The sequence below is a fragment of the Scomber japonicus genome, chromosome 10, assembly GCF_027409825.1.
Source record: "Scomber japonicus isolate fScoJap1 chromosome 10, fScoJap1.pri, whole genome shotgun sequence".
NCBI classification, from domain to species: Eukaryota; Metazoa; Chordata; class Actinopteri; order Scombriformes; family Scombridae; genus Scomber; species Scomber japonicus.
In genome coordinates, this window is record NC_070587.1 from 9870780 (window position 1) to 9929682 (window position 58903).

General features: G+C 42.1%; 2 protein-coding genes across 28 annotated transcripts in view; both read right to left on the reverse strand.

Annotated features, from left to right (window-relative positions):
- Positions 1 to 5194, reverse strand: part of LOC128367011 (CUGBP Elav-like family member 3) — a 21069-nt gene extending 15875 nt beyond the window's left edge. For 26 of the 27 annotated variants that reach the window (XM_053327779.1, XM_053327785.1, XM_053327773.1 and 23 more), the window contains exons 1-2: positions 5047 to 5194; positions 3483 to 3565 (exon numbers count right to left, since the gene is read on the reverse strand). In XM_053327779.1, coding sequence (XP_053183754.1) covers positions 3483 to 3565; positions 5047 to 5191 — 228 coding nt within the window. In that variant the 5' untranslated portion in view covers positions 5192 to 5194. The remainder of the gene's footprint in view (positions 1 to 3482; positions 3566 to 5046) is intronic. The other variant, XM_053327789.1, reaches the window with a different exon arrangement.
- A 3524-nt stretch (positions 5195 to 8718) lies between these two features.
- On the reverse strand, positions 8719 to 49463 carry adamtsl4 (ADAMTS-like 4). Its single transcript, XM_053326773.1, has 17 exons — positions 49111 to 49463; positions 47336 to 47399; positions 43837 to 44399; positions 41959 to 42658; positions 31157 to 31259; positions 22996 to 23135; positions 22194 to 22398; positions 21410 to 21591; positions 16693 to 16858; positions 15861 to 16124; positions 15534 to 15663; positions 14462 to 14666; positions 13676 to 13849; positions 12618 to 12797; positions 12063 to 12242; positions 11610 to 11757; positions 8719 to 11512 (listed from the first exon to the last, which is right to left on the reverse strand). The coding sequence occupies exons 1-17, from the start codon at positions 49131 to 49133 to the stop codon at positions 11382 to 11384; spliced, it is 3558 nt and encodes a 1185-aa protein (XP_053182748.1). The 5' UTR covers positions 49134 to 49463; the 3' UTR covers positions 8719 to 11381.
- Positions 49464 to 58903: the final 9440 nt, after the last annotated feature.

The window sequence follows — 58903 nt, forward strand, 5'->3', positions numbered from 1 at the left end:
TTATTCCCATTTGGTGCCACCCCAGCATGCAAATGTGAATGAGGAATTCAATTTTCAAGTGCAAATCAGCGCTGATACGCGACAGCTAAACATGAGCTCTTTCATGTAGATGCATCCCAGAGGGAATCTGTGCACCGCATCTAATACACCAAAACATCTGTGCGCTATAGTGAGACTTGCTTGTGGTTCCACTGTTAAATTTCTGCCACTGTGACTAATAAAATGCATATCTCTCTCTCTCTCTCTCTCTCTTTCTCTCTCTCTCTCTCTCTCTCCTCATCTCATGCTCCCTCTGTGCTTCTCTTTCCCTCTGTGTTCAAATTAAACACAAGGCGCAGGACACTCTGATAAGGCCATCTGTTCATCTCTCTCTCTCTCAATCCCTCTGTCCTTTTTCCTCATTTTCCAATCTGACAGTCTACTGCTCCCGCTGAAGCTGGTGGGATGCATTTGAGGTATAGTTTCTCTGCGTCCGTCTCTCTGTTTGCCTCCGTACTTTCATTCCTCTACCAGCAGGCTTGAACTGTTAAATCAGCGTTAAATCCCATCGGTGAGTGACAGACAGAAACACATCTGCAAGAGTGTGTGTGACGCTACAGTTTTGATTAAACTTTATTAAAGCTGAAAGCCGGGCCTGACGCCCCACCAGCCGCCGCAATTAAGAGCGATCTCAAGATTCAAGGCTACCCAGCGCACACACATGCACACACATGCACACACCTCAGATCCCCCTTTGCCCCACGGTGAGTGCAGGATCTGACTATGAAAATGAGTTTGTGAGAAACTAATCATGCAGCTTAACAAGTGGAGCTAGGGAAGAACGGGAGAGAGGGGAGGGTGGGGCGGGGGGTTGGAGGGAGGAGATGGGGGTGTGAAACGGTCAAAAAGGTCAACTAATCAAGAGGAGGGGAAATGAGATGAAGGGTAGAGCAACTATGAGAGGGGTGGGGGTGTGGTGGGGGTGTGTGAAAGAGGGAGTGACGTTGAGAGAAGGACTTATGAGAAGGGTTACCATAAATGACTGTGAAATGAGAATCCGAGGAGGAAGCGTGAGTGTGCAGTGGGGGAAAGAAAAATGAGCAAAAGACAGCAGGATGGGAAAAGAGGGATGAGAGAGAGGGATACCATGAAGAGATGTTTGAGAGGAAAGGAGCAAGTGATGAAAGGTTTGGGGGTGGTGGGGGTAGCGAAGAGAACAATCTATAATATTCTACTGGTGCAGAGAAACTGGGGGGACATGACGGGAGGAGATGAACAGAGGACAGAGGGGATTTGAGGGGGGGAAAAAAAGATAAAATGGAATAAGGGAAAGCATGGAGGGATGGGGGGAGTGAAATGAAAGGAGGAATAAGGAAGAGATGAAAAAGCAATTCTTAGGGAGAGAAAAGAATGTGACAATGGGGAGGTGGTGTGAAAGAGAGGGAGAAATCGTCTAAACTCATTGCTAAATCCTGTCAAAGAAGGCAATAGGCAGGGAGGGAGAGGAGGAAGAAGGAGGGAGACAGCGGATAGAGAAAGGGTAAATGGACTGGTAGCAGTAAGTGATAGCAGATAATGCTTTGGGATTATTTAAAGATATGAAATATTGATTTATCACTGGAAAAAAATACATCAAATTCAAGCAAAAGTAAACACTGGGGAGTGATAAACAGTGTTATTAATGGGAGCGGTTCAGAAACATTTCTGTGTATACAGGAGATCCATCTATTGCCAGGACTCTATTCATCAATTACTTCATCTAAATGAGACAAATACTCTTAAATAAGTCTTGTGTGCGAGTACTTTTCTTTAAGTGAGTGCGTAGACAGAGTAAGGGATGAGATCTCTTTGATGAACAAAAGTTTGGACACACTTTCTGTCCCAACTTTTGACTGCTACTGTACATCTCAAAGGGAAAGAGAAGATACGTCAAATTGAGGAAAGCCAAACATGGAAACATTATTGCTCATTAACGGTCCGGGCTTATTGAGAACCCACCACATGAGAGCCACGTCCTCATTTCAGCACTGGTCCTCCTCAGGGGACCGGTGCTTCTGATTGTTGCGCGCTGGCTCTTTAGTGAATCTGTACTGCTAATGAGCATCCTCCCTGTGAATGTTTCCTCCATGCATCCGGAATATTTATCACAATTTATCTTGAAATTCACTGCAACTATCTACTTGTAAAGCAGACTCATGGATGATTTCCCTCTGCTGCAATGAGCCAGTCGTCAGTGGCATCAGCAGGGGAGGATAAAGTGAAACCCAGTGGAGGTTGGATGATGAGTCAAAGGACAAAGGGCAGCACTAGTGAGAGAGGAACCAGACGCAGCAGACAGAGGAGAGGTGATTTTTGCGGAAAGGTCAGACTCCTTAGTAGGCCCTAATTGGATTAATGTCATTATTAACATGCTGTGTACGTGCAAGTGCATGTGTGTGTTAGCATTCAGAAAGGTTCCCTGCTGCAAGGAAAGGAATGATTGCAATATGTATGTATGCAACCAGGGATTTGTGCTTGTGTGTGTGTCAGAACATTTCCCCTCCCCCAAAGCCTTTTTTTTTTTTCAGGCTCTCCTCCAACCATTTTCTCAGAGAGATCTTATCAGCAACCTCAGCCTGTGGAGAAGGTGCAGGAACTGAAACTCTGATCAGTGGCAGGGTGACACAGAGAGAATGAGATAGAGAAAGGCTCCAAGATGGTAAAGGTGCACTCGCCATTCTGTTAGAGCTGCCGCAAATCAGAGTTAAGATAAGGCGAGGAAAATGTAATTTCTATGACACGTCCCGTACTTCCACTCAGCTCTGTCTTTATTGGAGAGAGCTGTGGGGTAGCTTTGCAAACTACTGGGGGTGTAAATATACAAGATATTCCAAAAAGTTATAGGAATATCCGTTTTTAACTGCAGTGGAAATCAGGTCAGAGAGAGAGAGAGAGAAAAAAAAGAGTGACAGAGAGGTACAGCCTATGAGACAGACACAAATCTCGCACAGTGCCCCATCCATAACGAACAGTGTCCTACCCCAGCTCAGCCGCAGTACACGATCCCTCACTAGAGAGACTGAGGGAGACTGGGATGAGACAAAGGGGAATGGCCACATTAATTACACACACTCTCTAGGCGGGAGCTATCACCAGAGGCTAACAGAGGGGCCAACAGAGAGATGGAGAGACAGGGAAAGATACAGAAATGGAGATGATGATGCTCACATAGTAGAGGGAGAGGGAGTGTTTGTCCTTAGCAGCAAGACGCCTGCCGGCTGCTGAGTTATGTCACAGTGTTACTAATGGGAGCTGAGCCTCCAATACCACAAGCACACACTGATGTGAGGTCGGTTGTGAGCATGCATACAAGGTGGATGGCAGCGTCTGTGCATGTTGGTGGGGGGGCGCTCCTTTGATATAAATGTATGTGCAAGTGTGGTGTGTGCTGTTGCATAAGTGTGAAGTGTGCACTGTCTGGGGTTGTTTGTGTGTGTGTATGTCTGTTCCTGATGTGCACTTACCCCCGGTAGTGTTTTCTGCTCGTGTAGGGCGCTCTGGGCTTTCAGGGCCGACTCTCTTGCACAGTACGTCAGAAACGCACATCCTGTGAGATAGAGATAGACAGAGAAAGAGAGGGGAGAGGAGTAAAGGTAGAGAGTGTTAGTGAGAGGCTCTAATATTTGTCATTCTCTATCTCTGTCTCTGAATCACCCCCCCCCCCCCACACACACACACACACACACACATATAATAACACACCATTTAAAATATTTAGATGTTTCCTGCATGATTTGTCCTCCCTGATTACTAGTCATCTATTCTGAATTATTATTAAGCTCATTGTGCAAGGGATTATATATACATATATATATATACATATACATATACATATACATATATATATATACATATACATATACATATATATATACATATACATATACATATATATATATATATACATATATATATTCATGCAGTGTAACTACACTTGACAACACCATGATGATGCACTTTAGAGCAGAGAAGGACACTCCACGGCACGGCACATTTCAGAACGGCACGGCACGAGTCAGCACACATGACAGCACCACAGACGTGTGCGTAGGGCTAACAAGGCCTCACAGGCTCGGCACAGTCAGGTTCCTGACTATTCCCAACCACTATGCATGCCTCACGATCACTCCAAATATACTCCTTCTGAATTTCCTATGTGCTGTACCTGTGTCTGTGTGTGTGAGGGAGGGGTAGGTAGTAGAGCTGGCTGGCCAGAGCTGTTTACTACACCTGTCACCAGCACTAAGACAACAAGATTAGCAGCAGGTTAGCATCCCGTTGACACCTCAGACAGACTAATATAGATGCAGAGTGAAGAAGAAAAGAGTGGATGATTAAGAAGGAAACATTCACACACAAGAGTTTACATGTGAAGAGCTAAGAATGACTCGACATAATGCCATAAGATGAAAGGATATATAGAGACACACACAACACACACAGCAAAGTACACGACACGCAGACACGCATGCATCTTATGGTCCATCTCATTGCTTTTAAGAGCGGCTTACTGTGGCTGTGGGGATTCTCAAAACAACAGATTCTTTCCCCTGTGTCACCCAGGCTTACAGGCCCATTACACTGATTGGAGCATACTGCCTAATCTGGTTCATAACACACAGGACCCCAGGTCAGTGTGTGTGTATGTGTGAGAGAGAGAGAGAGAGAGAAAGAGAGAGAGAGTGTGTGTGTGTGTTTTCTACCGATCTGTTAGAAGCAGCCATAATTTAAAGCCTCCTGCTCGTTAATTAAGGATTGTGAGTCTGAAGTTCATATATTATAAACCTATTCATGACACCTTTATATAGTATTCTCCTGAGTCTGACTATGTAGAGTGTACATGCAGTAACTGCATTTGTTTCCCTGTCTTCATTATCTCACGTTGCAGCGTTAACAGGAGTTAGAAACGAGAGGAGGTGTGACAGTTTCCATGGAGACATGTAACACTCTGCCTTACTGTCACGTCTGTCTATCTCTCTATCTTTCTAGCTGTTTGTGTTTAAGCTGTATTCTGATGGCGAGACCTACCTTTGTGCATGCCAGTGTATTTGTCCTTTATCACAGTGAGCTCATAGATCTTGCCAAACTGCTCGAAGATAGGCTTGAGGTCCTTCTCCTCCAGATTCCGGGGAATCTGCCCCACAAAAAGCTTGATTGCGTCGGCCTCCTTCATCGGGACAGAGTGGAGAGGACGACTGGGTACTGCAGGGGCTGAGGGCCAAACAGATCAGGAGCAGGTATCCCTGGAGGGGAGCAACCAATGCTGGACGAGTCTTTAGGTCACAGCCGAAATGGTGGCGAGAAAAAGAAAACAGTAGAAGGCTTTAATCAAAAATCACAGCAATAAACTTAAAAATGTTCCTCTAGTGGCTCTAGTATATCTGTGGTAAATAGAAATTAAACCATAATTATTACAGTTTATTTTTTTAACTCCTGTGATATCACAATCATGTTTGTAGTATTCCCTGGAGGGCTTATATTTTGATATGATGCTCATTTACTTTACATGTATTATAATATTAGCATATTTCTAACTTTGCAAATGTAGTAATATAAGGAATTCAATTTTTACATTTAAAAAATTGCAATTCTTAATTAAAAATCTTGTTTGAACAACCAAGAATAAGTAGAAAATATAGGCATTATATGCGAGATTATTTAGAGTATTTATTTGCCAGGCTGATGACAAAGAGCTTCAGTAGCTTCTGGTAAAAACAATTATGCAAATGTTAATTAGCCAATCAAACAACAATAATGGCACTATTTCCTCCAATTAAACACATATTCATCGAAAATATATCTGTAAGCGTGCATTACCTTTAGGTGGATAAACAGTGTTCAGGATCCCTGCACATAAAAAAGGAGAAGAAACAGCGTGATTGGGGGTAAATCATTGCAATAGAGCGGTTTCTTTGTTTAGCCAGCTGTAGGTTACAGCATACACACGGATGTCATGGGGCTCCCTTGCTCTTTGTCCGATTCCCCCCTCAATGTACACAAACACACACACACACACACACACACACACACACACACACATACATACATATATATACACGCACACGCACACACACGCGCCCGCACACACACACACACACACACACACACACACACACACACACACACACACACACACACACACTATAACATTTAGGAAATAAACATGCTACATATAATACAGCTCTTACCGTTTATAGATGATGTTAATGGGATGAAAGCAGCCTGCACAAATCACTAATTAAAGAGGGATGCTCTGTTGTTGTCCGTCCTCCTTCCTTCCTCCCCTCTCTGGATGCTCTCCGCTCTTTGTGCCTGTCGTACTCTCCCTCTCCTCCTCCTGCTCGCTTGCACAGATAGTATATAAGTTGTGCCTCTTTTTTTTTTTTTAGGTTTTTTTTTCCTCTTTTCTTTTCTACAAGCCCCGTGTTCCCGGTGATATAGCAGAGTCCTGGCAGGTGAGTCCACAAAATCACAGCTTGTCACCAACTCGTCCAGAAGAATATTTCACAGAGCCGACCTCTCAACCTTTCCCCCAAAAGTCCAGCAAGCTAAATGATCACTTTCGCAAAAAAAAAAAAAAAAAAAAACAAAGCAAAAAAAAAAGTCCACCACTCTTGATTCCTGTTTGATTGCAAAGTGATAAACCAGGCGAGCCAACTGCTTAATTTCTGGTAGCTAACATCCAGCTGTTCAAACTTGCTCAGTCTCTTACAACAAGCACCCTCTCTCTCTCTCTCTCTCTCTCTCTCTTTCTCTCTCTCTCTCACTCACTTGCCTTCGTTGTTCCAGTCGTTACAAAGGGCTCCACTCTCTTTTATCTTTTGCTATTTTTCTTTTTCTTGTCGCGTCTTAGCCCGTCCAAACGACTGGATGGCTTTTCACATCCTATATACCGGTATCTCCCCTCTGCTCTTTCTCTCCCTCCCCCTCCTCTAAGCAAAGCGGTTGCTAGCCTGTGACGTAACTGCCAGGGACCATCGACAAATTTGTTCGCCGTGCACACGAAGAAAAAAAACAAAAATAATGTCCCCCATTCACTCTTTCACTTTACACTTAAACTGTATGTACATTACGAAATGTATACCCACATGACGTATTTTCAGGAGGAATATAATTTTTAAATTAATGCAGAAACGACGGTTTTATGTGTGACACTTTTTACACGTTGCCTAGGCGGCACCATGCGCGGAGCCGCCTATTGTTCTAGCCGCGAGCCCTGGCCTTGGTGCTGAAACGATGCTCCTTGACTTGAAGCCGAAGCGCGCCGCCGATGACGCGCACGCAGTCACGACTACTACAGCTGTTCACGCCCGCACCCGAAAAATTCACGCTCACACCCACATAAGAGTAAAAATGTGTGACAGGGAGAAAGAGACATAGCTCGGGGTTGGAGTTGGCCTACTTTTTACTTTACAGCATGTACTTTGGAAAACCGGCCAAAATTGATCTAATAATTCACTGAGATGTGCAGAGGAAAGACATGCAGCATCAATGTTAAAACAAACAAAGTGCCAGAACACATCCTCTCTTATCTTTGAGAAGTGTGCGTGTCGAGAGTCCTGTTGGAGGCAGAGAGATTGAGTAAAAAGAGAGAGTCATAGGGTTCATGGTAATTTACTCCAAAAGGTCACCATCTGCCTGCCTCGCCTCGTGCCCTCTGTGAGAACAGCATCACCCGCCACATTCATCCAACATATAGGCTACACTCCACCCACACATCCTACACACGCACGCACACACACACACACACTCACTCACTCACACACACACACACACACACACACACACACAACATGCGCTCTTGCATGCTCATCGGCACACTATGGGGCTTCTTACAAACTCAATGCACCGACATGAGAGGCACGCAACGGCCTCACGTAGCGCCCTGAGGAAGTGAATGGTATGGAGGGCAGCACGCCACCGGAGCTGTTAAACCTCCCTGCACGATGGAGAATAAACGGTTACAATGCACGAGAACAAGGATGCTGATGTGGGCAAACTCTGTGTTACACAGCTTTTCCTTTAACAGAAGCTGATAAGTTGAGCCCTGGAGTTTCTTAAAGGGGGGTGTTCTTTAAAAAAAAAAAAAAAGAAAAAGAAGAAGAGGAAAGAAACAGCAAACAGGTCAAATGTTTTATAAATCTTGATAACTTTATCACATGAAAATATAATGCCTAGGCAAACAAATGCAGCATCTTTGTCATTTCCAAGGCACGCCTTGTTCTCTGTCATTTGCTGGGAATTGTTGGGTTGTTTCCCACTGGGAGAACTTCAGTATTGCACTAGCATCAAAACACATCACTCATGCAACTGCCCTTTAAAACCTTCAGTGTCTTCATCCCTGCTTTCACTGTTTAACTGTTGGCCTCATACTCAAAAATACTTCCAGTCACATCTTTTTCTTATCATGCTCGTTGGGTTCAGAATAATCTGCATGAAAAACTTCCTTTGGAAACACTGTATTTAGATCAGACATCTCAGCACCACAGTCTCTATCCAAATAATACTTCATGAAGCACTTTTTTTTATTTCACATGGTGCTTTACATAAATGTTGTCACTCGACTTGTTTATTGTCATCTGACTGCTGGTCTGACTGATCTTATGGTGTTATTATGGACAGTTCTCTCATGCACCTATAGAGACTTCTTGGTAAAATATTTGGATGACCAAGTCAAGCTTGTACAACAAAGCTTACTACTCAATGTTTTTTAAGAAAATCAAGAACAATTTTTATTAAACACGCAAGCAAACAACTAATCCCAATGCAGAGACATACAGTATACCATGTAGGTGACTCATTTCAGAGGCCTTATCATTTGTGGCTGAGACTCAATGGCGCCATCATTTGGAGGGAATGTCTATAACACCTTTATTCACTGGACAAAACCAAATATGACACACTACTTAATTTATCTGTTTCAGTTTTATTTAAAATTGAGATTGTAATTTTTTCCACACTGCTTTTTTGTTTGTTTTGTTTTGCAAAAAAAAAATCCATATATCAGTGATAACAATCTCATAAACTCTGGTGGTAACAAAGGAAACTTGCTACAACTTCTTAACACAAAAATAAATTACATGTTCTTTAGATAATAGATAAATTACTATCCTTTTTTCTGTTTTTTTTATATAAAATGTAACTTTTACTACATGGGATTAAAGACAAAGATGACACATTCATAGCCACAATCGCAAAACACACAACCATACACACATGTGCGCACACGTACACACACAATGATAAACACTGAAAATTCAAGAGTACATTGATTCTCCTGTCAAATGCAAAATACAATAGTTATAGGACAGTTAGATGTGAATAAATGCAGTCTACAACAACACTTCTGATAACTCTACTCAGTTATAAAACATAAGCGCTGACTATGTCCAAAAGAAATTATAGACATTAAAACATATCTGACAAATATACAGACTTCTCACTTACGAGTGGGCAGGGTGTGTGTGAGTTTATAGTGGGAGGTGTGGGAGAGAGCAAAGTAAAAACAGTGTAAGAAAAAGAGAGAAAAAGAGGATGAAAGAGCATGTCTTACACACATAGAGGTTAACACGCCAATATGCAAAATATTTACTTTCAGGTCAAAGCAGAATGTATATGATCTATATCATAATCAATGTTGAAATAAAGCAGCTTTCTCAGCCTCCATCTGAGATTATAGTAAAGTAGGTACTGATGGATGCAGACTGACCAACAAAACTGAGCAGTTTGTTCTAACAGATTCACTAATTGTGGCTTCATCTATTCTCACAGGAAAGATTAATCATCTTCTCTCAGGCTGGCGATGAAGGATGCAAACACAGGAGATTCTGAGAAGAGGTGAGAAAACAGGGAGCACACGACTGTCGTGGTGTAATTATCATTAAGATGGAAAATTAGGTCAGTCAGGAGTGAATCACCTCACATATATTCAAACTTGTGCGTCATTAAAGTTGATGATTAAAAGTGAAAAAAAAAAATCCAACAAAAAGACGAAAAACCAATAACAAATTGATACGACCAAGTATTGTCTGTGTAGCCAAAGGCTGATATAGCTTATTTCTCTGTGCCATAGAGCTACATCATCTGTGTTATGTGACTTGTTTCTTCATTTCAATAAACACGAGCACTGTATTTTATTTAGAGTCAATCTCACATACAGCTCACCGTACTGCTACTGCAACTATTCCCTATTTATTCATGTTATAGTTACGCTTGTCAAAACAAACTGCTGATATTTTTAGACTCAATTCTAAAGATTTACATCTTCAATAGGAATCAGCTTGGAGCTGAGAAATACAGACAAATGCATTGTTGGTTTTGTCTGTTCATGTGACTTCTTGACAATAAGTAAAGTCCATTACAGCATTTCACTTGGTAAATTAAAATCACATCTGTTATGTCTCATGTCTTAAGTGAGCAGCAGTGTCAGTTTCACACCTTAGCTGTGGGTTTTAACACAACTCCCACAGTTGTCTTCAGTCTATGTAACTGACATGAATACGTTCAGGGACTGAACAGTCGATGCTGCCTGTTCAACATCCCACATTTAATATACTTGATGTTTGGGAAGAATCTCACCTCTGTCATCACACTCAGATATATTTGGTCACTTACTGCCACCCCTTTGGTTTATCTGTTCAATTACTGAACTGAACAATAAGAGGAAGAGAAGTATTTTTGGCAAACATAAAAGACAGACAATATGTAAATTAAATCCTTCTAGCTTAGTTGGGGGTAGCCACTGTAGGGGACATCTGCAGTGTACAGAAACACAGTAGATCTATTCCAGTAGATCTTAAGCACACATAGTACTACACAGTTTATCTAGCACACATGGTAATTACTTGTTCAGCACATTTCTTTTAATAATTAGTGGTACAGTATGCATGGCTGACTATGTCTGTCGTAAGATCCTGCAGATTAGGAGGAATCTTTAAAAAAATCTCTAGTTTTGCTGTTGAAACACAGCTGTGTCCTCAGTGAGCACCTTCCGTTACAATCACTCAGCCATAGAAATGGGCCTCCAAGAGTGGAAATCACAGCGAATGTATCACTCAGCCCTGTGTGACACATTATGAACCTGTTAAAGCTAATGCACGAAGTACACAGAAGCAAGCTCAGTGGAATATGTGGCTCTACAATGCAATACAAAATGTAACTGTATACAGAGAACTGATAAAAGAACCATCTGTTTTCACAGTGTTTTTACCTGAAGAATCAGGAGAAAATAGCTAAATGTTGTGAACAACATGCCATCACAGGTATAACATCTACTCTGGGTTGTCCATTTCTACAAACTTGTCATTTTGAGGGGTGATCAGCCCATTTGACCTAACACTTGTCTTCTTGCACACCTGGGCTGGTCAGTGCCTCTTGGCACGCTGTGCACTCTGGGTACACGAGGCACAGCAGGCGGTCTTATAGTAGGAGTAGACACACAGCCTGGCCTGCACCACCATCACGCAGTTATGCCGTCTGTCCCGACAGTTTTCATCTATGATGAGAGGACGAGAGAGGTTTGGTGGTTAACAAGACAAATACACATAATACACATAAATAAATACATGTTCACACTGACCACACACACCAACCTGAGACTTGTGGACTGCAGGGTATTGTGTTGCAGATTTGTTCCTGTTCAGATTTGGTATCAAGATCACATTCGTGGCTGTGCTTTTTGTCTGGTGTTAGACACCGAACCTCCCTTATCTGTAAGCCTTTTCCACAAGAACGTGAGCACTGAGAACAAAAGCAGAGCTGTAGTGTAAATAATATGATTATATATTAAATTTTATTTAATATGGCATGAGTAATACACAATTCATTTAGATGCCCAAACCTATTTTGTTTGTTCTGTTTTGTAATCTCATTTTTAACATTTACTTCCCACATTCCCCCTTCTTTATTATGGTTTTACAGATACAGGCTTCTTGAATACCATTCAGAAGATCTGTAACTGATCTGCAGCTACTCAGGAATACATATGAGGCTGATTTGTATACATTTGGAAGACCTTGAGCCCCTCTATTTCCCTCGTGTCTCACCGAACTCCACTCCGTTGTGAACCACTGTGGCCGACATTCCCCCATCTCACACTGTTGGACCGCGGATGGCTTGTCTAGATGAGCACACTCGCTGGCCGGTACGACAGTAAAATCATTCCCCATCTTCTGGACGCAAATTATGTCTCTTCGCTGAGTTCCATTCCCACACGGGACATTGCACTGGAACAACAAGACGTCGGCCATATGCATGAGAAATATCATTGCATGTTATCTATCCATGCAAAATGAATGCCTTAGCTTACAAAAAAGGAAGATGAACTAATGAACTATGGTCAATACAAATGTCAGATTGTACAAACTACAAAAAAAAAATCCAACAAAAACCCCCCAAAAGTAAACACAACTTCATATTTTAAAATGACAGTCCCAGTCCCATTACTAATACAGTATAACAGGAAGTTTCATTATAAGCTATCAGTCGATTTATCAGTATATGCAAATAAATAGCAAAATCTAAATAAACACCAATATATTTGGTCTTCAACTTCAAAACTAATTTTCTCAGCTCAGCCTTCCTAATTCCCTCCACCCTACCTGTGTCCAGGGGCTGCTGTACCACATGGTCGTTGGCACACAGGGACCCCCGTTGCAGGCCTTCATCTCTGCCGGTTTGTCCCCAACACAGTCCCCTCCTCCTTCACCCTCTCTGACGCCTCCTCCACTCAGACACACCACCTCCCTCTTCTGCACCCCGGGGCCACACTGTGCTGAACACTGAGGGACAGACACAAAGTGGAAGAACATGTCGAGGATTACGGTGAAGGTCATATTTGTTTCTTTTACGTCTGTGTGTGTGTGTGTGTGTGTGTGTGTGTCAGGGGCGATTGCTCTGAGACAACAAGGGAAGCTCACTTTCCCCTAAAATTTCATCAAAAAATTGTCACAATTGTCATATTAAATTCACATGAAAATTATAATTTACATTACATCAAATTTGCACTTGAATGCATTCGATTTTACAACTATGTCATCCTATAACCGATATCCCTATCACACACTGGCAGTCCGCCGCAGACTCAGAGCTTCAACGGTGTTCAATGAGGCTTCTCCCAACAGCTGTTTTGGGCTAGGGTGGGACAAGCCAGGATAAGATGCTCATTGGATAATGCGACAAACTCGTACCGCCCCTGGACGCTGATCGTCTCTGGCGGTCAATGGAGCAGTGGGCGGGTTGGACGCTTTGCTGCTGTATGATGATTGGAGGAAATGTTTGGAGGGCTAAAAGCCCTTGATAGACAGCTCAACAGCCAACTAAACAGCCAGTGTGGTGGCAAGGCTGTTGAGAGTAGTCGTATGCAAAATTTTCACATACACGTTCACCTTCACGTTTGTACATATCAACACAATCATAGATTTTTCGAGTTTGTAACCTGTTCAAGTTTCGTTAGTTTGTTCATTCATTCATTGGGCAGGCTAGTGGCTAGTTTTGAAAATCTTTTTCAGGTATGTGTTGCTGTGATGCTATGGCATAGATGAACACTCCTTTTATTTGTAACTGCCTTGCTTCGGTATGACAAGTTTTATGATGAAGACGTAAAGTGAGCTTCCCCTGTTTAAAACACCAGCAGTCGCCACTGGTGTGTGTTACTCACAGTATTGGACCAGTCAGTGAAGTACCAGTTAGTAACACAGGGCCCCATGTTGCACTCCTCAGTTCCCTGTGGGCGAACCCTGGAGTTGCACTCTTTCTCGTTCACCACACTGCCTTGATCGCTGACGCAACGCACACTCCTTGTTCTCCTTCCTACACCGCAGTCCACTGAGCACTGTGAGAGCGAGAGAAGAGAGGAAAAGCAAGAAAAGAAGCAGATGACAGAAAGGGCATTATATAAAAGATCCAAATAAAGTAACATTCCCACCATCACCAAAATAATACCTCAAATACATACCACCTAAAACTATAAACAGCTGTTGAGTAGGTTTTAAAATTCACAGAATTGTTTGTTTTCATTATGACTGACATCTATTATAATTTTTGCAGTTTATCCAAAATGTGTGACTAATTAAATGAAAAAATTCCTCATACATTAACCAAGAATAAAATGATAATTTATTGCCAAACAATGCATCTGTGGTGGTCTCTGACTTGAAAAGTGCTGAAATAGTTTTCTGTTGACATCAAAGGAATTAAAAAAATGTAAGATAGAGACATAGTGCCATATTTTTCCCTTTTAAGAGTTTTTACTCAAAGTAAATGACAAAATGAAAAGTAACTCAGTGGACACAAGCATGCATGCTTATTTTAACCCCACCCTCACTCTCTCTCTGTGTCTGTGTCATGTTTGCAGGTGCTGAGATACACTACTTGGTCTCTCATTTCCGAGTACACACACACCCACACAAGCAGATGCAGTCACATACTGGTGTTGTTGACTTACTGTGCTCCAGTCGGAGCTGACCTCCCAGTGGGAGCAGAGGCGGAGCTGGCATGCCTGTGTAGACTCTGGCGGGGTGAGGTTGGCACAGCGCTGTGGGTGGACCATAGTGGAGCGGTTCCCAAAGCTCTGCCTGCACTGGAGCTGCCTCTGCTGCACTCCGGGGCCACAGGACACACTGCACTCTGACCAGGCACTGGCCTCCCAGCTGACGGGCAGAGAGTGGAGGAGAGAGTAAGGGAAAATCACACATACTCATATGGCATCATTTTCTACATTTAACCTGTAACATTTTGGCACTCACAGGTGTCAAAGTATGTCTTTGTGCAGAAACCACTGCACTCATTGGATGTTATTATAGCTATTGTATCCCCTCTTTAGTTGTATGAGAAAGGACAAAATCCACAAACTATGTTTGAGCTGATGCTAATATGAGTCTTCAACAGTATCAATTACTCAGATCAAGTAGGTTTCATCTGAAGTTTTGGCAATTTTAACACATACTTAAAATTGCCAATATGTGTTTACTTGGTGAGCTGCAGGGGAGGCACAGTAACAAAAAGAGAACCTCTTGTACCAAACAAACTGTAACTTTGAAAGTTACCTACTTTATTTCACAATCTGCAACTAAGCCTCAAGAACGAGATCCCTATTTCTTACACTGGAATCAGAGCCAGTATGGACAGATGAAGAAATAAAGGCAATCAAAATACATCTCAGCGTACATTATGTGCATTTGAGTATTGTTTCAAGAGAGACTTTAAAAATGCTGAACCTATCCTTTGAAGTCTATTTTGGTGTTTTGGGATATTTCAGCCCACTTACATACAAATGACAAATGTCAGCATCAACAAATATCGCATTGGGTTTTAAGATTTTTGTACACATGTTTTAGTATCTTTCTGCTGGCCATTGATTTCATAATAATATGGTATGCTCTTTTCAGCATCAGTCTGTTTTAACACAGCCTTTTTTTGTGTAGTGAAATATTAAATTATTTTTCCAAAAATTCAATGCAATCCCAACAATTCTAAAGTTTAAAATAGACAAATTGTCTTCTTTTTGCTTTGCTCACAATGGTGGGCAGGGGTGAGTGTTACAAGGTTCCTCCTCAGGAACAGGTTTGGCTGCAGAGTCACACTTCCTCTGTGGGACTTCGTCATCAGTATGGCGATCAATACACAGAATCTCTCGATACTGATAACCTACAGAGAAACAGAGAGATAGACAGATGTATAGATTGAAAAAGACATCACTTCCATGTACTTGTACTTGCACCCTACAGCCAGAGGAGGGAGACGTCACATCATCCAAAATATGTTAATAATAAGATTTTGTGTCTAGAGCTATTTAATTTAAAATTATGCATTTATGAAGAAGCACAAGGTTATTGGAGGCCCACCTTTGCCACAGGTAGCAGAACACTCTGTGAGTCTGCCTCTCCTCCACACAAACGGTGGCTGAGTGTCCAGTGGCAAGTCGGTGCGAGGGGGGATCCGAGCATTCCTGTTGGGTGCTGAGGCTCGCGGACGTGACCTCTCAGGTGTCCAACGGTCGGAGGAGGGGGGAGAAAACACAGAGGAGGCGGAGGACGACGAGGGAAAAGAGGGGACCGAAACAGGGGGAGGTGCAGGAGGAAGGTCTTCCACTGACACTGTGAGAGGACCTAGGGGGAGAAGAATAAATAGATGACCCAAAGACAAATAAGACGGGACAGGAAATGTAGAGGAGAGAGATAAAGATTGGGAAACAGACAAGAGGAAGAGAAGAAAATATAGATAAAGGGTGAGGAAAGCGGAAAAACACCAATGTTGAAATATTAAGGAAAGGAGGAAGGTAGTGGGTCATAGGCTGATGTCATGATGAGGTCAGGGTCTCATGACAGCAAACATGTGGAGCAGATACCCTCCCATGTAGGTCATACACAAACACACTTGTACAACAATCCCTCCCACTTGGCTCATAACCACACCCTCTCTGATCCATAAACACGTCAATCATTCTCCAAGGATATGGGCTCCAGTAGTGTCATCTGCGTAATTTGGAAAGAATGAATCTCAAGATCATCGGTTTGATTTAAGGGTTCAAAACTGCCACTGACAAGATTCAAGTATGTGCTGCATGTGACTTAGTGCTTCCTGCTACTGTATGGAGCATGCAGAAATCACATCTGTCAAATACTTTGCAAAATAGAAGAGAAAAAAAATCTGAAGGCCAGGATGTAATGAACTCACTGCGAAGGGGTGCCCTGCCTGACTCTCGCTCCCTCTGCCTCTCTCTGGGTGCCTCTCTGGGTGTCTCCCTCTCTCTCTCTGACAGCCTCTCCCTCTCTCCCTCCTTCTTCTCCACAGGGATGTAAAACTCGTAGTCGATGCCTGGGTTCTGTTGGTGGAAAATGATCTGCAGAGCAAAACAGGTTGAGAAAACAGTAAGAACTAACAACAAGACAACACATAAAGCTGCTCTAATCATCATTTTTATTTTAACAATGGAACAAATTATTCTTTTTAATGTGCATGGGGACATTTGTAAAGTCATGACAAACCAAAAGAGAATTATCACCCGACTGAAATTCTCCTGAGCTCTTTTTATTTTTTTATTAATATATTTTTATTGAGCATCAATGATACACAGTATAAAACATAAATCCTTGGAACAATGCTCACACATTATTTTCTTCCCTTGTTTCCTTTGTTGCATATACACAAGTAACAACTCAGCTGCCCACCTGTCCCACCCACCTGAAACATGTAGGACACCCACCCAGATGAGAGGAGAAAACATATACATAGGTTTATCATTATTGAAGCTGTGCACTGTGTACTATGGTTTGCATGAACAAATTATCATAAATGGAAAAGGGTTGGGCATGGTTTTAAGTCCACTTAAGTATGTCAACACAGGATCCCAGATAGAGAAGAATTTGTCCCTGGACCCCCTGAGTGTGTATTTTACCTTCTCTAACTATATGAACTCAAGTCACTCAGCCACATAGACACATTAGGAGGATTTTTAGATTTCCAATGTCATAATATTCTTAAATTTCTTGAATTGTATTATACTTACAAGACAAGACATACAAGAGTTTGATCTATGAAATAAAATTAGGACCATAGCCAAATATCTTTAAACATGCAAATAAATATCCCCATTCAATCATATCGAAAGCTTTCTCTGCATCCAGTGCGATAACCACCTCGGGTACCACACTGGATGCAGGAGAGTGAATAAGATTAAACGAATGACGCCCTAAAATAAAACCAGTTTGGTCTGCTGAGATCACATCGTGCATTGTGGTTTCTAGGCGTAAGGCAAGAGCTTTGGCTAGGATCTTCACATCACTGTTTAGGAAAGAGATGGGTCGATATGAGCCACATTCAGTGTTAACTTTACCTGGCTTAAGCAGAAGGATAATTGATGCTTCAGTCAGTGTACGTGGAAGTGAGCCATGGGACAAAGAAAGATTGAACATATCAAGTAAAATTGTGGATAATTTATTGGAGAACTTTTTAAAGAACTCTATAGGGTACCCATCAGGGCCAGGCGTCTTGCCATTTTGCATTGCCTTTATCGCATTAATGATTTCTATACGTTTTAATGGAAATTCATTCTCCGCCCTATGTATTGTATTTATAGAAGGAGCCCGGAGATTACTGAAGAAATGTTCCATGTCTGTATTGTCATTTGTCATCTCTGACATAGAGTTAGTTCGCCATCCTCTTTCCTTATTTGTGGGATTTGTTGAGAGACTGAGCGGCATTTAAGTTGGTGTGCTAGCAGACGGCCAGCTTTATCGCCATATTCATAGACGTACCCCCGTGATTTTAACAGGAGATGTTCCATCTTTTCAATTGATAACAAATTATACTGAGTTTGAAGGTCCAGCTTCTTTTTATAAAGTTCAGGGGAGGGGGAGCTAGCCTACTGAGCATCCACTATAGTAATTGATTTATGAGCTCCTCTTGTTTAATTCTCTTCATCTTATTTATTTTAGCGGAATACAATATAATCTCACCCCTAATTACAACTTTTAGTGTTTCCCAAAGAAGGGAAGGGGAAATGTTATCTTTTTTGTTGGATTCTATAAAGTCATCAATTTTTTGGGATATTAGTTCACAAAAGGAATTATCAGTTAGTAAATTCCTGTCTAATTTCCAAGGGGGGCGTTCCAATCTGTGAAGAGGAAATGCAAGATCTAATGATACAGCGGCATGATCTGATTCAGTTATAGTATTGAGCTTTTGTGACAAAGGGAAGAAGGGTCCTGTCAATAAAAAAGTAATCAATTCTACTATATGAGTGAAAGAAAGAAAATGACTTACTTTGTGGAAATAGAGAACACCAAGGGTTAACACTTCCTATCTGGTCCATAAAAACTAATAACTTGGCTTTTTTTGAAAGGTTTGTAGATTTAGGATTGGAACGGTCTAGTGCTGGATTAATTACACAGTTTTAGGGGCATAAATATTAACCAGAACCACAGGCCTTTGGCAGAGGAGCCCTGAAACCATCACAAATCGTCCTTGTGGATCTGAAATGACAGTGGTCGCATTGAACTGGATCAACATGTTCTGGAATTCAGATTGGAATGGAATACATTACCCACCCACCCTGTTTTTAGTCTGACTTGATCTTTAACCAGTAGGTGGGTTTCCTGGAGAAATGCAATGTTGCATTTTAAGTACTTGAAATGATTGAATATTCTAGCTCTTTTTACATGCCTATTTAAACCTTTTACATTTCAACTAATGAATCGTACAGCAGCCTTATTTGCGTTAAAGCTATTGGTCATCTTTAACTAGAAAAGATTTTAAAAAAAACAAAACAAAAGAAACCAAAAAAAAAAAGAACCAATAGTAGTACAGAAATGATTGTGATAAATTACACAGCTTCATTAGTTTTCTCTCTAGATTTAAAGAAGAACATAAGTTGCAAATATTTTGGGGGTGTCCCTTTCCCTAACCCTGACCCACGTCCAAAACAAAAACAGAACTAAAACTAAACCTATACTTGTTCCTCTCCCTGAGGCAAGCTGCAGGCTAAACACTATTTCCAAAAACTTCTGGCAATACAGTCCTTCTATACTTAGCTGCAAAAGATGCTAACTTCCCCGTAGCACTGGTGGTGGTGTGTAGCTGGAGTTTGTGCGCTGTTAGCTGGTTTAGTGCTCTTAGAATTGCTCATTTTGCAATGAATAGTCTTAGCTAAATCAACCAATGATAATCATGTTTAAATATTTAGGAAAAGGTTGTTGAAACAAGAGGGTAACAGAAAGTGGACCAGGAGCCTTCAAGTGTGCGTCCCCTCCCTACATGTCAAAACCGGAAGTCCCTCTTCGGCTCTATTTAAAAAACATTTTTAAGCTTGTTTTAGTTTTTAGGACCCCAAACTTTACTCTCTGGTTTACTCTCACCGCTCTCATCTCATCAGTGTTGTTTGCAGATGCAGCAAGCAGCTCCGACACACTGACTCTAAGCTACCAAGCACAAAACAGTGGACAGACAATTTTAGCTAACCAAATATTGCTATGAGGAAATGGTGGATGCCAAAACAAAGCTAAAAAAAGAATGAATATTTGTCTTATATTGGCATGGTGGTCCAAACACGTCCTCAAATAAATACGAATGTTGTTCTGTGTCTGTTGGATCTGTTAACCAGCAAATGCAAACTAATATATTCACAAAACAACTTTATAACATGAAAATATATCAGTGTTGTGTTTAGCTGTTTGCCCTGCGCAAGTTGCCAAAAAACTGGATTAATGTAGCTAGAAAATGTAAGATAATAGTTCAATGATACCCAGAGAAATATTTACTTTTCTTTCCCTTCACAGGAAGGTCAGTGGAAGTCAGGGTGAGCTACAGCACAGCTACCATGGATCTCCAGCAGATTGTGTGTGCATGACAGTGCATGTGTCCGCTGCCTCATACTATCTTACAAGACTTGATACAGTCAAGGTAATCTAAACATAATCAGAAAGAGTCCGATAGCAATTCGATCTGCTATTTTCCCCAGAGGTGACAAAGTCATCTGGTCAGTTGCTCAGTCTGTGCAAGACTTGTGTCCAAAGAGAATTCTTGGTAACTATTAGATGGATTGACGTGAAATTAAATAGAAGCATTTATGTTCCCCGCAAGATAAATCCTTAAATTTAATAACGTCGGTGATCCCCACTTTACCACCTTAATCCATGATAATAACTATGTATGAATTAAAAGCCCTCATCAGTTTCCACAACATCACAATGACTGTTTGTCTTTGCCTGAAATCTTTTATCTGCAGTGATCACATTTGATGGGAAGAAAAGTAGTGAAATGCTAGTCACAAGATGAGCCTGACAACCAGAGTCAGAGATGTCCTACGGTCAACGTACGATCAATTAACGCTTTCGATTTCAGAGGCCACATGTCTTTTCTTGAGGCACCGCCCACAGGCTAAACAACTTGACAAGGATCTACAGGATAGCAGCGTTTTCTTTCTAATTTTCAGCCACCCCGCAATTTTGCTTTCAGTGTGTAATGATCATTACATCGTCACAGTGCCTCTGGCGTGGTTTTATGTCTTATTTCTAAATCCCTTTAAGCCTTAGAAATGCAGGTGATTCCAACAGAGATCAAATTCTTCTGGCTTTTGTGGGCTTTTGCTATTTTTACCCCCTCCTGCCCTGGAGTTACTGGATGGAAAGCTGCAGATGACTCCTGTTCTTTAATAAGATCTTTGTCTGAGTTTAGAGTTGTTATTATTAAACCCTGGAAACTCTGATGTGGCTCAGGCTAAGCTTAAGTTTATCTGTCTCTCTCCCATCGTAATGCTAAAATAATGCTGCCTATCTGGAAGATCTTGACACAGATGATGATGTATGATTCTTATCATTAACTTAATTTTGCCATGTCCGGGTTCATGTTTGCTTACAGGGTTAAAATAAATGCCTTCCTACGTTGCACTACTTACATATAGCTGTAGTTGTGTGGTGGTGGGTCCAGGGGCCTTGAGGGACTCTCCCTCTTCCTCTCCCTCTGCCTGTGCTCTAGGTCGAGTGTAGGTGAATGTAGTCCCCCCTGCCTTGTACTCCCCTGGAGGGTCCACGGCCCAACGCCCGTTTACTACAGAAGCCCCTGTGCCACTTCTCATGGCTACAGTAATGGGGAGGGAGGGGAGTGGGGGAAGGATGGACAACAACAATGGAGCAAAATTTGAATTTCTTTTCTTAGTTTGACCTTGTTTAGTCTACACAGTGGTCAATTTTGAGGAAACAACCCTAAACTCAAACATTCACTCAGACAGACAAACACAAACTTTGGAGTGCAGTCTCATTACCACACAGGGGGCTGACAAGGCAAACATACACACCCACACATGCATACACACACACAGCACTAGTCAAAGTTTGGACACACTTGGTCATTTAAGTAAATGGGAAAATATGTCTAAACTTCTGACTGGTACTGTACATGTACACACTTCACTGGTTCCTTATTGGCTCTAACAAATACAAGCTTTGACTCTCAAAATTTACAGTCTTAGTGCAAGCCAGCACACACATGATCATGGGCCAAATCTCATTTCCAAATTTGCAATTCCCTCTTCAACATCTCAGTTTTAACAGAGCTGCATTATGCAAGAAATATTACACTGTATGTGTGTGTGTGTGTGTGTGTGTGTGTGTGTGTGTGTGTGTGTGTGTGTGTGTGTGTGTGTGTGTGTGTGTGTGTATGTGTGTGTGTCTACTTCTTACCCAGGTAATTAGGGCTGGCTCGTCTCTCCGTGATGTTAATGAATGTTGCTCCGGGTGGGATGTCCAGGATCTTGTGGTAACCAAGGGGAACTGTGACATTTTGGAAGCTTCCTACCACCTTTCGACAGGAGGTCTCCCTCCCGCCACACACTCCACACTTGTCAATCACAGAGCCAGAGCCCAGAACCCCATCGCAACCCTCCGTCTGACAGGACAAGAAGATGAAAACAAAGATGTGAGTGATGGGTGAGAGGAAAACTAAAGGTAGGAGGGGGGTTGGGGTAACAAGGGAGATGTGCAAGAAGGGATGGAGACAAAGTGGAGAATAGCTATCCCAAGCTTCTTGACACTTTCACTTTCATTTTCTTAACACATCCATTGCCAGTGTCTATTTCACTGTCGGTAACTGTTACCGGCCAGATTCCTGCCAGAAACAGAAGAGTGGAATGAGGGTGAATCAGAGTGCAAGTGAGAAAAAAAGGAAAGATACAGAGAAAAGAGGCCCAGACTAGGGTCATAAAAGAGATTGGAGACAATCCGAATCTGAATGCCAGGCTTAAATCAGCCTCCAGACATGAGGCTGAGAGAGCCAGGTCCTGGATTTTGTCAACCCCAGCTAGAGGGGAGGAACTTGGGCTCACACACCTGAGGGAGAAATCATACACACACACACACACACACACACACACACACACACACACACACACACACACTCACACACTCACACACACACACACACACACACACACACACACACACACACACACACACACAGGGATGTATTTACACTAAATCCACTCACCAGACATTGCCCTTCTACACAAACATCGTTGGAGCTGACGTTGAAGCAGGGGGTCCCGTCTCTTACACGCTCAGCCTGACGAACATAGAAGCGATAGCCGGCTGGTCTGCAGGTCAGCTCACACTGCTTATCTGCACCAACTGCAACACAGAAGAAGAGAGTTGGAGGATTTTTGCACAAAGTATTTGTTTGTCTTATGCATGTGTGACTTTGAGATATCTTTCTGCATCTGCCTGGCGTGGAGAAGATGCAGCTGCAGTGATGAACGTCTTTCCATGTGGTCAGGAAACTGAAGCCAGACCATGCAACCCCTGACTGTCAAAGAGCATTAGCTATTTCCCCTGCTGCGCACTTGTACAAGTGCAGACATGCCCAGGAGAGAGGTGTAAACATAAGCTAGAGGAAGGTTAGATTTATGAGAGGAACCCAATAGGAACATGCACTGCACGATATAAAAGATATGAAAGGTGAAAAGAGAGAGCAGAAGGGGAAGTAAAAGGAAAAGCGACGGCTGCTTCAAGGTAGAAGAGGAAATGAAAGACCTTCGGCGCTCGAGGGACAGGCAAATAAATAGATGAGTGGAGAATACAGAAGATCTCACAGGGGAGTGGCAATGGGATACATGCAGAGAAAACATGGAGAATAAAAGGAAAGTGTGTGTAAAAAATATGCTTGATATATGTTAGAACCTGTATCAATCTAATACAACCTCGGAAGCCACAAATTGGGGGGAGGGTTTGTGGTTATTTACAAATGAAAGGGGATGTATCATGCACAAACTATTCCTTTCAAGAAGAAGGGAAGAGATAAAGGAGATAAGGCAGGGCAGTGAGTGACTTCATAATTCTTGTCTTTGAAGTAAGATTGGGGGTGCTACAGGGCAGAGAGGGCTACTATATCTGCGTGTGTATTTGTGTGTATTTGTGTGTGTGTGTGTGTGTGTGTGTGTGTGTGTGTGTGTGTGTGTGTGTGTGCGCATTTGTGTGAGTATGTGTATGTGTGTGTGTGCAACAGCGCTACAGACATGAGCTCATAGCATGAGTCAGGGGTCATAGATTTAGATGCAGATGGGAGGGAGGGGAAGAGTTTCTGTCACTGGGAGTTCAGAGGTTAAAGGGACAAATTCAGTGCTTCTGAAATGATGTCTCCTCAGTGTGGTATAATATTCCTCAGCTGAACTGCAACAAAAATACATTGAGAATTGAATTCTATATAAATATGAACAGTGTGACAACCTGCCAAGAGTGGTCAAAAAGTATATTACTGTTGTATTATTCTGTCTTTGAAGCACATGTGACACATTTCTGACACTTCAGAGTGATAAAAGTGTGGCTCTAATAATAATAATAATAATAATAATAATAATAATAATAATAAATGCCACTTAATCTCCATATGATAACACTGCACAGGGTTTCTTAATGGAGAGATTCCTCCCCGCGCCCCCCGCCCCCCCAGCACAGTAGTCCATCATCAGCAAGTAGCCCAGAGCCACCGACCATCTTCAAAGTCAAGAGGTTCACAGGAGCTTGAGACTAAAGGTCAAATACCAAACTTGGTTTCACCTCATGTGTCCAAGGAGGAATACAAAAAGTGTAGTATGTAGAGGACTCAAACACACTAAGATACAACAACACCTGGCCAGGTATAATACATGGCGTCATTACAAATTAACAGAGAGAACCTCAAGACAGAGAAGAGAAGGATTAGTAAAACTGGACTGTTAACATGCCATTTCATTGTTTCGTTGGTTTCCATTTCTGCTGGGCAACACCCAACCTGAGGGATAAGCTGCAAAAGATGCTTGGAGTAATTTGGTGGAAGTACCAACTTCAAGCAAAAAGAAAGGCCTGCTGTATTGGTTTTCTTCAGTAGCTTAGCCAAAATACATTTATATCAGGTTTGGAGGCATGAATGTCAGCAAAGAATACCATGTACAGGTTTGTGCCTTTTTCAAGTTGAACAATAAATGCTGATTCATTACTGTTTATCCCACCAAACATATTAAGCTCACTAAGGATACACTCCTTTTATCTGCTTAAGTGGCTGGAGATGGTAAGCAAAGATGTTTATCTAACCACAAGTTTATAGCGAAGTGAAGATAATGAAGAACTACATCTGTGCTGGGTGGATGTCTGGTTTTAATAATGTTTTAGTGTCTTAATTCTCTGTATGGTGACCTTGGGTGACTTGAAAGACGCCATCAAATAAAATGTATTATTATTAATATTATTATTATTATTATTATTATCATTACTATTATTATTAACTACATCTGTGCGGCCATAAACACTGACAATGTAGGAGTGGTGATTCTGCGTAGATAAATAACCTTTCTGAGATTTTTAATTGTTTGGTAGGATTCCAGGAAGCAGTAAAAGATTAAATTGTTTACTGTTTTTTTCTTCTTCAAATAGCCTAGTTGAGGTCTGTGCTTCTAAAATAAGATGAAAAAAGCTCATATCATCCATCAGCATGTAACAATCTGTCATCAGCATAAATTGACATTGTTTAATGCCATTGAAAACAACAGGGCGGCTAAAAGGCTGCAGTATTTCATTTTTGCATCAAGTGGCACAAAGACAAAATGGATAAAAAACACAGTGGAAGCAAAACGGCATTAATTTAGAAAAAGCCATCCATTAGTATTTCAAGACCAAAAGCACTTAGTGTTTCTGAGTCTAATCTGGACTTGAGAAGCTGTCTGTTCCTTTAATATCTTTTCCAAGTCATATGTTGGAATACAAGTTACACTATTTCTACTATTCTTGTTGATTTTACACATTTATTTTATTAATTGAATTGATTTTGATTAATTTACTATCAGTTGTGGTGAACAATAACTTTACACATTTAGTTGATCTTCTGAAAATGAACTATTCACTATTTTCATAACTGAATAATGACTCATCACTTTTTTCAGTCAGCGAAAATACCAACATTTGCTGAGTCTGAGTCATCAAATACTTTCCATTATTTGTAAATGAGATTAAACAGAATATATTTTGTTTCAGACTGTTCTCTCCCTATTTTCTGACATTTTAAATGATTAATCGAAATGGAAATATGAGAAAAATTGTTAGCTGAAGCTCTGATAGCATATAGGAAAGCATGAGTCCATGACTGTCATTCATTAGCCAAAGATTATTTTTCAGTGACGCTATCTCTGTGTGCTTGCTACCAGTCTTTTCTGATAATTGCAGTGAGGCAGATGTACAGTACAAATTTAGAAAGACAGAGAGAAAGAAGGGGAGGCTGTGTTCCCTCTCTCTCTCTCTGTCTCTCTCTCTCTCTCCACCCCCTGTCTGTCTGTCATAGTTATCTTTAAAGGAGATTAGACTGGAGACAGTGACAGAAAAGAGAGGCGGAGCTAAAAGTGGGAGACGTGCCGCTCATATACTCGCTCCCTCTCCCTCTCCCTCTCTGTATTCTCCTTGCTCATCTTTCTTATTCTGCATCTGCTTGTCTTTATTTCCTGCCCTGAAGTTGTGCTCAAGCACTTTGAAACTCTGAATCCTAATGACCTTCAACCTTTCTCTCTGCTTTGGTCTTTTATTGTTCATCTGTCTCTTTTACCTCTCTGTTTCCCTTTCTTTGCCTCCATCTCTGGCTTCTCTACCACTGTCCCTCTCTCCCTCTCTGAGCTTAGTGTTCAGACAGTGGAATATATGTTGTCTAAATATACTTCCCCACTATCTCTCCGTCTAAACAAACTCCAACAGAGAGAGAGAAAGAGAGAGGCAGTGCGACAGGAAGAGGGGAGGATGGGTGTGCAGAAAGGGGATGAGGCCTGAAAAAAAGGGAATATTCAAGTAAAACAACACCTGCATGTGCAGTGCTTACAAAACTAGAGAGGTACTGCTTTTCTGAGTGTGTGTGTGTGTGGGGGTATTTCTGCTGAAATAAATAGCTCCTGTGGTTTATAACCGCTGCAGCAGCTTTACTGCTTAAGCTTTCTGTTCCAAACCATAGGCCATAACACTTTGCAGTACATATATAACCGGCATGTCACCTTACATGCAAAAAAAAAATGGACACACTGCTAAGTAGCAAGACCTGCCTGCACAGTTCAACATAAATACAAATGAGGAAATGTATGCAGCACTGTACACAGTCCTAAACAGATGACTGCAGCTGGAGAGAAAATGACTAATGCACCGCTCGATGTTGAAACGCACACACTGCTCACAGGCTGAAGTGTGTTGATGGGAAGCTAGATATGAAGGGGTGGGTTGCAGTCTGGACTGAAGTAAACAGTGCAACAAAGTTTACTTAGTAAAGTGGAAAAGAATCATCTGCAGCACAGATCGAATGGGTCTGACCCAGTTGGCGTCATCTGGGAATACTTTTGCCACTTACAGTATCTGCCCCCACTTGTCAGAATATCGTTCTACTGCAACCAATATGTGTGATGATGACTGCTATTTGATGAGTTCTTTTAACCAAAGAATTTCACAGTATGACTGAGCTGTTTCTTGGTATGCGCGGCTACACCATGATTTACCCATGAAGCTCCTATTAGGGTTGTATCTGTTTTTTTTCTCCTCTGCTCTCTCTCTCTGCCCAGCCTCTCCTCGTCTCAGAAGAACTCAAGGACAAAATGGTTTAAATGAAGTGGATCAGCGGGCAAAGACACGGCAAACAGAACATTCAAGACTTGCTTAATTCAGGAAAAATGTAATAGGGTCACTCTTTTCCTCACAAATGCACACAGGAGGCAAAAGGAAAGCCCCGTTCTGTTTATACTGACTGACTCCAGCTGATACCTTGGCAATGACTCACGGTACATGATCTGCCTCCATCCTCAAAAATGATCTTAGTCCACTTTTAATGACAAGACCAAAAAACATCAAAACAGTCTGGAAGGTGTTCTCTCTCAGTGTCATGGACCCTTCTTGACTTTGAACCTTTCAAAGAAGTAATGGAAATAAGTTGTGGTATCCCGCCATCATCTATAAATGCTCTCCTTTGTAGGTGACACACATAGTCTGGAGAAGGTTGGAATAGTTTTGGAATTTCATAGTTTCACAGTGGTTTATGGAGATGGTTTGACCTTCAACTATTAATCATAAGTGAACACTGTAACGGCTGGGAGGAGATAAATATCTTATTATTGTTCTCATTAATAATAGGTGAACACAACACAATAGTGTTTTTAGCTGTAAGCATGTGGGGATAGTTAAGTGCTGCCACTGACGTAATAAAAATAATAATAAAGAGAACAATGAACAAAGTGAGATTGCTGCAGGACAATCGCACACAATTACTGTCCACAAAAAAGGGAACAGATTACCCCCCCTAAAAATCAAGGCAATACTTCTTTAAATTTAAAAAGCCCTATTTGTAGTAAATATTGACACATATCAACCATGCAATGATCTCCCTCAGGGTCAAAAACATTATGAGGAAGACAACATTGGTCATGTGCCCAAGCTCCAGTCAGCCAGGGGAAAGTAGGACCCCTGCACCACTGTGCTGCAGTAAATTATGTTATAGGCAAGGCAAGGCAAGGCAGCTTTATTTATATAGCACATTTCGTACACAATGGCAACTCAATGTGCTTTACATAAAACAAACATTTAACAGTCAGAATTGGAAATTTAAAAAAAACATAAAAACATGCAATTTGAGAAATAAAAATAAAAATAAAAATTTAAAGTGCTTTGAACCATAAAACTGGGTACTGCAAATTGAAGCATGACAGATGATAAAAAGACTAAGGCTGCGTTCACACTGCAGGCAAATCTGATTCAAATCTGATTCCTTCTCAAATCTGATTTTTAGGCCTGACTGTCCACACTGTTTTTAGCAAGTGTCCAAATCGAATTTGGCTCTGTTCAGACTGGGCCACATTAATGACCAATCTGACAGGTTGCTGTGGCAACAGCGTCGGAGCGGAGGTGTCATCTAGCGTGTATTGTGTGATGTCATATAGTTACGACAGCAACAACAAACCCTCGAGCTTCGTTTGAACAGAGCCATCTCCCCAAAGATTAATTAAGAATTTGGTTTCGTCCTCTGTCCAAGGACTGATGTTTTCGACGTCCTCCATTGCCTCCATCAGCTGGCAACAACAACTCGAATAAGCGCCGGTCTGGTGTTGCATAGAGTGATGTAGCGTAGAGACGCAGAGAGACGTCACGGACAGTCAAAACTGATTTGAGTGTTTGGAGCTGTTCAGACTCTGTCCAAATGTGATTTGAAACTACCTCCCAAAGGTGGTCACGAAAATGTTGTCTTGGTGGCCATGCTAACTTTCTGAGCAAAGTAGAATCTCGCTGTAATGAGAGCATGGGTATACCCAGGCTACTGGTAACCATGAGTATCTGTGCAAAATCAGTTCAGTAGATGCTGAGCTATGTCACAGATTAAGTTATGAAACTACAGGTAAAGTTAGTGGATCTCCATTCTAAGGCTTCATCCTCTGGGAACCACAAATATCTGTATTAAATGTAATGGCAATGCATCCAGTCATTGAGATATTTCAGTTTGGATCAAAGTGGAGGATTGACCAACTTGTAGACCAACATTCAAAAGTCATGTGCTGTGAGACAAAAAACACTAAGGGCTCCATCTTGCGGTCCGCTGTCCGCCGATATGCTCCTATATAGGCGGGTGCGCAGCACGCAGACACTGTGCCAATGTGAATTGGTATTATGATGTACATCAACATATTAAAAGAAGTCATATGTATCATATGTCGCTATGTATCAGAATCAGTCAATCAAGTAATGATCAATGAAACTGTCAATGTAGTCATGTGACCAATTCTGGTAAATCCACCATCAAACTAACAATCCGCCATGGTGACAGTGCGCCTGGATATTAAAGGGAATGGGAGATGACACTCTGATTGGTTTACCTTGTGTTATGCCCAAAACACGCCTATGATTAATGAAGACCCTTTTAGACCATGCGCCTGGCGCAGTGACCATTTTTCTGCCGTTAAAATAGCAAACATGGATTTGGACAAGCCCCCAAGGCATGCGCTTTAGATCGTTAAAATAGGGCCCTATAAGTTAATGGAACTTATTTCCAAGTTTTTAGAAACTGAATCTGTTTTTTGGCATTTTTTAAAAAGTTTTTTCCCAAGTATTCTGTATATGTTATGTGTATTTTGTCTTATGATAGAATAAAACCAAAGTCCAATGACATATTCTGTTGATATCATCTCACAGCTGTGTCTCTCTCGCTCTGCTCTTTTCCTCCTCTATTCTCTCACTCCCAAAACCCCCATGTCTCTATCCACTCTTCCTTTTTCTCTCAAATTCCTCAAATATCTGTTTCGTGTTTTCTCTTCCCTTCTCTCGCTTCCCCTCCAGCATTGGAAAACAAAGATAAATAGACACAATCTCTGCAGTGCTGAACTATTGTACACTTAACAAGAAAGTAAACAAATACTTACGGCCAACACAGGCAGAAACAAAGACACACACAAGCCACGTTGTCTCCCTTTGCTCCCAGTGGTCACATGACAAAACACTTGCATCCCCTCACCTCTCACCTCTCTCTCTCTCTCTCTCTCTCTCTCTCTCTCTCTCTCTCTCTCTCTCTCTCTCTCTCTCTCTCTCTCTCTCTCTCTCTCTCTCTCTCTCTCTCTCTCTCTCTCTCTCTCTCTCTCTCTCTCTCTCTCTCTGTAGTTCTCTTTTTCTGTCTTTATCTCACACATTAGGAATCTTTGCTCTTAGTCAGAGCTGAAAAGAGAAGCTTGGCAGGAGAGGAAGAAAGAAAGGGAGATGTTGGACAAATTGGGGAAAAGGAGGGAGAGTGTTTTGTGCAAAGAATAAAAGCAGATTGAGTTCCAGCCATTCTCTTTTCTTTCTCCCTCTTGACTCTCACCACCCATGACACAACATGTACTGTAAGCCTTCTCCAATGAGAGGAGGGATTGTGGTAGGTTGGGCATGCTGTGGAGGCCTGCCAAAAGACCTTACCCCCCCCCCCCCCCCCCAACCACACACACACACACACACACACACTAATAACAGATCAACATTTAGCTCACTTAAACACACATTTTACTTTTTCAAACCCCCTCTCCCTCCTAGCATTTAGTTCTCACTATAAGCCTATTATCACATTGTGAAAACTGTGCAGCTAAACCCCAAACTGTGTGTGTGTGTGTGTGTGTGTGTGTGTGTGTGTGTGTGTGTGTACTCACCCTCAGTAAAAGGCTCCCAGTTGTAAAGACGACCCATGAACTCCTGGGTGTTAAAAGCTGCGCACTGCTCTGCTCTGGAGTCCAATGTACCTCCTCCACACACCTGGAGGACAGAAACATAGAGAGAGAAGTCAAAAATTCAACGCCACATATTGAACTAATATGAAATCATCCAGCTATTAAACCAATTTCTCTCCCGGTCCACAGAGAAGTAAGGATGGAGTGGACTATAAAAGAAGAGAAAAACTGCTAATAAAGAATGGGAGAATTAAGTTGAGAGCTTACTCGAGGTAAACACAAACAGGCTATACACATACACACTCAAACCAGTCACACCCGCAGGCTCTGTGCTGCCTTTGGCAGTTAGTGACTGTATTAGAAACATATGGAAAGAATAGATTTTTTGGAAGCGGCTGCACACATAAATCTACCTTGGCTTTCAGTGCACAACCGCAGCATGCCAGTGACTGTGTGTGTGTGCGCGCGTGTGTATGAGCACATGTCCAGCTTGTGCTCTTTCAAGCGTGGTCCTTGTGGAGCCATACAGTGGAAAGAGTTTTAGCATACCTGCACTTAAACGACAGCTGAGACATCGGGCAGACACAATTCTGCTGGTTTTCACTAAACTGACTATAACTCACTTAGCTTAGCCCCAGTCACGTATCACACGCACACACACGCACGCACGCACACGCACGCACACGCACGCACGCACACGCACGCACGCACGCACACACACGTATCAGAGAATCACATCATGATCCCTTTTGGGGACATTACATACACTTACATTCATTTCCTAACCCTGACCATAACCACTGCTTGCCCAACCCTAACCTTAACCACTGACCAAAAAAATCTGCTCTTGCCCAACTGGTGATACAGCTTTTGACTCCAGTTGGTCAAGCCGCCCCCAATTAACTGGTCTTAAGAAATTTGTCCCCGAAAGTAGCCTATAACAGACCCCACACACACACACACACACACACACACACACACACACACACACACACAGTAACAGTAACGGTAATTAAGTACATTTACTCAAATACTATACTTAAGTGGAATTTTAAGGTACTTGTATTTGTACTTGCATCTATCTTACAGTTGAAGTTATAGTTATAGAGTTTCTTTTTCCTTTGTTGATACCACACTAATCATCTCACAATGGCTCAGATTTATCCTGTGACCCACTGGCGGATCCCAAAGGTTGGGAACCAGTAGACAAAAGTACCTTACTGCATATATAGTAGTTAAAAGCTTGTTCTACCTTGAACAGCTACAACAGTAAACGCTGCCACTACATCTTTGCATCGGTATAAACAATCTAATAATATCATATGTAACAATATGTTGTTCACAAGGGCCATTTTCTGCATTAAGAATATGTTTACTTTGATTCTTTAACAATATTCTGTTGATAATATTTCTGTACTTTTACTTGAGTAATATTTTGAATGCCGGGCTTTTACCTGCTGTACAACTGAGTATGACATTGTTTTTATTGGTGCTTTCACTTTCCTAAGAGATCTAAATACTTCTCCCACCACTGTGCACACATTCAGCCTCCGGGAAGCCTTCCTGGTCAGAAAACCACTGAGTTTACAGCCTCCTGATATACAGCTGGTTCAGGCACTAAACACACACGCACACGCACACTCTTGCATGCCGCACACAAAGCTCTCAGATTTCCTCGTAGCTCTAATCTCTGTCAGCTCCCCAGTCTTCTTGTCTTTCACTCCTCTCTTTCTTTGATTAGTTCCTCTTTTCCTATTGTTTTTGTTCTTTCTTTTTGGACTTCTCTCTCGTCACACAGCTGTCACAGACAGCTGGAAAGTTCTTCCTAGTCGCTCATCTGGGGAGTGTAGTCAGTGCAAGGGAGTAGTCAAGTTTACACGCACACACACACGAACACACACATATACATACACACACAAATCACCAGTTCCCATGTGAACCAGCCTCTGTGACAAAGTGTAACTAAAAGACTCTTCTCTCATGGATAATAGCGTCAAAGCATGCGTTCATTGAGACCGGCCTTGCTGTATTTCACACTTTCACTACGTTGTGTGAGTGTGAAGGAATGCAATGTGGCCATCATGTCACAAGGCACTCATACGGATCATCTGTTGTTTCTGTGTTGCCCGAAGTGTGAAACCAGGTCGTGAAACTTTATGTAGTACAGGCCACTACAGTTTCTCAGCATAGAAACAGACTTATTTGTGTTATTTATGGGTGACATGGCATTTTGACATTTAAAACCTCTTACGCACTCACACGAGGGTGTGTTTTTTAGCTACATCCTCTGATTACATGAGTGTGCTCGGGGGCGGTTGGAGGTCAGCGTAAGTATGAGACCTAATGTTTACAAGTAACCATGTAAATCTGCCTGGATGTGCGTGAAATGCAGTTGGTAATGGTTGTAAATATTTCTGCTTGACAAACATGTTCAGCTCCTTTTTAAACTGGATGGTTTCATTGTGTCACTGCATGTGTGTGTGTGTACAGAAGACCATAAACACTGACTGGGCAACATCCCCAAACACACATGAGGATGGATTGTTACAGTGTAGTAAAAAAAAAAAACCCAAAAAAAACAAAACTGAAACAGCTTTCATAAAAGACAAAAAAAGGAACGCAAATGAAAAGAAAGAGTGTGCATTCATGCGTTGGAGACAGAGCGAGTGGAGTCTCCTCCCGAAAGAGTTTAGGGTGTGTAAAAACAGAGGGAGGCTAATGGACTGAATGGAGGAAGGAGGTAGGGGAGGTGAAGTGGGAGCAAAAACATAAGAGAGACCAAGTGCTCACTGGTGTTTCATGGTTCTACAGACAATTTGTGTGTTATTGTAAGGACTGATATACTATGGTGTTCCCTCATGTACTGTGAGGGTAGGGGGTCTTCCCATAAACGCCAAGGAAAGTGTGAACAGAAGAAGTAAAAGGTGGAGTGATGGACAGGAGGGAAGAAAGGGGGTGAGTGGCGGTTATTGAATGGACTGAAGACAAGAGAGGACGGAGAGCGATGGCTTTTAAAGAAACAAAATATTTAAAAGAGAGGGTGACAGAAGGAGAGTTGGGTTGTTTGCGGTGAGAGGAAGGCAGTGAGGATGGGTCTGGGCCTGTGGATGAAATCAAAACACTCAAACCACAAGTGCACTCACAATAGAGTCAAAACCATTAAATCACTCAGCAACATTCAACAGCAGCTTTAAAATGTTCCTGATGTCGAGCCAATTAATTAACTTTTGTATCAGTGTAAACAACACCGGAGAGAGCAGTCGCTAGTTGTTTCTGGCAAATTTCAGGTTTTCTTTGGGCTCTGGTCCATCAGGATGAGCTCGTGTCATAATTTCTGACTTTGTCCAGAGCAGTTAGTAATGAAATCTGTGAAGTACCAAAAGCTGGCAGCGGATGTCTGGTCGTATTTATAATCCTATTTACTTATTCTTTGATCGTTCCTGATTTGAATCTAAATGGTAACCAATCTTAAGCAATGTTCTTTTACGACTGTTTATACATTTAACTTTGTTTTTTAAGTTTACTTCTTAGGCTTTTTTTGCCTTTAGAGACAAGAAGCAGGGGTAGAGAGAGTGGTCTGACATGCAACAAAGGTATGCGTCTTAACCAGTAGACTATTATGGCACCCCCAGACATTTAACAACTTGTTGAATGAGACAAAGGGTTTTGTAAAAGAAAGATGCTATTGGTACGAATGTCAATAGCCTATTTACTGTTGGTATGGAATTATTACACATCCTCATTGGTATTTATTGCTCAAGATCACGTGATAAAAGTCAAATCGCTTAAAAACAGAGGAACGTTTTTGCTTGCGAGCTGGTTTGGTTTAAAATAGTTCTTTTTAGGCACACTTGGTTATGGTTCAAGAAAGATCATGGTTTGGGTAAAACAGTTAAATGTGGTAAAAATGGCAATAAAATGCCCAACGTGATGGTAAAAATATCCCGTAAGTGGTCTACAAAAAGTCCGGCAATAAATTCCAGAAACCCAATCCCTACCAATATAACAAACTACTATCGGCACAGAAAACCAGTCCAAACCAACAGCCTGTGAACTACTAGCACACAATCCTGTTCCGCGGCAACAGCTGGCAAATTATTTCACCAATTCTGTAGCCGGTGCTTTTGTAAAAAATACCAAATTTTAGGTGTTAGACTGACATGTGTCTAAAAAAATGAAGTGATACCTTGTCCATTTCATATAGTAATTAAGTGATTATTGGAAAAATATGTAGTTGATTAATTAATAACACAAGTAATTATTAGTTGTGTTTCATGTGTGTATACTGTCTTTGTGCTTAAAGATAAACTATGGTCTCTAACTTCTCAGGTCTTATTTTTGTCATTTCTGGCAATCATTTCTACTCCACATGGCAATCAGTCCATTATGATAAGAGTGTACTTACTGAAGTAATTGCTAAAGTCTGGGAACACTAAACTGCTTCCCTACAATCAAGTCTGACGGGGCAAAAAGCATCCCTCACACAATCAGATAACGTAAACAAGCACAACACCACTTCAGAGATAAAACTGAAAATGAACAATGGCAGTAATAATGCCTCTCTGCAGATGGTACGTCCATGCTTAATGTCTGTAAGATGTAATGGATGTTTACAATTTCAGCTTTGTTTTGCCATCCAAGTAAGTTTGTTTAAAACTTGTATGATCGTCTGACTGCTCGTGTTTCTTGCCCAACATGAGTTTTTATTAATGTCAATGGTTCCCAGATCTATAATATATTTACCAACAAGAATGATGGCTAAAACTTGTAAACTGAGACCCAAGCTGCATAAAAACAAGATTTCCCCTTAACTGTAATCATTACTCACTCTCTGCTATCACAAGTCCTTTAATACCATCAATGCAATTGCAAAAAGAATGACTTAAATCCACTGAGAGGTTTGTTAACACACCGTAAATTTAAAAAAGAAGCCGGATGAAGTAAAAGATGGAAAACTGGCTGCTACAGAGTGGCTGTCTGACAGGGTGAAAGAGGTACAGATGGATAGCAGCAGAGAGCAGGTGAAAAAAAAGTGAACCCAGCTGGGGAAATAAAGCGAGAGGGCTGGTGTTTTTGTACGGGAGCTGTGAAAGTTATAGATTTTTTACTACCAGTGAGGGGGGAAGGAGACAGAAGGTCTGTGTGCAATATATAGGCGCATATGAAGAGGGATGGGGGATTACTGCCAGAGACCTAAAGGCTTTATTTTGCGTGCACACACACAGAAATGCCACACACTCACATAAACACACACAAGCCAAGGCCCTGATCACACATAACACTCAAACGTGAAATACAAACACTGGGACCCACTCAAACAAGACTAATGAGTTTTGAGAAGGAGCAGATTATGTGGCAAGCGGGAACCTTTCACCACATGTGTGCGTTTCCGCAAGGAAAGCCCAGGTGACACATCATCGCCATCCTGCGCGATTCCCCGTGCAAGTCAGTGCCTGCACAGCTGGCCACATCTCCTCAATACAGGTTAAGACTGGCCGCTCATTCCTCAAGCATTACAGCAACGTTACACAGACAAAACAACTGACCGCCGGCCCCTGCAGCCATAAATCAACACACCCCACAGGCCAGGACTAATCACTGCACACATGCACACAAATGCATGACATAAGATAATATATGTGTGTGTGTGTGTGTGTGTGTGTGTGTGTGTGTGTACACTCGTGTATGTGTTTGTCCTCAGCGATTAACATTCTCCAGCTAATCTTGTGACCGAGGCGGGCGGCCGTGTGTCGGTGCTTTGCAGGGCACCACCCAGGCCTCAGCCTTGACCCCACGGGGAAGTCAAGAATCCTCCAGAGGAAACGCTGCTCATCTATCAACAACAGGCGACGACTGGAGGATGAGGCCCTGTGCTGTGCAGAACGAGAGCAAGATACGCTGCTGCTCTAAGGGGGTCAGGGGGGAGTATGAGCCTCAGAAACAGCTTAACTGTTCGAGGACATGCTTGTTAAAGGAAAACAAAAGGATACAAAAGAATTGGAGAGAAAAGAAAAGAGAGATCCCAGATAAACACGGTAACCACAAGATCAATAAATGAATCCAGAACTTAGCTGGAAGGCGTTGGAAATAACAATCTTTCCACATACAACTTTCCATGTAGGAGCTCTACAAACCCTCGTCATATTTCTTCAAGTCAGAGAGTTTTCGTGCACTGTGATAACTCTTGATTTAACAACACATATTAAACACTGGTGTCTGAGAGAGAATTAGGAAGTGTAAACAGTTACACTCTTCATTCCCAGAACTCATTTTTATTAAAAGTTCCTCAAATTAGTGAAGTTATGAAAGCTGCTTCTTGCGTCCTTCTGCAATTTGATCTAAAATGGCAAAACCTGGTCTCTCTCTGAATTCAAATCATTGCTGCAGAAGCTGTGCACTCTGTCTTTTGGTTGTCAGTGTTTTGGGGTTTTTCAGAATCTTGAATTGTTAATGTGCTGTGAAGGTTGTTTTTCTAGAATGAAGTCTTAAGTAGTTTCATTAATGATTTTACATTGCATGATTTTATGGCATAATGTATCTTATGTTATCTGTTTTATGTTGTTTATCAGTAACTTGTTATTGCTGCCTTGCTTGGCCAGGACCTAATAAGGAATTCCTGGTTAAAGGCACCCTGTGGACATTTTGAAAACTAGTGGAACTATGAATAATTGTCTTCATGTAGCACTTTTACCAACTAACTTACAACGAGCTTAACAGTAACAACAAAAAGACAACAATTAAAAGTATGTGGTAGAAAGATCAGAACACAAGACAGCAGCAACAAAGATTATATATATATATATATATATATATATATATATATATATATATACACATATATAAAAATAATGAGGGGCATAGAAATAAAAGTACAATTTAAGAAATCTGATAAAAGTAAGTTTCGAGAAGTGATTTAAAGGACTGTATAGATGTGGCTAGCCTGAGGATCCCAGATTGTACTGTGGGTCATTTAACATATCAGCAGTACAAATAGCATAACATTTTAAAATGAGATCTAAAACTCATTAGGAGCCAAAGTATAGATTCAAGAATGGGACTGAGGCGATCTGATTTTCTTGAGTTTCTTAAAATCTTCATGGCAACATTTTGGGAGGGTTAGAGGTGAGCGACTGAGTTGTTTAAACAAAGTTTTTTTTTAAACAGTAAGAGATGACAGGAGGGGGAGTAGAGTAAGTGAGAGGAAAGGCAGAGAGGGATGAAAAAAAAGATCTGAAGGTAGCTCAGTGCACACGGGAGCTGATATAAACAGACTTTAACAAGCTGATGTACCTGGTTTTTGTAGGAAAGCAGGTACCTGTGCTTGTTAAAGTACAAACGCAAAGAAAAATCAGTGTGAATGGGTCCATGTGGCTGAGTGTTTGCTCCTGTGTGTACTTAAACCCAACACATCGGGGCCGGTTTGTCACTTCATGGCAACAACAGCAAGAGCATGGCAAGGTCTGCAAATGCTCATTAGAGCTGAGGAGAGTGGCTCTGCGCTGACAGTCGTATAAAATAAAACATAAAAAGATTTCCTGTGTAAAAACGCCTTTGTAATGACAGAGTGTGATTAGATCATTTTGATTGCAACAGCCTGAAGCCACATTAGTGTGTTTGGTAGTTACAACATAAACTCTTCAAGTTTAAGGTGCAAAGTATTAAGTCTGGTAAAAAAGTATTATGTTTAGTAGTAATAGTCTTTTATGGTATTATCTCTGCTGGTATTCATCTTATATGTCGATGAGGTGAACTGCTACCATCTCAAATTGAAACGCCTCACTCTCTACTGTATACGCATGCTGTGTATTAGTGATTCTGGATAAATATTTACTCTTAAGAGGAGGATGTAAACAGAGAGGGATTGCTTATAGTATCTGTAAAATGTACGATGAAAGACTTCAAAGTTTGAGAGGAAATGTCTGCTTCAAACTAGTGTCTCCTTTTTTTTTTCTCCCAGCAGCTTCTTCTCAAATTCCATCTTTTCCTCCCCTCTCTCTCTGACGGAATAACTTCTCCTCTTGTTACACTCTGCACTCACTCGCTCTCTCTCTCTCTCTCTCTCTCACACACACACACGCACACACACACGCACAAACTCTCTCTTTAACACAAACACACACTCTTTTCCACGAATACTTCTCTTCCTCTGTCACAAACTTCCTGCTGAATCTTTTTCTCTCCATCACAACCATCCCTCCCTTTATTCCTTTTTATTTCCCTCCTTACACACCTAAACATTCAATCGCGCTGGCGTTCATCTCTATTTCTTTAACTCACTCCCTCCCCACCTTTTCTTCTCCACTCGCCCTTTCGCTCACCCTCCCACTACTGTGTGCAGATTTTTCTAAAAACAGTACTCTCTTTCACTACTACTTAACTGCGTCACTTCCTTTACCACCCTCCTTTTATACCCTCACTCCAACACTTACATACACACACACTTTTCCCCTTTTGCCCTTCTCATTTCCTCTGTCCCTCTCTTGGTTCCCTCTTTGCTTCTACGCAACGGTAAAAACACACACATACACTCAGCCAATCACACTTGTGATGGGCCTCAGGCGTGCTGTGTTATGACAAACACACCTAATAGATAATAGGATGTGTCACACTCAGTCTGACTCACTCCCTCAACCTCTCACATACACACACACACAAACACTCATATACACGATATATACAAGCTTGGGCAAAGTTGTGCATTCATCAGTGCTTAAAACCTATTTTTATAGCAGTGATACCACATATAAAAACTGAAATAGGAAACAACAGTCTACTGCAGGAACAAACAGGGCTAATGAAGACTTGTAGAGGCTAATGTTGGGTAAATATGTAACCCAATGAGTCAGGCTCAGCCATCACAGGACTGCTATTAGTGCTGCTGGCACACAGAGGTCATGTATTCTGCCAGCTACTAAATCTGTTTTAACATGGGGACTATCACAGAGTTGGGCAGAGACAGAAAGAAAGAAAAAAAGAGGGGGGTGAAGGAGAACAAGAGAGGGAGCAGTGCTGGCAAATGATCAAGACAGAAATGTCAAGGGGCCAAGGAGTGCCAACCTGGCCCCAAACTCAAGTGTCCACTTCCACTTGATGAGAGCTACTTGTAGACATAACGTGTGGGAGTGAAAATGTGTGCATGTGGTATACGTTAAACGCAATCTTATCATTTCCTCCTACGCTCTCACTTAGGACAGACCTGCTACAAGTGGTCTGGTGGAGCAAATAATCCAGTCACATGTCACTCTGAGTATTTCTGTCCCCATGATCAAATCTTATGGATCAGTTTCCGTCTGTTTATTTCATTTGTTGGTTCCTCCATCCATCATGTGCAAAGTTTTACACACAGATGATCGATTTGCATGAAACCTGAGTAGGAATGATGCTGCTCGCTGCTGCTTTTTGTGTATTTTATTGCTGTAAATATCACTCTGACATGCTAATGGGTGATGCAATAATTGTTCCTAAGCTGGTTTGTTGGTCCATCTTGTGATGCTATGAATCAGTTTTGAAATGTTATTGGCCAGAAAAAAGGCACTGCAATGGTAAGATGTAATTCATTTTTGTGTGGAATACATTTAAGCTGAAATCTCTGACTTTCCACGTGTCGTCAACCTCACAACAGATGATGTTGGATTGATTCATGTTTGAAACACAGAAAAGATGCTGGATAGTTTTGTTGAAGCCTGCTGTTAATTTGAAGCAGCAGGCAAAAGGTTGAAAAGTGCTAGCTAGCCAGTTGTGATACAACTGAGCTCACGCAGTTGATGTTTGGTTCTTGAAAATATCAAGATATGTGAAATGTGGCAGATATGTTGTGGCAGGACAGGTGCAGCCCAGTGTCTCTAAAAATAGCTTAAAGTTGTGTTTTTTACGATTTAAAATGTTGCATCATACCAATGCACACAGTACATTAACAACATTTTAATTAAAAGACATTGATATGATCACTTGAGACTCCCTGTGTCTTTACAAAGGTCTTATCCACAATATTTACTCTCAATCTTGCCTTTAATTGAGTGAAATCAAGTGTGGCATTCCGTTGCGGTGAAACCTGAGTTACTGCGAGGTCGACCTCAGTTTCTCACCTGTGTGTTGAGGGTGAGTTGGCTCTTCTGACAAGACCAGCTCGACCGTGTCTCCGGCTGCTCCTCTTGGCAGCACATATGCTGATAATACTCGCACTGTACTCCCCAGAGAGGTATGGAGCAGGTCAAGACCCCAATCATCACTGCAGGCCCCGAGCCAGACAGGACATCACATCAAGACACACTGCAAGCTGCAGCTGTGAAACGCACACCAACACTCATGGCCCTGGCACATATTCACACTCACACGTGTTCAATTACTCAGAAAGATGCCAGACGCGGACACATGTGTACGATCACGTGTAAAACTTCACAACAGTGGTGTGTGTTCGGGATAGCATACACGCATGCCTTGGAGTAGGCTCCAGCAGGCTGTTTCCATCCGAGTGCTCATAGACAAGCAGCTAGTGTTTAAGTTGGGGAACGATCTACCTATCAAATACAATTTGCTGACCTTCAGCTCCTCAGTTTACGACTGCCTAACTACTCCCTTCAACACATGGCGTGCATATAAATCAGGCATGACTGCAGGCTATATACAGATGCAGGCTCAATAAAGCAGAGGTGAACTGGGGACATTCGGACTGGAGAGCTGGTGCTGAGGTGAATTATATGGAGTATTTAAGGGGTATGAGGTCAGAAAATGAAGAGCAATATGTTCTTTTTCTACCTGGGATTTATAGGTATCCTGGATCTTACCTGCGAGAAGCACCTGCGGTACTCTTTCTCCGGCCCAGCGCATCTGAAGATCTGAGGAGCTCCTCTCCCTCCATCCCTACCCGCCTCCACCCCCAGGTGCGGGATATGGGGATGCTGTAGTGGGTAGATGTTGCCAGCGGGCGGGACCTGGGGGCTGAAGCCTGGGTGCACGGCGCTGGAGTGGCGTAGAGGGGAGGAAAAGGGTGAAGAGATGGCAGGTGAGTTGGGGTTAGAGAGAGGGGAGATGGGAGGAGGAGGTGCAGTGACGGAGTGCCAATTGAACGGCCGGCGGTTGGGTAAGACAGATGAAGAGGAGGAGCGTGAGAAGGAGTGAGAGGAGGGCACTCGTTCTCTCACTCTCGCGTGTTCCGTATTGGTGTGGTATGGTCTGTCAATGTGGCGGTGCAGGGTGCTGGTTGTGGTGGTCATTGTAGATGACTCCTCAGCAGTATGTGACTCTGAGCCCTCCTCTTCATCTCTCCTCCCTGTCTCCCCAAAGTCTCCATCACTTGTGATCTCATCTTCATCTTTCCTGGTGTTATCTATGTCGTCTCCACTCACACCTGGAGCAGGTGTCAGCATGGCCTCTGCAGCTTTGGTGCCGTTAACAGTGTGGCGAGCCTGCCGGTTGGGCCGGTGCAGAGGCAGAGAGAAAGGAACCCTGCCATACCCAAACTGACCTGGGCGGATGCTGGAAGACCTGTGGGTCAAAGAAAACAACAAAAAAAAACAACAGAATGGAGTATTTAGAGAGAAATGGATTCAGATGGACAGAAAGCCAGAGGCAGTGACAGAGACACAGGACACATTTCAGATGCAGCTCGTGTTAGCTGTCCAACATTATTAAAATCGAAACAGAGCCAGAACACTGTCGTGAGGCAGCAGTGTAATGTAGTGCCTGTTGCTATAACAAAAACCAGAGGTACTGATGTAATAACACAGTAGATACCAGAGGCTGAGGTGGGCATAATTCCAACTCTCAATACTTTTATGAGCCAAAACAACATAACAAGTATTCTCTAATGTCTAAACAATGTCAATACTGACACTAACAGCACCAGAAAGTAACCTAACCACGGTCTTAAGGTGCTAATTGAAGATCAGTATTTTCCTCTATGTCTCATTTTTGGTGATAGATTTCGAAATCAAATCTTGTCACTTTGGATTTTCTAAAATTAGCTTCTGAGGATCTTGCGGTTGCTACTGCTGCTCATGGTAACAATACAGTTTCCTCTTTATTCTAAACAAACCACTGTTGCTACTGCCAGCAATGCAAAACTCACTTCCTATGTGCTAGAATAATTTTCCTGTAAACAGGTCACCTATGGGTTACTAGGAAAACAAAGTTAATATCTTCCATGAACCCGATAGTGTTTGTAACAGTGTGTGAGTTTCTTCACTGACAAAAACCTGACATCATCATTACTATTAAAGCCAAAACCAACACTTAGAGCCAGACAGACACTGGGTCTTTTGAGGCTATGTCAGGTTGTCAAGTTAAAAACATTTGATAATAAAGACAAAGATTTGTGATGTAAAGTAAACATAAGAATAAAGACCTTTTAAATTTGGTTGAATCAAGAACAAATCAAGACCAAGTGAGATATTAATTTTTTACGGTCAAGAGTCTGAAAATGTATTTTTGACCATCATAAGAGTGGTTGACAAAAACAATCTCACCATAACCAAATGGTACTTATTGTGGAGCTTTCAGTCAAATCCCACCATCTTTCTCAGCATACATAATTGCCCAGTTATCATCAAAGCTACTGAGTTTTACTCCTCAATGGACCATATATGCTGTTACTGATCTACTTGTGATTGATGCAAGTCTGGTTTAAATTGGTTGTTTCTTATTAATTGTCCAGCTTCACTCACCTCCTTGCTGAGACAGACCTCCTGCTCCCACCCCCTGCAGCCCTCACTGCTCCTGGATTGGTCGGTCTCCTGATGATCCGTCCTGGTTGGTTGTAGCCATGTGGAGGAACTTGGTGGGGTGCGCGGTAAACAGACACACGGTCCTGATTCGTTGGGGAGAATTCTGATTGGTAAAAAGGAGGAGACAGATTGGTCTGTCCTGGTACAGGAGCTCCTCCTCCTCCTCCAACAGGGGTATTCCGATACAGAGGCAATCCCGGGTTGTGATTGGCTGAGATTGGTGTGGAGTGGTAAGGCGGATGTTGACCGGGGAAACGAGGATAGTAGGGGTGCACTGGTGAGATGACAGGACCTCCGATGCCCCCAGGCAGATAACCTGCCCAGTTAGGTGGAGAGTGGGAGAGAGGAGGCGTCTGAGGAGGTGGAGGGGGTAAACACTTTCGGCTTCTGTGTGAGACACCCACACCGCAGGTCTGAGTGCATCCTGACCACTCCCCCCAAACAGACCACACTCCATCCACAGGCTCCGCCTCATACACCTGTCTGGACCTCCGGCCTGCCACCTGACACACACACACAAACACACACACACACACACACATACACACACACACACACACACACACACACAAACACACAAGGTAAAAAGGAAAATTTCACTTTACCAACTTTACCATTTTTTTTATGCAGAGGTCTCCAACTGCTATGCTGCCAACCAGGGCCAGGCCATTTACAACCAGTTAACGAGTAAATCACATGATTTGGCCAAAAAAAGCAGAGAAATAATCATATAATTTTTAGAACTGCAACCATCAATAATTTTTACTATTGATTAACCACACAATTATTTTCTGATATTAATCACTTGGTATTCAGCATTTCAGCAAATACCTTGGGGTCACATCTTAAATTTCTTGTTTTTTCCAATCAACCTTCCAAAAGACAAAGGATTCTCAGTTTTCTATGATATCTGACCAAGAAAAACTGAAAAGTGAATTAGTGAATTTTTTACCAAAATTACAACAATCATCCAAGTAATTGCTGATGTATTTCCTACTAATCACTTAATCTACTAATAATTTGAACTCAATTTTATAAGCTTTTGAAGGTTATTTTGGGGTAATTGCTTGAACTTGGCAGAGGTTATCTGTGCTGTATTCACTCATCAGTTCCTGTCAACCCTCCAAAAGAATACACTAATTTCTGACAAAAAGTAATCTACATACGACATAATCAGTGTGAGGCCATTAATGTTGTGAAGACATCTTTCCAACTGCAATGAAATACACACAAATAAAATTATGTTTCAGTTTCGACATTTAATTCAATTAATCAAAATGTAATCATTCAGAGCCCCTCGTGTAATCCATTAGTTACAAATCTCTTTTCATTCCCCTCTGGATTTCAGCAAGAAGTAGATGAAAATATCTTGACTTCGTGTTGCATTTTGTGAAAAATATTATTTTTATACTTCATCATCAAGGTAAATTTAAAAGAATTATCTGGTTAAAAAGCAGTTTGATTTGATGTTGGCGCACATGTACTTACTTACTGTAACACTAATCCTGATGTAATAGAGGTAAAAACTGAAAGCCTTGGCAATATTTTTAAAAAGTACTTAGCAAAAATGTTGCCATTGCAAAATCAAAAGTCTCTGGAAGGACTTCTTTCTTCACAGTAAGTGAGTTCACTGATGAGCTGCAGTCTCGTGAGTTTCCTTCCTCTGAGGCCAAAATATAAATCCTGGACTCGTCATAGTTCACTCAGGCTGAGGAGAGACACCTGCCAGCAATTTATGAGCAGATGGACAAATTCATTGCAGCTAGTGTCACAGAAGCGAAAAGATCAGGACTGATTTGGCTGCAGTTCGGTGCAGTTCTGTGTGTGTGTGTGTGTGTGTGTGTGTGTGTGTGTGTGTGTGTGTCTGTGTGTGTGTGTGTGTGTGTGTGTGTGTGTGTGTGTGTGTGTGTGTGTGTGTGTGTGCCAGGCCGGGCTTTGATGTCTTCCTCTGTGGCTGTAGATAAATGTTTCTCCTCTCATTTCATAACTGAATCATTGGCCTGGTTGGCAGACCAGAAAACATGAGAGCAGAACAAAAGTTTCCATTCAGAAAGAACCCAAACATAAATCTGTGCTCCACTTCACTCCTGTCACTCTCTAAATGTGCGTTGGGCGTGTAAATATCTGTGTACATAGGCTAAAATGTAAAGTTAATGTAAACATACTGAGAGAGAGGACAGGTGTAAGTGTGTGCACATTTGTTTGTGTGTGTGTTTCTATGCATGTGTGTTCTGATGCTGTATTGTCAATTCCAACACCAGATTCACAGTCTCTGTCTGTGGTAAAATGGCGAGGGGCTTGGAGGAAAAGGAAAGTGAAAGGGGTTGAGAGAGATGGGGGGGGGGGGGTCAAGACAGACAGGCCTAAAGACTTTGTGTGTGTTTGTGTGTCTGTGTGTGTGTGTGTTTCTGGAGGGGAGGTGTGGTCTGTCGTAATGAGTGACATCAAATACACAGCTGCCACATAACTGGGACCATTAATGAGCTCTGTGCAGTGACCCTGCAGCAGCCACTGCTGACCTCTGGAGCTACTGGTTAAACTCCTGTGACACTGTGCTACCAGACCCACACCAGATTCAGGTGTAGCTACTCTGGGTCCTTTGTTTCCCCACTTAAAGGATAGTGTCACATTTTTTCAAGTCTGCATGGTTGGCAATTTTCTATATTTTTCTTATTATTGACAAATCTCATGTGCAGAGCCAAACCCACGATGAACTCATCGTACTTACAAGTGTGAATCCAAAGATAGATCTTATTCCTCTGAGCCACACTGTTGTAGAAACGGCTCCAAAGCCTAATAACAGCGACCATGTTTTCATTATCAAGAGTGTAGTTGTGTGTAAAGCAGACATCACTGCACATATGTAGGAATGTGGTTGTTTACAGTGCTTTGCTAGCTCATTGTGCTGCATATAACAACCTCTTGACATCATACTAGATTACATGTATTTACAATGTACAATGTATTTCAAACACTGGTTTGACTCACCACAAGAGATTGGTTGATAGTACGAAAAATACAGAAAATTACCATACATATCCTTCAAGGGAAGAAATAAAGAACAAAATCCTCAGTGCTTGTTGGCCAAAGCTATAATGAGGCTTCAGCAGCATTAGTATGATGAATCATGTTAGTCATGTTATTACCAAAGTCTTTCCTTGGAAAGTGTTCTCAAGTTGAAATGCAGTTGAGAGGTATTCTCAATTCATTTTACACTAAAAAGATAATTGTAATTCTGTCTCCCATTACTCACATTTGAATCATGTTAGGTGGGAACTCTTTGAAGCCAATCATTCTCTAATATGCATAAGGTCACAAGAGCACAGCTTTAAGACAGACTTGAAAAAACTGAGCCTGTCCTCTAAATGTCATCAGCTTTCAGCTCCCTATAGTGATGCAGTCGTCTGTGAATCTTGCTTATGACGAGCTAATGACTCACCTTCCTCTTAGCAACCTTGGTCACGGAGGTCGTGACCACCACAAAGCCCCACAGCACATAGAGCCTGGAGGGAGGAAGAACAGAGGGTGAGAGGACAGGCAGATATACATGATTTAAAACATCAGCAGGATGAATAAGTAAGGTATTTTATAATGGACATAATAGTTCCATGACCTACATGTGAAACTGGTATATACTGTGCAAACCATCACAGACTCTTATTCTCTGTCAACTTTCTTGAACCTTTTTCGTCAATGGACACTGATGAAAAAACTGTGTTAAACGTGTTAACACCCTATCAAATGTTCCAGTGACCTAACTATATTTCAGCAACTAATTATGCCACTTTCTTTGCCACTACAGGTGGCGTGAGGGCCCGAGGGGGTGTGTGGAGGGGTGAACAAAAGTTTCTTTTTCCCTTCAAGGTTCACAGGCAAACATCTCAATCAATCTGGGAAAGCCCGGGAGGCGCTAACAAACTAATGGGTTTAAACAGCAAGCATGTTTTCCCTCCGCATGCCTCTCTCCGGGACTGTACACACCCTGTGGATGTGGTTTTAACACACGCACACACAGACACACACAGACACACACACAGACACACACACACACGCACACAAAATCATCTTGTAGTTGTGTCTTGTAGGTACTTTTTATTTGAGGTTAGTTGTTCAAAGGAGTGGTTTATGGTTTGGGATGGTGTTGAATGTCTCCTGTAATTATGGGTTTCTGTACTTAAAGTTGACATGAACCTGCTTTAGGAAGTATGTTGATCCACTAGGGAACCTACAGAGCAAAAGCTGTACATCTGAAAAGGTAATTGAAAAGGTAATTGAATCTAATACTGGTCCTTATTATATTTTTCCTCTGAATATCTAAAAAAAAAAAGAAATCAGATAAATGCACTTGTTTCAAAAGCAGATCATTTTCTTAAATCAGTTGTTCTGTCTAAAGGCTACTTGTGGTTTATCACATCCGTCTCCACAGAACTGCTAGGACAAGTGTATTGGAAACAAGTGTAATACCACCCCTCTATCTGCCAAGAAAATAGCCTGAACATGAGACTGTGAGCCTTTGCTAAGATGGACATTACAGCGCTGACTATGAAAACCAAACCATCACCGCAATCACCAGTCCACAAGCCACATGTAGTCAGAGTAATTGGTCCCTTCTTCCCAGTGTGGTGCACCGCCGTGGTCTCTGGAAGCTTCCCCACACCAGACTACACAATTACCCCGAAAAACACAGACAAAGGTCCCGCACAGTCCGACACAACAGAGCCGCTCAGGCCGAAGTAACGACCCCCTACCCGGGTCCACGTTTCCCTGGCCGCTACAGTGGCACATTGTAGAATAAACTCAGAGCCGCAGGGACAGGCAGAGAGAGAGGGACAGAGAGAGAGAGAGAGAGAGAGAGAGAGAGAGAGAGAGAGAGAGAGAGAGAGAGAGAGAGATGGGCAACAGGGTGAAAACTAAAAAAATCTGCCCTGAGGAGAAAGAGGGAACTCTAACACAAACCTATATGCCTTCTGGTAAATTCCTATCATATATCATGCACAGCGCCCAGTGCGCAACTTGCAGGCGTCGTGCGTAAAAGCCGAAACATTGCCACAAATCAGGTTCTTAAAAAATCTCCCAAAAACCCGCAACATAAACACGCTGCCCGCTCAAAGGAGGATGCAATCCCCCCCACCCTCCCTCCCCCCAAATGTGGTGTTGTGTACAAGCGGACTGAGAGAGGCAGCAGGTTGTCGCTGTGGAAGTCAAAAGTTTTACCTGAATAGTAAACCGAGCCGCATGCTCCTCCAAAGAGTCTCCCGCTACGCTTCTCACTCCACTGTTGATTACCGATATTGATTGATCAGTCCAGTTTAATGATCCGTTCCAGTCCGCGAACTTGTAAAAGAAATGTGATGAAGTTCTGCGAGGTCTTCTACTTCTACTTCTCCTCCTCTCTCTCTCTCTCTCTCTCTCTTTCTCTCTGTCCCCTTTCTCTCCTGTCACAGTCACTCCCCGTGATTTTTGGAAAGTGGGAAGGGTTACGTTTTTTCCCCCTCTTTCAATCCGTTCACTCGACAACTTTTTTTGGGTCCTTATTATAAACTGGTGTGACGCCTGGCAGCCAGGGGGCCAGGGCAGAGAGAGGGGAGACAGGAGACACAAAATGGACAGATTACACAACTCTCCCTCTCTCTCTCTCTCCCTCTCTCTCTCACTTTCTCTCTCTCTCTCTCTCTCTTTCTCTCTCCCTCTCTCTTTCTCTTTCACATACACATCACTATGGGCCCCTGACTAAGCTGTAATAACTCTCAGAGCCGCTTTCTTAGTTGCACAATCCAACATAAGAATGCTCCATTGTACTAGGTCACACTGATCAGTAGTAATGATCTACTCCCCCTGGGCTGGCAGCATCTGCAGCAGGGACACTTTGTTGGGAAAGTACAAAGCATTATGGGTTCACAACTGTGCCAATGCAAACACTGTTGATTCTATAACAAAGTGGAAAATGAAAGTGGAAAATGATCCTTTCATGGATAAAATGCTGGTGTTTTTTTCTTTTTTAAAACAATATAAACATGGCTGTGTTTCCTCATAACTGTTTAATCACAGCTAAGCCCTAGAAGCCAGACATGCTTCACCAATTTTGGAACTCAGATAGGTACGCCCAATAGACTTCTGAGCAGGAATTATTCACTATGTCTATGTATGTGTGTGTGTGTGTGGGGGGGGGGGGGGGGGGGGGGGGGGGGGGCGTGAACTGCTCTCACTTGTGTTCTGAAGCAGATGTGCAAAGTGCCTGATTCCAACTTGTTTACACAATATTTATTTGCTTGTAATTTACAGACCTTCCCAGGCTGTCAGAACAGCTTTCTAAAACAGAACATGCTGGTCAAACAACCCACAGGGGACGAGCGGGGTTAAAGTATAATAAAGAGCTTCATTCAGTTTTTAAGGTGGCTGATATGACTTCTGGCATGATGTTAATACTTTTAGAAGTATGTTTTATCCAAGACCAAGGAAAAAACCTTTTGTGTTTTGTCAAAAGCAAAAATAAAGTGTGCATATTAGCAAAAAAGTAAAATGTCACTTACTAAGGTGTGCAGTTGGGCAAATTCCTCCTCTATTTACTTGAAGGTAACTGAGGTCAATAGAAGAAAACTCGGGAGGAAAATAGATTTTTCTACATGCCCTGTAACTGCAGATGGAAACGAGCTTTGGTACAATGCATCTTTTCTCAACAAATTTACGTAATAAACTGAAAAAATAAACTAAAAACTAAGAATATCTTAACTGTGATTTTGAATGAATAGAAAATATGTCCTCTTTTCTTCTGTGCTGACAATTCAAGAAGATATTCTGGTGTGCAGATGATCAAAAACTAGGCAAGAAAAAGGCAGAATAAGAAAGTCATTTGTGAATTGTTTTGTTGACACAAAGGTCAGAAAATGTAAGTTTTAAAAATTGTGAATTGATTTTCTTCATTTTTGGACTCTTTGTAGTATTGCTTAAAAATGTATGAGCTGCTTTCTGGATCTGGTTTATATTCATTTGTGGTGTCTCTTAAGCCCATGAGGGTTGGGAAAAGTTTCATACATGACTAAGTAATAAAAAACATCATCATTATTATTATGAAAAAAATGGCGAGTTGAGAGATGAGATGATGTGATGTTATGAGAAGAGACAGGAGAAATAGATGGAAAGAGGAGAGATCGTAAATCTGATACTGAAAACATCTCCATGTTTACTTGCCATCTTTTAAAAACAAGTGCTGGCAGATAAATCAACATCTTGTTCAAGTACATTTCTGATCTTGGTCTTGAATGTGGAGGTCATGTCTCCATATTTGAATTCAAGAGGCGACAGGGTGGAAATGTGAAAGAGGCCGATGAGTGGAAGGCAGGGTGGGTATGCAGTGAGTTATGGTCTAACACATATTAACACACCCAGGGTTAGAGATGTCCCAGGACCAGGCTGCTGCTTTTCTTGGACAGACATTTTACAATATGGACGCAGCGATGGTGACAGAGATTAGCTACTTCAAAAGCCCTGCTGTGAGCCAACAACTGAGGAGGTAACCACATTACAGAGTGGGCTCAAGATTTGATCTGTCAAAATAAGAAAGTTAATGTTAGAGGCGTACGAGGAATGATGAGGGTAGATTCCAGAGGTCAATGCACATTCATAGACACATATGTAGTAGCTGAGGGTGTGTGTGTGTGTGTGTGTGTGTGATTAGAGTAATAGATATCTCTGTACTTCTAAGCAGCATGTCTATCAGTAACTACAATTAGCTAGAGGTCATTGCCATGACCATCAGTGGTCCGTGACCACTTATAGCCCCATGCTCCCTCCCTATCTGTTTTTTTCCCCTTCTTCTCCTATCTCTCGTTCTCTGAATCCCTGAGAAGCAATAAGTTAAGGGTAGACACGCACCACCAACCGCAGAGCCCTGATTAGCAACATGTCTGTATCAACTAGTCACCACAACATACAGATGTGGTGTGTTGATGAGTGTGTGTGTGTCTGGGGAGGTCCGTATGTAACAGCAAGATCTGTTATTTGTCTCGGATGACTGATCTGAGTAATAGCACCATAGATTAGAGCAGCAGGGCCCTGTGGGGGTGATAAATCACTCGAAAAAACTTTTTTGCATGTACACACACCCTTCCTCCAGAAAACACACACGCACACACCCTCGCCCCAGGCCAACACAGTAGGACCACGACCCTTTTACTGTTAAAGTTAATGAGGCCTCCAGGCTTCTTCAGACTAAGAAAGGGTCAGGGGCTCGGGGTTGGACCATTGCATGCTGCGTCCTGTGAAGTCGGTAGTGAGACAGATTGGCTTAACTAGGTCAAACTGAGGGGACTAGTATGATGACCTGCCTGATGGTTATCATTAAACATTTTCAGATCCCAGTAATCCCTGTTCATGTAGCGCCCTTCCTGTTATGTGCAAACTTAGAGAGAAGACTCAGGGCTGAAATATGCTTCAGCAAAGATGATACCGTCTTTGTGTAGGTGGGAGGAGAAGCTGTTAGTGCCATTAGAAGATGGCAATAATGGTCCACCACTTTGGTCCAGACTGAAGTATTTCAACAGATATTGGATGGATTGCCACGAAATCGACACGACAATCATGATTCCTAGAGGATGACTCCCTCTGATTTTGGTGGTCCACTGACTTTTTATCTAGCGTCACCAGCAGGTCAAAGTTTTTACTTATCCAGAGAAATATCTCAACATCTACTAGTGGGATTGGCACAAACTTTGCACAGACATTCACGGCTCCCTGACTTTTCATCTTGTGACATCATCTGGTTTAACTTTCTAACAGTTTGGTTTTCTTTACAAAGAATGTCACAGCCTCTCAGAGTCTGAACTAGCCTGAACTGTAGACTCTTAGCATGCTACTCTGGGCTGAGGACTTACAAGAAATGGGGGTCAGTCAAAGCCAACCACAACGCTATTTCTTTAGTACTCAAATGAGTCAGATTGAGTGAATACAACTTGTGTAACATTGAAATTTTTTCTTCTCTGTTTCGAAATTTTGACGTACAGGTCCGAACAAAGACTTGTTGAGACTTGGGAGGCTTCCCTGCAACCTACAGATCACCCTCCTCCGTGTAGATTTGCAGACACAATTACATGTTTACTTGCAGAAGCAAAATCCCAAGTACACATAATCTGTATCTGCAGTCCAGTATTTTAAACCCACCCTGGCTGGCTGTCCAGTGGCACTAGGGTGGCATCAACATGAAACTAAAATTTTGTTAATGTGGTAGCCGACTGCAGTACATATTAGCATCACATGACAGTATGTTGGCACATGTCTTTATGGCTGTATTCACAGTTTGTCTGACTTACAAAGGCAAAACTATGTGCCAAGATGAAGGTACTAGCATTCAGCCCAACAGATAGCAAATGCAAGATTCATTTGGGCAGTGTGAAATTCAAACTAGCTGCACACTGAACCATGAATTGATCTCTACGAAGGCGCCTAATTCAGCTGAGAAGAGGAGGAGAGGCCTGACCTAACAGTACTGACAGCCTGAGAAGCCTGGAGTGGTGAAGAGAGGGAGAGAATGACAGACAGGGACACAAAGGGGGCGAAAAGAAAGGCAGCAACAGAAAAGGGGATGAAAGGGAATGTGAGAGAAAGAGGTAATGGCAGATTAGACGGGAACTGAGCAAGTGTAAAGGAGAGTGAAAAAAGAAAGAACGCAGGAAGGGGAGTGATTTGTCTGGCTCAGATGGAGTCAATATTTGCTCCATTCCACCAATCCTGTGCCAGGGTCTGGATCAAAGCAGGGCGTGTGTGCTCTGAAAAGGGGCGCAGAGAGCCAGAGGAGAAAATGACTGACATCTTTACAGTCTAGTCTGGATGTAGCTTAGAGCAACAACAGTAATTCTTTATCACTAATAACTTTTTAGCTCCAACTCTGAGAAGTCGTAAGCAAAGGTTCAAAGATAAATCGGAGCCTCTGATGAACCTCCCGAACCTCAGGTGGAAAATTATTGTCAAAAAAGATACAAGTGAAACTAAACTCGCTCAAAATGGGTAGAAGAAGTAGAAAAGGAGATCGATGGATGGAGCGCTCTAATGAGGAGTAGCGAGACAAGGACATAAAAGGGAGAGAGAGAGAGAGAGAGAGAGGTCAGTTCAGTTAGACCCTAATTGGCTGACGAAACTGCTGAAATAACCTTGTTCCAATTATTCACACAAAGAGCAATTGTTGCCTATTCATAGAAGCCACTGGGCTATATGTACACATAACAACAACAAACAACAGGATTTAAGTCTGTGTGAACGGGTATGCATGGTATGGCTTGGCACAGCTCAGACAGACGTACTGGTTCAGTGAGAGATAGAGCGGAACGATGCAGGTGGATAATAAGTGCTGCGGTATGTTTATGGTCGATTGGTTAGAGACTACTGTGTGTTGTGTCGTAGCCTGCGTTTCAATTAACTGCTGCTGATGATGATGCATTCCTGTGCTGTTCATTCACAAAGATCTTGGTCAGAGATGACAGATCTTGGTCACAGCAGTCACCATCAGTACTGCATTGTGGTTACTTTTGGATGACTGTGCTTTATTTGGGACATACAAGTTCATTTGAACGCCTAAAATGGACTTAATTTATCCCAACAAAAGACACCAACAAGCTTTTGTCACAGTGTTATTTCTTTGTAGTATGATTTAAAGGAATTTTACTGATGTTCTGTAAAGATGTGCTGCAAAATCATATACTACTTCTGGTTTAGGGAACTTTAGATATTAAAACTACTGCTACTAATAGTAAAAATAAGTAAGTAGGATAATTTCAGATTGGGAGATGGTTGAAAAACTGGGCTGATCTGTTCTTATCCTGAGAAAAATATTTTTTAAATCTCTGTTATATTCATTAGTCTTGAAGGTAAACCAAAAGCTTTTCTTTCTATTTATGTACAGTATGTACATAAACCCTGATCAGATTAGTCCACTGAGGCGCCCATGGGGCAAAAATGCACTATGAGCCCCAACCCACTGGTGTGTAGCGGAGGCCCAGATTTCCACAGAAGAGAAACGCAAAAAAAAAAAAAAAAAAAGGGCTCAGCAAGAGGCCCCTATCACTTCAGTTAGTACTGTGTCTGAATGGTGGCTATTCTCACACAAATTAGCATTTAATCAAATTACCATGAAACAATTCATATAAGGTGATTTTAGGGGAATACAGGGCCCCTGGGTATTTGGGGCCCTGGAGCATTGGTCTGCCTCGCCTGGATTGTAATCCAAACCCAACAGAAACAGTTCTGCTCAAACATCATCTGAGGTCTGAAAACTCTGTGAAACTGGATGTCACACTTTGTAATTAAATCCTTGAATTTTCCAGACAAATAGTTTGATTTATTTGGTTTGATTTATAGAACCGCATTATCTCTAAGATAAGTTATCTTCTCATTTATTTACCTATAATGTATCTGTTAGGTAAACAATATGTTTTTTTTTTAATCATTTATTTATTAATCACTATTTTCTCTCATTTTTCTCTTCATTTTCTATGACACTCTGAGCTGACTTCACCACAAGAAGAATCTGCTTATTGTAAACTGCCATTAACAGGAAATACAATAGCTTACAACTCTATCTTTTAGGTGGTGGGTTACAGATTTCATATTTTCTTTCTGCTACTGCATGCAATCACTCTCGCACAAACACACACACTGTCACAGTCCGTTCTGCTCTTCTCTCACTGCTGGTAATTTTCCATTCATCACACCCCTGCTCTACTCCTGCTAATCAGCCACACCCACCTCATCAGTTAACTCTGTTCACCTGGGCTTCATCAGTAATCACCTGGACTCTCAGCTGCACCTGTAATCAAGCCAGTATATATACTCCTGTCCACTCACTCTTTGTCAGATTGTCATTTGCATTTGCTTCATGCCAGACCTTCCAGCACTAATTCACAGACTGATTCCTTGGTTTTGACCTCCTGGTAAATGCTCCAGCCTTCTGTCCCTGACCCAGAGTTTTGCCTGTGGCTGTGTGGTGTCCTCTGGCTTCGAGCCTGTAAGGAGATCCCAGAACTTCCAGCTTGGTCAACCTCATGTCTGTGAGTGCTACTGGCATTGTCTTACCTGCAGCCAACTCTGTCTTTGGTGACCCTGAGCCCTGCCTGTTGCCCTACACATTCTTTCTATACCTGTTCAGTTACCTTGAGGACTGTAATAAAGATAATTTAAAACTGCTCACGAGTGTTCTGTGCTGCAACTGGGTCCTACCACCTCTACCCGTTACACACACAAACAACTGGGTTTCAGGCCAATAGTTATGTAACTACAAATAGTGAAAATGAATAATTATACCTTAATCGTAAACAGAAACATATTAGTTGTCCCCACCCCAAAAAACACTACACCATATCAGCCATGCCTTGAGCCGTATCTACTTCAAGAATTTGGCCACGCACTCTAGCACCCTCCCCTCCTGTAGCCTTGTATGAACTGACCGGTCCGTCTCTTCTTCTCTCAGGCTGGTTTAAGTTACCCTCTGAAAGCTGGAATCTTAAAAACAACCTGAGGTCAAACTCTGAGGTCAGCCTCTCCTCCTCTTACTCCCTAAGGCTTCACCAGTTTCTACAGAGTGCACTGAAATGAGGCGAGGGAGTGAAAGTTTATTCAACATGCGATTGAAATAATACACACACAGTAGATCAACTGGCTGCACTGGACTGTCTGAACGAATACAGTCTGGTACAAACTAGTTTTAGATTGTGGTTTCAAAACATCTACGGCATGGTTAGAAAACTTTTTAACCATTATTTTATCTGCTGTAGACTTTAATCACAAATATTTTCTTGAATTACATCTCTAAAATGAACAGTATGTTCAATTGTAGCTGATATATAATATTTATTCCAAAAAGTGGGCAGTGATATATGACCATGCCTGCAACTACTAAATATCACATTACTTAAACAAAAAAGTGTTTGAAAATGTTTGTCAAGGCTGAGTATCTTCTGATGTTTTTGAATGAAATTAAACGATTATCTTGTTGAACACATTATTTTGATGTTTTTCACATCCAAAACATTGCATTTTTGTTACACACGCAAAAATGAATCTTGCAACTATCAGTTGGGAATAGTTAACTTGCATCTGAGAAGTCTTTGTGTGTAGATTTGTATCCAAACCTAAATGTTTTCCGTCTGATTTCATATGTCTGCCTTGTTCTTTTGCGTCATGTAAGATGTGAATAACACAAGCAGTACAGGATATCAGAGCATGGGCGTCTTCCACATGGGTTGGCAAAAACTCATGCAGGCAAATTCGAAACTGATGCTAGCCTCTCAAGCTTTTCTTTCTCACCCCTTGTTACTTCTCATAAAATATGTAAGAATTTACAGTGAGCTGCTGCGAGAGGAGAATGACTCCTAATATTTGCTGTTGCCAGTTTATTGCCCTTGCTTACTAAACTTGCCTGAGAGTCAACATGACCTTCGACCTTCCCCTGAACCCATAAACTCCTCCCTCCTGAGAACGATTCAACAGGTTACCTAGAACACTAAACCAAGTGCTTCTTCCACACAGAGGCGCTTGATTATAGAAAGACCTTCTTTCTCTGGCCTCTGTCTGCTCTCTCTCTAGGCATCCCGCTCGGATGAGAGCAGGATAGGAAATCAGGTCAGCAGCGTATTGAGCATAGCAGACATACTTGGGAGCAGACTGAGGCCAGATTGAGACTGTACACTACTGTGCAGAGTTATGAGTTATCTGTGTGTCTTTGCTGGCCTGGCACAGTCACCATCTCAGTGTGAGCGTTTTCATGCAGGAGCATCCATTTAGCTTTAAATTAAGCTCAAGCCAAAGTGCAAGCAGACACCTAAATCAAAGGGGTGAGCTTCACACCGGTGGATTAGAGTGGAGTCCGTCTGACGGGTTGAGAGAGCAGCCAGATCAAATAAGGAGCAACATATGCAGAAACTCTCCTTGTATAAACTGAGAGTTGGGACTGAACTGAGAGTTACTGGACCCAAAAGAGTCAGAAGGGAAGAGAGACAGAGAGGGAGTTGGCAAGGGGGAACGGGACTGAGGCTGTTAGGCCTGGCAGTGCGGGTGGGCTGAGGTTTTGGGGTATCGTCAAAGTAGAAAACTTTCTGACAACTTTATTCCGGCGTCTCACATTGAGAAGAAGGAATGTGTTTGATTGTTGCTCAGCACAGTACGCAAGCCAAAGAGTCCCCACCTATCTGTTAGACTCTTATTATATGTTTTTATGTGTGTGCTTGTGCCGCCATGTATATACAAGAAAAACATTAACACCAGGAAAACCTGTTGAATAGAGTAAACAGTGCAAAGTAATCCAGTGATATTCCCCCAGGTGGTAATTTACAAGCCTCTATCCAAACATCATCACTTAAACACACACACACACACACACAGCAAAGGCATGGCTGTTTGAGCAGATGACTTTGAATCATTAAGCCTGGAGATTCAAAAGAGAGGGAGTGTAGTATTACTGCAAGCACATTAAAGAGTCTAAATCTGTGTGTGTGTGTTTTTGGGGGGGATGGTGGTTGAGAAGAGGTCACCAGAGGGTCTTGACTACTGGGTCCTTGTCACCGTTGGCTCTGACTCTCACAGACCTCCTGTTATTGTTTTCAGTGGCTTTACTTTCTAAGGCTGCTTGGCAGTGGTCACATTTCTATCTCTCTCTGCTCATACTTTCTTTCTTTATGCCCCTACTATAAAACACACACACACACACACACACACACACACACACACACACACACACACACACACACACACACACACACACACACACACACACACACACACACACACACACACACACACACACACACACACACACACACACACACAGAGGGGTTATTTATAACAGGATGGAAGGGAAAGGCAGTCCAGCCTCACAGGGCCTATTTTGGGAGGTTGAGCCTTCAATCAGTCAGGCTGACAGGTTCTCAGTGATACCAGGAGAACAATACAGCACAGCCTGTGTTTATCTTCCTCCTCCTCCTCCTCCTCTGCCTGCCCGCCTGGGGGTCACAGTCACCCTGCCTCC

Coding starts and splice junctions, on each gene's coding strand:
- adamtsl4 (XM_053326773.1), bottom strand. CDS start 49,133: ATGCGGCTCGGTTTACTATTCAG. Junction 42,659..43,836: donor AGGTCTGTCTCAGCAAGGAG/GTGAGTGAAGCT, acceptor TTTGACCCACAG/GTCTTCCAGCATCCGCCCAG. Junction 16,859..21,409: donor CCACACAACTACAGCTATAT/GTAAGTAGTGCA, acceptor TTTGCTCTGCAG/ATCATTTTCCACCAACAGAA.